The sequence below is a fragment of the Sus scrofa genome, chromosome 7 (genome assembly GCF_054392235.1).
Source record: "Sus scrofa isolate SSC_HxYL_T2T_F1_AM1 chromosome 7, Sscrofa_HxYL_maternal_Yorkshire_Landrace_v2.0, whole genome shotgun sequence".
Taxonomy (NCBI): Eukaryota; Metazoa; Chordata; class Mammalia; order Artiodactyla; family Suidae; genus Sus; species Sus scrofa.
In genome coordinates this window covers 52,833,210-52,905,298 of record NC_139389.1, presented here as the reverse complement: position 1 = coordinate 52,905,298, position 72,089 = coordinate 52,833,210, and the positions used below count along the sequence as shown (strand labels likewise).

Below are 72,089 nucleotides of genomic sequence, written 5' to 3'. Positions count from 1 at the left end.
ATTATATAGGACAGACATTGAAGAAGCACACTCAAAGGGGCTTGGAAACTGATGGCACAGAGGCTTAACAGAAGGATGAGTCAAGGATAACTGACACTTCAATCCTGGAGCCTGAGGATTTGAGAAAACAAACAGACCATATGTAGACAAAGGGTCCAAGGAAAAATCTATGGGAAACATTTAATGAGAAAGAAGCAAGGAACCATCAAAGAGGCAATCAAGGAGGGATCAATGAGACGGAGAGAGAAACAAGTTGAAACAGGTTAATACAGGGACCTGGAAACCAAGGGAGAGGATTGAGTTAAAAAGTTTTAATGTACTCAGAAAAAAATTGAGGATGATGAAGAGAATAACTCATCCTATTTAATGATATTAAATTCACAGTTATCCTTCAAATGAATGATATTAATTTAAAAAGAGCCAAATTACTATGGAAACTGTTTCAAGAGACATAGTGAAGAACCCATAAAAACAGTAAACAATCAGTAAATGTTAAATTAGTAACCTATCTCAAGGTCTTTTTGATAGCTAGGATAAATTATTAAAATTTAAATATATTTCATGGAGAAAATCATATTTCCACAAACGTACATATTTATACATTGTAAGCCCTGAGCTATTCAGGGATAAGAAATGAAATGTAACTCCTACCTTTTAGGGATTTGTAGTCAAAAGGCAGGGTCCCTTGGATAAATCTGGGTAAAGAATTACAGTATGATATAAAAAAATTACAGTGTAACATTGTATTTTTAAAGCAAAAAGTTGCATAAACAATGCCAAGGGAAGTTAGTGAAAGGGGCAAGTACATCTGGGGAAGAGGAGGTGAGCTTCTTCATAAAGAAGGTAACATTGTATCTTCTGTGAAGGATGTGAAATTGTAGGAGGAAAAGCTATTTCAGATAGGGATTGATGTGGGCACAATCACAGGAAGACTTCTTTGGTGTACAATAAATTCTTAGGCATGTATGGAACCTAGTGTAAACTATTGATTGTTAGTTCCATTTAAATATTCTGAGAAATAATGTAGGGTAAGGTAAGCTGGCTGAAGGATTATGATTGGTGTGTATTAGGATTCCTTGATAGTGAGGTGCTTCCTATAAGTACAGGTGGTTAGATTTATGATATGGACTGGGCCACTGGGGTGGCCTCTGTTATGTGGATCCCAGTATATGAATTAATTTTATCATAATTTTATCATGTCTGAATCACTTTCCAATTAAAAGGAAAAATTTAAAACTATATATATTAATATATAGTTATATAATTAATTATTATTAAGCACCATGTGGATTTTATGCCTATGTTATGCTGAAGTTTTACTAAATGTTTGTAATCACCTTCCTTCCTTTTCCTTTAGAGAGAAGGTAGTTTCCAAATATGCACATATGTTTTAATTTAAAACACACACATATTTCTTAATGATTGTACGAACAACATTAATAGCTAAAATGGCAGCTTAAGTGCCTATTCCATTGATACACATCATGTCTAAAATATCCAGGGCAACTTGGCATGAAATTTATGTAAAATATATGATAATATTTATTTTCCAGTATTAACCTTCTAAAGTCTCACACAGAAAGTTTTCTTAATAGAGCATGGCAAATGTTTCTTTAAATGCAGGTTTCAATGTAACTTATTTATTGTACAGTGATTTGTATTATTGGATCACAGACAACCATTAGAAACTTAATGCTAAAATATATCAAGAAAAGTATTTTGGCCCAGTGTTGCTAGGGACCTTTAAAACATACTAAATTCAAATTGAGCCCTTGCAGAAAACCACTAAAGAAAATTCAGAATGGAAATAATGTTTTTAAGAGACCTGGGCTCTGCTAAAATCTTTTCAACAATGTTTCCTATTAGATACACCAAAAAACAAAAAAACAAAAACAAAAACCAGTTATCTTGAATACCAGACAAGGCGTTCAAAACAGCTACTATAAATATGTTCAAAGAACTAATAGAAACAGTTTATGAAGAGTTATGTAAATGTCTAATAACTGTCTTATCAAATACAGAATATCAATAAGAAGACAGAAATTTTTTTAAAGTGTAAATTCTGGAGTTGAAATGTCCAATAACACTTCATTTGAAGTGAAAAATTCACTTCAGGGGTGCAAAAGTAGATCTGAGCATGCAGAGGAAAGAATCAGTGAATCTGAATACACATCAATAGAAATCACACAACAATATGAAGAATATAGGGAAAAAGGAACTAAGAAAACATAATGCACCTTAAACATACAACATGTGTGTAATAAGGATATCAGAAGGGGGAAAGAAAGAAAAGAGCAGAATAAAAATTCAAAAAATTATAGCTGAAGATTTCTCACATTTGATTTTAAAGAAAAAAAACCCCATTAATCTACATATCCAAAAACTCGGCAAACTCAAATCCAAAATGGAAAAACACAGAAATCCACACCCAAATCCAGAATATTCAAGGTGTTGGAAGACAAAAGATAAAGAGAAAATCTTGAAAACAGAAAGAGAAAAATGGCTTCTCACAGATACAAGGAATCCCAATAATAGAACAGCTGACTTTCCATCAGAAACAATGGCATACAGAAGGCAGTGGGATGACATATATGAAACCCTGGAAGTGGGGAGCAGGGAATTGTTTCGTTTTCCAATAATTTTTCAAAAATAAAAAGGACATTCTTGGTCAACAAATACATTCTCAAATTTAAAAAGAACTCAGAACTTGTGTACAACTCTGTGAATAAATAAAAGTCACTGAATTTTACCTTTAAATGAGTGTATTGTATGGTATCTAAATTACAACCCAGTAAACTCTCTTTTTAAAAGGGTGGGAAGGTGATGGCCATGAATTCGCTGATAACCAATGCCTTTAGTAAGACAATTTCAGAAAAATTATGAAAGAGGCAGCTAGCCTTCTTTTTTTCTGTACACATCCTTAAGAACTACCCAAGGGGCACTTGCTACTCTGGTTTCTGGTTCACTCTGGGTTAGAGCGTCTCACCTCATAATTCACACACAAAAAAGAAAATCAATATATTCAACAAGCAAAAACTATGCAGCACGTATGGTGCCATTGCTTTACATATATTATCTCTAATTCAATGTTTAGTCTCATGAAAACCATGTGAAATAGTTATTCTCATTTGATAGATGGGGAAACTGAATACACGGATGTGTTAAATAAATTATCCAAGTTAAAGGCTAATAGGGTCATGTTTGGAAGTTGAATTCAACACAAACATGAATGCACCATGATGAGGAGTTTTTCTAAATGTAGCAGATTTGAAACTTCCTCCCTATCAAATCAACCTCCTTATCTTTTTTGATAATTGTTTCAATTTACCCTGAGCATTTACTATATGCTGGGAACTATTCTAAGCCATTCACACTTGTACTCTCCACAACATTATGAGATGGGCATCATTACGCTCTGTTTTAGTAACAGGCACTCAAAGTTTCATAGAGTTTGAGGAACTCATCTAATTGGTAAATGATGTAATACACTTGAAATATTAGCACTGATTTCCCTTTGACTTGACATTGGATCATTTTTCTACAATGTAACTCAACATACCGTGTTTTGGGATAAGCCAGAGGCAGCAGTGGTGAGGCGGTAAGAGTGAATCATGAAAGTGGACTCTTGTCATACCTCTGCAATTGGTTATCTTGGGCAGGGCTTCTCATCGGGGACTCTGGTTTCTCCCTTGTGTGGGTGTCAGGCACAAATGAGCAAATTATATAAAGTGGCTTTGAACATGATAAAGTGCTGTAAAAACGTAAGCCATTATTAATATAAACTAGGTCAGAATCAGTAAATCCATAAAGTTTTATAACACTCTGCTTGCTCATTAAGGTAACAGTGTGGTTTCAAATCAATAATTTACAGCATAGCGAGGCGGTATGGGAGAATAAAATGTCAGGGTCTGAAAACTCAGATCTATAAGTTGCTACCAGTGTGCAGTATAACCTCAGGCAGGTCCATTTTCATCTACATTTGCAAAATTATGAACGTATTACTGACCTATTTTATAGAACTTTTATTAAGAGGCACTGATAAAAAGTGATTATAAAGTACCTCGCAAGCGGTATTGGAGGTAAAACTGTTCTAGCATAGGTCATGAATTTTACCTGAATACTCACTTCAATAGACAGAGCTCTTTAAATTCTAAAGTTTAAACTTGAAAAGTTTGCAAATTGATTATTGCAATTAAGACAGTCTGTGGGATGATTTTTAGATGTACATTTTCATCTTATCAGTTGTCAGTGTTGGTGGCTATAAAAGTAATTCAGTAATGAAAATCTTATAAATATATATCCTGTAGCCTAAATGATCAGATATTTTATAGCAGTCTTTTTCTGTAATACCACAACTTTTAATGTAATGAGAACTGAGGTTATTAATAAAATTGATTATGAAGAATTGTTTAGCAAAATTTTACAAGTAAGGTGATTGAAAAATACCCCAATCAAATATCTCCTAGTAAGATAACTGGGGGAAAAGCCAAAAAAATTTATTATCCTTGGTCTTTGGCATTCATAGGCTGAAAGTGTAGGTTTGTTGAAAAATAAAATTTATATAGCATTTAAAATAAAATAATGAAGATGTGCTTCATAGTGACTCATGTCTACATACTGAGGTAGCAAATTACTACTTGCGGAACATAATTTTGAAAGAAAACTTATTTGCTTGTGAAACTTCTAGTGAGAGTGGGTAGTATGTAAATTACACCTTAAAATAAGGTTTTCTGCTGACACTATGATTCAGATGATCTACACTGCAAATTGTTTTGTTTTATATAAATATTTATGATAATAATGAAAGCTAGTTTAGTGAGAATTCTGTGTGCCCCAGGTGCCAGGAACCTTACTTATATTGGATCCTCGGAGCAAGCTTAAGAGAAAGATATTGGTTTTCCCATTTCAATGATGAGCTATCCATGGCATATGGCAAAATATTCAGGTGACATATGAATATGGGTCTCCTATGTAAGAGTATAGACTTTGGTTTCTAAGGTAAGATGATGTTACTATCCTTTGTTAATCTCTGTACTTCATCAGTTAACAGACCTTTCTGATGATAAGATGGACTCTATTTAATACTGCAACAATTGTTCTCAAAGCTTGGTCCCTGGACCAACAGCATCAGCATCAATTGGGAACTGGCTAGAAATGCAAAATTTCAGCCTCTACCCTTGACCTACTGCATCTGAAACTGTCTTTAGTAAGTCTTGATTCTGATACAAGCTAATGACTGAGAACCATTGTCATAGAAAAATTGTGGTTCCAAGCTTTCATTCATTCAGCAAGCATTTCCAGCACCTACTAGATGCCAAGCACATGGTAGTTTAGGGAGGGTGATTTTGGTATCTGGTCAATTGAATGCTGCTGGACATAAGGGAAGACTTGGTATGGTGAATTTGAAGGGAATATTTTAAGATCCAATGGTTTGGGGGTTCCCATCATGGCTCAGCAGAAACAAATCTGACTAATATCCATGAGGATGCAGGTTCAATCCCTGGCCTCACATAGTAGGTTAAGGATCTCACATTGCCGTGGCTGTGGCGTAGCCCAGCGGCTACAGCTCCAACTTGACACCTAGCCTGGGAAACTCCCTATGCCGCGGATGTGGTCCTAAAAAGACAAACACAAAACAAAACAAAAAAACACACAAAAAACCCAATGGCTCATGAGGGGATATCAAGAAATAGTCTTGGATAAAGACAAAGGGCAAGGTTGTCACTGGCAATCCAACAACTTCCTGGCCATCATGGTGGCTCCTGGGATCAGAGAGGATGAAATTGCAAGGAACGCAGACATTCTCATTTATATATCATGTTTATGAAAGTATACTTTTAAGATAAGAGAGAAATAGCCTCATCCTAGAATTCAGAGACAAAAGGTATCATAATATCAATAAAATCTCTTCAGATATGTAAACAAGGCTAGACTTTATTTCCTTGTATATCACTCCAGGACCACATAAAGCCAGGACTATTAAAGGTTTTTGTCTTAGTTCTGGTAGCACTTAATATATGTGAAAAGCGAGGTTACTGTCATCTTCTTCATAGGGTTGTCAAGGTCTGATAGCAAAGAGCTTAGCTAATAAAGTAGCAGACAAAGCTAGCTCCCTATAGATACTGATTTTTCCTCCTTTTTTTGAATGGTGGGATTCCTAAGGTTAGAGGGGCACAGGGTCTCCTGGCCTAAGACTACATTACATGGTCTCCCTTGTGGTAGGTGTAAAATGCTGCTGAGTTCTGGACAGAAACTGCGTCACTTCTGGCTTACCACAATATTTTATCACTAAAATAAATAAATATTTTATCACTAAAATAAAGGAATGAGCTTGCCCTTTTCTTTTGCTCTTTTTTCCTCCCCTAACTAAAAGATGACAACAACAGCTGTAGATTCTTTAGATATAGAGCTGGAATCAGAGTTTTGTGTGTTGCGGAACCAACCTCCATTCTGCCCTAGATTGCTCCCATCACTGGATTGTTCAGTGAAAAAAGCATGAATTCCTATGTTGTTTAAGCCACCATATTTTTTTTTTTTAAATCTTATTGTAATAGCCTAGGCAGTACCCTAATTTGACATCACTTGGGGATCTTGTTAGCATGCAGGTTGCAGTTCAGTATTTCTGGAATGGGGCCCAAGATTATGCATTTTTTTTTTTTTTTTGCTTTTTAGGGCTGCACCCAAGGCATATGAAAGTTCCCAGGCTAGGAGTTGAATCAGAGCTGTAGCTGCCAGCCTACACCACAGCCATGGTGGGATCTGAGCCCTGACTGTGACCTACACCACAGCTCACGGCAACACCAGATCCTTAACCCACTGAGTGAGGCCAGGTATGGAAACCACATCTTCATGGGCCCTAATCAGGTTGGTTACCACTAAGCGACTATGAGAACTCTAGATTATGCATTTCTAATGAGTTCCTAAGTGATGCTGATGTGGCTGGTCCATGAACTGCTCTTTGAGCAGCAAGACTCTGTACCATGCAGTTGGCATTAAATGAAGACTATTCAATTACTCTTGTCCTTCTTAGTGCAGGCTGCTATAATAAAGTAGTATAGACAGGGTGGCTTATAAATAGCAGAAATGTATTTCTCACAGGTGCAGAGGCTGGAAGTCCCAGATCAGGGTTTCAGGAAAGTCGGATTCTGGTGAAAGTCCTTTTCTGGGTTGCAGATTGCTGACTTCTAACTGTGTCCTCATATGATGGGAAAAAAATGAGAGCTAGGTCTCTGGCCTCTTAAAAGAGCACTAATCTCATTCACGAGGGCCACACCCTTATGACCTAATTACCTCCCAAAGACTCCAACTCCACATACCATCATACTGAGGATTAGATTTCAACATATGCATTTTGGGAGGAACATTTAGTCCATAATGACTGTCTTTTCTGAGCTCTTATCAAGTGAGTGGCTCTTTTACATTTCAATTAAATGTCACCAAATGGTCCTCATACTGTAAAGGGAGGTTACCGTAAACCAAGAAATATGTGTTGCTGTGTCCTGAATGTCTGTAACTAGGGTTCTGTCCTAGTAAAGACAGATTGGTGTATGCAGTAATATGTATTATGTAACATACTACTTATTAGGTAACAACTTTTTCTTATGTTATAGTTATGCAACAGTCCCTCTGTTTCATGATAACATTGTTCTTTTCCCAGTCAGAGCTCAAATGTGTACTTGAGGTTAAAAGAGACACTGGTGGATCATCACGCTCCCTCCACTTCTGAGAACAGTTCACAGTGTGTTCTTTGCTGGTGCTTAGTGCTGGGTCCCTGGCATTATGATCATATGTGGGAAAGCACAACAGGTGGTCCTACTGAGCCTCCCTCCCAAAGAAGCATTTCCCTGCCCTTTCTCATGCCTCCCTCCTACCCCTTCCATGTGGGTGGCTGGGATTCATTCTTGAGTGAGAATGAAGAGTAAATTTATCTTCACTTTTATTCTTCTGGGCACACTCTCTCTTTTTTTTTTTTATGGTAACTGCAACAGACTTCTTAAAGAATTGATAGTGTGTTTTCAGTCTGCAAAGAAGGGAAGAAGCAGGAAGCTCTTATTTGCCTCATGCCCAGTTTCCTCATGCATTCTATGGAATTTCTCATAGGGAACATGGATATTGTGTCTAAGTAGTTATGATTCCAGGGGCACTTGAAAGCTCTTCTCTCAAAAAGGGTCCCCATTTGCACAAGGATGCTTAAACACCAAAGAATAACTTTCTTTTGGGGGGGGTATGCCTACATGACCTCAAGATCATGGTATTTAAAGATTCATGTTTAGGATTCAGTATAGGTATGAATTCACTAAAATTATTTGCCGTACTTATATTTCAGAGTAAGCAATCATTTCTCTAAAGACAAAACCCTTGGCCTTCCTTATATTCCTAAAGGTATTCACGGTTCAAGAAACTTTTAAGAAGCAGAAGCTGGGTTTCTACCTAAGATATTAAGATGTTATCCATCTATACATTGGTAGGAATTAATTTAATTTATGGACAATCACTCTTGATGAGAAGAGAGTATTAGAATTCTATTTCACTTAGAAAATGACGGGAAACATATATATTAGAGAAGAAAATGATCGAAGTTTCGGTTTTACAATTCTGCCCATGAATGGAGGAGGAAGAATTAGACTATTTAATCCTTTAATGCCCTCTATTTAATGCCCTCTATTTAATCCTTTAACCTAAATAATTACAATTATTTGCCTGCTATGTCTCCCCCTACAGACTTGATTTTCTTTAATTCATGCTGTGCACCCAAAATTATCACATTGGAATTCTTCTTAAAACGGTACTTTTATTGTTTTATCACTCTGCTCAAAAACTCTTCTGCCACCACTTTCGCTGCTAGATAAAATCCAATTGCTTCAGCCTAAAATCCAGTATTTTCGATGATGGTGACCAAGCAACAATCACTGTTTTAGCTATTGCTCCTTCTACCAACAAATGTCTTTACTAAACTTGAACATTTGCCATTTCCCAAACTACCTATGTTTTGCCGTTTCTGTATCTTTGCCAATACGGGGCTTCTTTTATGGAATGATGTATGTCCATCCCCACTTTCTAAATCTAGCCTCTCCTTCCCAAATAAGATTATCTAAAGAACCTCCCCTGATGTGCTAGCTTGTTCTGTTGTTGAGTTGGTCAAGCTGGGTCTATGTTTTCCAGGATTTTCTTCCCTGCAGAGTTCTAGGTTAAAGTTGACCAACTGAATTCATAGGTTTTGGGAGTTGGAGGTGAAGCAACAGCCATCATCCCGTGAAGGTCTTTGCCATAAAAAAAAAATAGATGCAGAATTTTTGAGTTTGCAGGGAGAGGGAGGGGATAACCAGCCATCTAATGGCAGGTTGATTACTTTGGACCACTTCCATAAGGAAGGGTCGGTGCTTTAATCTCACTGGAATGAACTTTACTCTGTATTTAGATTTGCTATCCCTGACCCCAAGGCTTTTGCCAAAAAAGCACTATGCATGCACAGATAGAATTTACTCATTCACAATCATAGAATTCCACACAATGTTGCTTCTGGCCAAGAAGTGATTTTAGAAGTACAGCAATGGGCCTATGCTCATGGAATTTGCTGGCTATGGTAACATGTTCCCCAACATCTTGATGGAGCTGGCTTTATAAAACAATGGAATAGCTCTTATTAAGTCTCAGTTATGGCACCCAGGGGATGGCAACATCTTGTTCAACTAGGGGAAATGTCTTTCAGAATGTAGTATGAACTCTGAGTCAGCAACCCATATTCGGTACTGTTTCTCCTATTGTGAGGAAACATGACTCCAAGATATAAGAATAAAAATGGGAATGACCTCTATACTCTTACATCTAATTGCACACTAGTAAAATTTTTGCTTCCTGTCCCTATAACCTTGAGCTCTCATTGTTTAGTGGTCTTAAATTCTAAGAGAGAATATAGCGAATGTTTAACTTAAAAGCTAAGACTACTACCTGATCTCATAGTAGTGACTTAGTATTTAAAGAAAGAGGTTACTTTACTGAATGGGGTCATTTGTAGACCTTTCAAGGAAGTCAGGTTGCTAGTACACAATGGAGCAGATAGGAGTGTGTGTATAGATTGCAGATGCTCCCCCAGAGAGCTTCTTAATAGTTTGTGTTCTGTGATAAAAAGCAATGCATACATATCATGTCACAATACAGGCTGGAGTGTTAATAGCACAGGAATGAAGGTTGGGATCACTCCACCTGTCAAAGAACCATGACTTGCTGGCATGGTAAGAACCAGGGTGAAGTAAGTGAGATACCATCCAGCTGAGGAATGAAATTTCAGGGAGCAAAACAAAAAAATTCGGGAATCCAGGTAAACCATATTTTACTCCAATATTTGGAAAAAATAAAAATTAGTGCAAAAAGCCTATGATGAAAAAAAATCAATGTTTTAAATACAGACAGGATCTCACCTTGCACTTGCATAACTTGACTCACATATATTACTGTAGCATCAAACCTGTCATTTCCCATCTCAACGCCAAGTTATTCCACTGCCAGCTTGCCAAAGCTGGGAATAGTGTTTCCTAAATCTCCTTCCCTGTAGGATTTCAGATTAGAGTTGACCCAAGGAAGGCCATGTTCAAGATGTGAGAAGCAGAGGTAAAGCAAAGGTCATTAATCCCAGAAGGTCTTTGCCCTCTGTTGGACAGACAAGGCGAACTTGCTGTCTTGCAGGATGATTTTCTCCTTTACTCTGAAAGCAGCTCTTCTTCCCATTGGCAGCCCAGGGTTCCATGCCACACACTTGCTATCAGACCCACAGGAGATAGCCACTCAGAGGCAACCACTTCCCAGAGACCAAGGGATCCCCTTCTCAAAGGGGGTACAGAGCTTTAGAAGGTCAGGCTAGTGCCTCTTTTTCTGAAACTCTAACTCCACCTTCCCCCCATCTCCCAGCAACACCTGCAGTTACCTAAGGTCTAATTATTTTAATAATTCCCTTATTCCTTTTCATGGATAGTGACTCTGCTTCCCATCTGAACCCTGACTGATACATATGCTTTTCTCAGTCAAAAATGCCACAGGGGAGTTCCCTTTGTGGCTCAGCAGTAACGAACCCAACTAGGATCTGTGAGGATGTGGGTTGGATCCCTGACCTTGCTCAGTGGATTAAAGATCTGGTGTTGCTGTGTGCTGTGGTGTTGGTTGCAGATGTAGCTCAGATCCTGTGTTGCTGTGGCTGTGGTGTAGGCCAGCAGCTGCAGCTCAGATTGGACCCCTAGCCTGGGAACGTCCATATGCTATGGGTCTACAAGCCTGAAGATTATCATCTGAAAAACTTGGAGTCAGATGTGTTTGGGAATTTAGATCAGGTTTCCTTTTAGAAACACAGTGTGATGCATATACTCTAATATTTAATAGCTCTATAGCGGGATCTAGGGCAGCATCTCTAATTCAGACACAGTCCGATTTCTGCAGTGGAATATAAGTGGGATAAATAAAGACTATAAATAGCCTTATATCATTTCAGGTCAGTTTTCATGGCTAAATTAATTATGCAAAAGGTATGATTCTTAGAGCGTTTTGGATTTCCAATTACAGAAAGGGTGCTACGTATATGTATCTGGCATATGATAAACTCGGTAGAAATGCAATACATTTTATCATTCAGGCCCATCCTCTCCTTTCTCATTACTTTTTGTAGCACTTATATAAATGTGTATCCCTATGCATATATAGAAAATTAAATCCTATTAATGATGTATGATGTAGAAAATACAGACAGATGATAATCAATTTTCAAATGGTTCTGAGTTTCACCAGTAGATGAAGTAGAAATGTTCTCTTTATTTAATTTTCTGAAATTTATGCCTACACTTACTCTGAGATAAGAGATGCCTTAGAAAGAACTCTTTCCAACTGAGTAGAGGACTGAATTCCTAAATTACTTCTGACTTGGGAATATTATTTAGTATATGAAGGTTGATTTCCTGAATTGTAATATAAATGAATTTGTATCTATCATCTATCTATCTATCTATCTATCTATCTATCTATCTATCTATCTATCTATCATCTATCTATCTATATATATAGATTAAGGAAAATGATTCTCTAGATTTCTTATATCTTATTTGTTCAACAAATATTACTAAGCATTTTCAATAAGATGAGTATGGTTTGTAAATCAACCAGTAAATGAGTCAAAGAGGTCATGGTCCCTGAAATGAGTGAATTTATGGTCTAATACTGCCATAAATATGTAGCATCAAGTACAAGTATACTTATACTCCAAATGCTATATTAATAAGACTTCTAATACAGAGTTCAGAGCCTGGGAAAAAAATCCTGTGATAAATTAGCAATACCAGCCAAAAATGAACATAGCATGAGAATGGTGGCAGGCATAACTTATACTTGCAGTTCTCCATCTAATCTTTAAGATAATGTGCCCTCCCTACACATTTCTAAAGACTGGCCCACTGCTCCTCCATAATATTGGATAGTGAGGTATAGGACAAACATACTGAAAAAGCAAGGCTTTTCTTATAATAGTAGTAAAGTATATCAGTTATTGATAAACATATGTTAGCATTTACCGATTCATTCTGTTGGAGAAAACTAGATAACTCTTAAGTGTTTTGCCCTCCAGGCTTATATTAAAAGTTAATTATCACCATGCGGGACAGGCCTCCTGAGACCATCACAGACTTGAACTAGTATCAGCAAAACGTGCATCTTACATTAGCCCCTGAGTTGCTCACCTCTCACAATAGAATGCTTCTCCTCCAGTGAATGCTTCCAAGTTAAAAACCACACCACTTTCGTAGTTGAAGGACAACTTTTATCTGAAAAAGAATAAAAGTAAAGGACGAGGACACTGTAAGAGGGATCTGGCATCAGATATCCATGTAGGGGCTGTCATTAGCAATTCCTGATTACCCAGAATTTACTCTGCATGAGTGTGTGTTTGTGTGACTGTCTGCCTGCCTCTGCCTTTCTCGTGTAAAGATGTTTCTTCATCTTGGCTCTTTGTGGAAATTGCCACGGACATTTGGGAGTAGCCAGCAGGAACAACAATAATTTAAGGGGAGATACAGTAAAGTATGTTTTAATCAGCCCTAGATCACTCTTGCCCCTAAGTGCCTCTTTGACTGGCTTGCAAAAGACCCTTAATTTTTTCCATCAAATATTAATTTCTCAATGCATTAAATAGAAGCAGGCTGTGCATGGGCCAATGGTGAGTGTATTTCAAGACCCATCCTAGTCTGTGCAAACCAAAGTTTGGTTTTCTTTGGAAAACACCAAAGTCACAACCTTCCCTGCATTAGTTTTGTACTTCTAGGTCAGTCTCATTGATTTACTATTTATTTAGATTTCAGGTTATTTTTTTTTTCACTTGTTTAATTTTTTTCTCCCAAATGTGACTCTAAATCCCTTGAGGGCAGGAACATTTTTTTTTATGGTTCCATAGTCGCATCCAGTGCAGCGCTTTAGATTTGGAATATTGCAGGAGAGTGACTGTCTGGTAATCCCTGGAAACTCATCCATTAGTCTGGACCTTTATGGATTGTTCTATTGCTCTTATCAGAGTCTATGTTTTCCTACACTGCCTGCTGACTGATATGTTTTAAGATATCAGTGTTCTCTTTGTATAAACAGACCAATGGTTATAACTATTTTAAAAAGAGGATTACTGAAATGCAATTATTAAGAGGTTATCTTTGTTTTTGAATGAAAAGGGATGTCTACCTTGTTTGAAAATATTAGTAACAGTCTTCAGCTACTGAAGAATGTCCTTGGAGTGTACGTTATCCTCTAAGACTAACTAAGCAGCCTGAACTTACGTGCTCGTGTACCAACTAAGCAGAGTAATATGGAATGTCCTAATAATTAAGGAGAACAGGGAATAATTACCATCCTTTCCACCCTATCAAAACATGTAATTCCCATATTTCTGATTTCAGCTTTTTAAAAATTTATTTAAGCCTTTATTAGCAGATAATATTTAATGAATGTGTTTGTGGCAATTGTTAAGGCTATACACTCTATGAACGGTTCAGGATTTTTTGCCTTAAATTTTAAGTGAGTAGGGACCAGGGACCATCACTCTTTAACTCACCAAGTTCATCATCAAGTGTGTGGAGAGCCTTGATACATGCTTTGTATGAAAAATAAGATGCTACATCACCCAGAACAAGGGAAGGGGACTCTTAGGGCATTTAATATATTTTTAAATTTTATTTATTTATTTTTTGCTTTTTAGGACCACCCCTGTGGCATATGAAAGTTCCCAGGCTAGGGGTCAAATCAGAACTGTACCTGCCAGCCTACACCACAGCCACAGCAATGCCAGATCTGAGCCATGTCTATGACCTATACTGCAGCTCAGGGCAACACAAGATACTAGACACTTAACCCTCTCAACAAGGCCAGGGATCAAACCCATATTCACATGGATACTAGTTCGCTACTGCTGAGCCATAGTAGGAACTCCTATTAGGGCATTTTAAAGGGAGACGTTAAATATGATGGCAATGATGTTATATTATATATGAAGCTATACATGCAGGGTAAAAGTGCGATATGAGGGAACAAAGGTGGCAGTGAGGTTGTATATATGCAGGGGGAAAATGAGATATGAGGAGACAAAGAGGATGAGAAAATAATGCACACAAGGAACTCAATTGGACAGCAAAACATCTGAAAACCTACTACTCGCATCAATGTCAAAAACTACGAAGCGAACAGGTGATCTGAGCATGCTGCTGACAGCCATCCTCACACCCTCTTGGTCTATAAAATACTTCTTTAGCTTCCTTGAACAAAGACACTGCAGTGGGCTACACAAGGTGTAGCAAAGAAAAGGAAAGCCTTTCCGTCTCCTCTGCATGCATTAGTCATTTTTCTTCCTCTGAGTCTGTGTCTTAATTGCCTTGCCTGTCTTATTAGATTGAAAACCCACTGGGTTGGGACCATCGCTACTAAGGTGTGTAGCACTGAGCTTGGCAGGTGATCAGCACTCAATAAATGTCTATTGCTACCATAAACCAATGTATAAATTTCAGAAATAGGCATAATAATGGACCTGACAGATTACTGCCCAGGGCTATTTTTGTACAGCAGCATGGGCTAGCCAAATCAAAATCAGACATCTCAGTTTCAATTCTTCTCAGTTTTGCATGTAATTCTCAGCCTTTCACATTTTTGTCCTGTGACAGACAGGAAGAAATGAGTCAACGTTTCAACATAATTGAATTAAAAAGCATCTCTCCCCACCCCTACCCTCCTTTTTTCCTTTTTGGTCTGTTTCTCAAATGCTATTGACCCATTATGTAGATGGCCTTGCTTTTTTTTTTATGATTGATTGGGTGGTTTCAAATGCTGCAGCAGATGTTTTATATGGCATTTATATGCAACACATCCCATCCCCTTCTTTGTGAGAGATTTTGCTCTAGGAGCAAGAAACTATGTAAAGAAACCATCTACTTCATGCTTTAATGCTTACTCTGATGTGACTAAGGAAGAGCACTCCCAGTTTGTCTCTTTGGGTAACAGAATTAACATGTGGAGAAACTGAGTGATTGAAGCAAGACGCCCAGAGAAGCAGAAGTGAAGTCCTAAGTGGAATTTCTCTGCAACGAGACTTCTTCACAGAGACAGGTTTTTTTCTGGGGTCATTGAAACTTTTTGCAGTCATCTTAAAATGCAAGAAGCTTCAAATTCCATTTTCTTTCTTACATGAAATGGCAGCTTTGTCTACCTGTGAGAGATTTTTTTTTTCTCCATGTTTACAAAGCTTACTGTAGCTACAATCTGCTATTATTTTTCAGTTAGATAGTTTTATATTTCTTTTCTTGGCTTATGAATGAAAAGTTGCCCAGATACCTAACATGATGGTGAAATTATTTGCAAATTGCAATCAATGCTGTAATAACTCTCAGGGTTTTTTTTTCTCTGACAGGAAGATGACAAATTTTAAAAAATCAATTAAATAATGTGTTTTCAGATCCAGTCTTTTTGAATATGAGTCCAAAGTCAAAGACAGAACTGGCCCTGTAACCATCCAGGGTCAGGCAGAGGAAACTGGAGGTCAAGAATCTGGAATAAATGAAAGTCCAATCCTGTGCCAGGGTTCACATTCACACTGCAGAAATCAAGAGGGCCAAATGAGGCAATTGCTTATATAATTTAAGGACAAAAGTGGCTTCGTGTATATCATCACGATATTTCAGGTGCTTCCAGAAAATCGCCAGCAATTATTTGTATCCAAGCAGAATTATCCATGAGGTACTTGAAACTCGTGGGGGGAATGGCAACGTCAAGGAAAATCATTTTCTATAGAGATTACTTTCTTAAGCATATTTACATGAAGGAACAAAAACAAAGTTGTGCTTAAGTGATTCTTTTTTTTTTTTTTCCAAAAATATGTTGAGTGCTTACAGTACATCAGGCAGTTAACTAGGCATTATGTATTTTTTTTTTTCATTATTCCTTCTAGCTTCCCTTGCTTCAAAATAGATTTATGGATATGCTAAGTCTTTTGTTTGACATAGAGATGGATAGTAAACCATCTGTAGAGAGAATGCGATAGCTACACAGAGGAAACAAACAAACAAACAAACAAACATGTCCCTCAAGATTCTGATGTTTATGAGCTTGGCTGACTGGGAGAATGGGGGTACCTTTAACAGAAGTAACCAAGTCCCAAGTCAGGAGAATAAACAACTTGCGAAGAGACACTTAATAGCTTTAGTTCTGGCTCTGATGTGAATATGAAACCATCACAGAACATTCAAACGGAGGTTACCTACCATGTATTGTACAGAATAGAATCAGAATGTGTAGCAAAAATTAGTCCTGAATGTCCCAATTCAGTCATCATCTGCCAAAATATTTTAATTTAATTTAAATATTTGTTTGTTTTGTTTTGTCTGTATAACTGTAGTAGATAAAAAATAGAAGACTAAGTGTTCGATACAGCAGGAAAAAAGAGGATTTTTTCCTTCTAGAGGAAAAATTGAAAGCACTTCTCTACATGTATTTGATTAGTTGACATTCTACTCTGTTCTCAGATCTGGAATTTTACCCCCCCCCCCCAAAAAAAAGATAGGTTAAAGCAGGGGAAATATTTTAAAAATTAGAGAACTGCTTATTTTTGAAATTATATTTACAATGTTTCTGAAATTGGTGAAATCATGCAGGGTCTTATTTTGAGGTCCTGGAAGCCCAGTGTTTATAAAATAATAATACCATCTTTGTTATTTGGCTGGCTAAAAGAGGCACTAAGCGTAAGAGGTACTAAGCAAAATGACCCGGCAAAATGTTTAGTCCATGGTGCTACCATGATTTCAGCATCTTCGTCCATTGCCTCTGACTAATTTCCCATCATGAATACCTTGTTCTACTCTTCCCAGTCCTTATTTAGGGATCTCTGGACCTAAGGAAACATTGGTCACTTGACATGGCTTAGAGATTATAAGCCACATGGATACTTAATGAAAGGTACGATTTTTGTCCTTTTTTCATTCATTGGATTTTTCATTTGTCCGGTTTGATTAGAGAGGTGTTCATTCACCCATAATGCTCCCTCTCTACAAAGGCTTCATGGACTTTCCAAGATCAAAAGTATTAAACTAAGAGCATCTTTAAGTAAGTGTATAGCATATAATTCACAAGCTATGCTGAAATCCAAAAAACTTGAATGCTCATCCAAATTAAGTCACTCATTAACTATGTGGCTTGGACAAATCACTTAGCCCTTTAAACTTCAGTGTCCTTCCATATAAAATCAAGATGGCAAAGGTAATATCATGAGTTTTGCTGTGGGTATTACATGAGAAGTGCAGAAGCTACTTATATGGCTGCACATAATAAATAGCCAATATATAGGATCTTCTCATTGTTATAACTAACGTCTCCTGTGTAGGCAAACTGCAAAGCCAGATTAGAAAACTGACACAGAAGAGGACAGATAACAAGAAGAAGAGAATTAAAGGATGAAAAATACAATGAATCTTTTTCTAGTGAGTTCGAGGTCAGAGTTCCTGCATGAACTTACTTCTTGATTTCATCACACTTTACTTTGCTGATCAGATCCTGGTTCTGTCAATAGCTGAACTGCCTCCTCCCCTGCTTTTAATTTATTTATTTATTTTTTGCCTGTGACCTTCACTGGGTCACTTTAGACACTTTTTTTTTTTGGGGGGGGGGCCATGCCCACACCAGTGACACTGCAGGATCCTTAATCTGCTGAGCCATGAGGAAATTCCACATTTACTTTTGAAATTAATCCAATGTTGTTTATAGGTCTGGAATTTGAATTGGTGTATGTTCTCTTTGCAATCTGTCTAAAATTCAGTTTTGATATTATTTCGTACTCCATAACCAAAGCAGACTGTCTGTGGCCTACACTGAGTTTAAAAGATTCTCTAGCCTCTTTTTCTTTCTTGTTTTTTTAAAAGCTTCCTCTCCCCTCACTGTTCTCATATATTCTATAGTCTGGGTATACCATTACACCAGGTTTTTTACCTTAGGTCTCTGCATATGTTGCTTCTTCATCAATCTGGTTATTTCTTGGGTTTTTCAAAAACTCTACTGTTCTGCTAAAGCGTTACCTAATCCAATATAATGAAATAAATTGTTCCTTTCACTTTGTATCATCACTATGCCTCCAACACAACTCTATTATTGCATTGATCATATTATATTGCAATTACATGTTAGCTTACTCATTTACAAAGCTATGATTTGCTTGAAGAATCTGAGTTACAGGGTCAAGAAGAGAGCGGTGTTAAATAAAATAGTCCACAAATCAATTGATATCTCCTTGCCATTAATTGGCACTCAATAAATATTTGATGAATTAATTACGTATCCTCAAATGCTTTGAAAACTCCTTGGTATTAATAACATCACAGATTCCCTATGATAATCTCAAAGTATCTGCTTAATTACTACTTGTTAAATGTTTGGGAGTAACTTCAGATTTCAAAAATGATTTTCTTTTTTAAAGTTAATTATTTTCAGAAGTATATGCCATTCTTTTTGGCACCAGTAATATCTAAGGAAATGCCCTTTCACCATCCCTGGAAGGACCAAACACTAATAGCTAACAGAGAGTGAACATTTACTATCTCCTAAGCACATGGTCAAAGTTTATGCCTTTTAATTGTCACAACAAACCCACATGTGGCTACCAGGTTTATTCCCATGGAGTAGCAGTGGAGACACATAAAGTTTAACTTGCTCAGAGTCACACACACAGTTAGTAATTGGCAGAGCTAATATTTAAACTTAGAAAATCTGTTGATGAAGATTGTGTTCTTAACTACTGTGTGATATTATCACGAAGGCAAACCAGATTGAGGAGAGCTCTCAGCAGCTTCGTAACCAGTTATCATTACCACCACACTTCTTCCTCCCTTAACACAACAAAGCAATCCCTCCCCATCTTTTATAGATGGGGAGGGATTTCTTAAATATGTTTATCCTAGAAAGGAGACTCTAAGCTGTATGTTTTGCATATGCAAATTGTCAAATAGTCTATCCAGCATTCTTTAAATTATTTGCTTCAGTGTTTGTTGCTGTCTTTAAAAATTAGCACAGAAATGATGATTATATTCATTGCCACCAGCTAAAAAGCTTTGGACTCCTACAGTGCAGCTTGAGGGATTTTCTAGGTTTTCTTTTTTCCATTAATATTTAAGCTTAAGCTAAGGCAGACAAAACTGAATACATAACAAATAACCATCAAGGTTATTCTTTATGGGTCAAACATAATGAGTCTCAATTATTAAAATTCACTGCAACTGAAGGCAGTGATTTTTACTATGAATATTTTGCAAGCTCTTCCTCAAACTTGCTGGTTTTCCACTTCTAATAAACTAAACTTGGGATAGTATCCAGCCATTGGATAGAGTTTGATTTTAGCCTTTCTTTTTCTTAAAATTCTCTAATCCACCATATTAATAGCAAATAACCTCTAGGCTGGTATGTGCTCTTCATGTGTGTGTCAAAATGAGTTAGAAGCAACCAGTCCTGGGATTTAAGGAGTGTAGACAGAGTCTCTGACCCTGAGAGGGAAGACCAAGAACCCTTGGGATCACTTGAGCCTAATCTAGGTTGATCTAAAATCATACTTGTTCCTAGGGTGTCTCAAATCCCCAGCATCCTTGGAGTACCCCAGAATAGACGATCCTGGCTCTGAAACAGGCCAGAATTCCCTAATGTGCGACAGAGACCCTCCTAACGCCTTACCCACCCCTTTCATCTTCCTTTTTATTCTCACATTCTTGTTCTTTCTTGTTTCTAATAACTCCCATGGGTTCTCTGTCATCCTCTGATTTATGTGAGACAAATAAATGCATTCGCCCTAAAGGCAAAGGCAAGTTAATACTGTCCCCACTCCACAAGTTGGCTTTCCCACACAAGCTTGTCTACCCTTCTTAATGAATCCTATTTCCTGTGGATACTATGGGTCTGAACTCTGAACACTGAGATGACTTCTCAATCTCTCTCAACCTCAGAGCTCTTATTTCTTCATTTGGAACTTGACCCCCTGATGCCTTGCGCCCCCAGCCAAGCCCCCCTCATACATTTTCAACCCACCAAAATGATGACAGATATTATGCATGGCAAGACTGACATGTAGCCCAATGGCTAGGAGGTCAGGTCACCAGAACATGGGCTTTTCCCCTAGGTCAACCGCATGTCACCTGTTGAGGGATCCGTACAGGGAAGGAAAGGCCAGAAAAAAGAACAGTTGGACTGGAATCTGGGAGCAGTCTTCAGGGGAGCCAGTCTGTTCCTGTGGAACATTCCCTGGATCTGGGTCAGAAACAGGCCTATGATCTGAAGCACAGCAGACAAAGGAGGAACAATCTTATTTTTATTTAAGCTCATGTTCAAATTTCAGAAATTACTTCAGTGATGGTGTGTAAAGGGCTGGTCCAAGAGAAGCAAAAGCAGGAGGGTCAGTGGAAAGGAGGTGCTTCTTGTTGCCTGTGCAGAGATTTCTTGGCATTTCAGAGGGAATAGGATAGCATTTTCCCCCCCGCCAGGAAAAGTATCCTGAGGGAGAGGTGGCACAAACACTCTGACTCTCTCTCTGTTTCAAATTATGTCATTTAGCTAGCAATGTCCCTCAACAGAAGAGTGGATAAGGAAGATGTGGTACATATACACAATGGAATATTACTCAGCCGTAAAAAGGAATGAAATGATGGCATTTATAGCAACACGGATAAACCCAGAGATTATCATGCTGAGTGAAGTTAGACAGGCAGAGACACAAGCGTCAGACAGAGAGAGACAGTCAGACAGAGACACAGGCATCATGTATTGTCACTTATATGTGGAATCTAAAAAGAGGACACAATGAACTTCTTTGCAGAACAGAAACTGACTCACAGACTGAAAAACTTATGGTTACCAAAGGAGACAGGTTGTGGGGGTGGGGGAAGTAGGGATGGGCTGGGGGTTTGGGATGGAAATGTTGTAAAATTGGGTTGTGATGCTGGTTGCACAACTGTAAATATAATAAAATTCATTGAGTTAAAAAGAAAACAAAGTTATATCATTTAATTCTCATAACAAAACTATGTCATTCCCATTGAAGAGTTGAGGCACATGGATTTTAAATTAAAACAAGAGGAGAGAGAGGTAGAAAGAAAGAAAGAAAAAGAGAGAGAGGAGGAAGATTCCTTTTACACTGAGGCATGCAGGTTGTAGTCAAGGAACCAGGAACCTCCTCCCCTCCACCCCACCAAGTCAGACTCTGGAACCTCACAAGCTTGTCTCAGGTGAGTTTGGTGGATGTGTAATATCCAAGCTGTCTTCAGGTCATCAGTGAAGAGCGTAGGGGAGTCCTCAGAGTACAAGGAAAAGCTTTCCAAGGAGTTGCCTGAGCTAGGAGGACTAGGAAGGAGGAAGTAGAATGGGCCTCTCACCCTCTGCCCTCAGGGATGCAGCAAAAACCATGTAGGAAGAACGTATCCTTAGGGAGTTATGAAGGAGTGGTCCCCCCATCCACTAAGGAACTTGATGATTTCTTGGGCTTTTTATTTCAGTTTGAAATGGTTCCACCTGGGGCTGTGTAATGTTACAACTCACTACATTTCTCTGAGTTTCTAGGTAGAATTGCTAGAAGCATGTCTGCTGGATAAAATTCATCTAATTCATGTCTCAGAACATGAGACAGATGGAAGATTAGACTCAAGAGAAAAAAAAAAAAAAAGAAGACCCAGGGCTCTGCAGCTTGAGCAAATGCTGCTGTGGCTGTTTCCGGCTCCACTTTGAGCTTTAGTATGAATGCCCTTTGTTTGGTAAACTCTAAGTGGAAAGGCAACCATGGCAGCTTTGGGATTTGTATCAATCTTAAGAACTTCCCATTGCCTAATCTTTTCAAACTTTGTTTTTTCACAAACCCTAAGAACAATATAAAATGGTGATGATAAGCTCTGTGTTTCTGTCTGTCTGTCCACCTACTTATTTACGGAGAAAAAGCAAACGCTGAATAACCTCCTGGGTGCAGGTATTTCCTGCTTTAGGGCACAATCTGTTGCAGAACAGTTAAGACTGTTGCTAAGGCATCTTTGGTCATAATGTATGCCTCAGCAGCCCTGTGTTCTGTTTTGCTCTGCATCTGTGAGAACAGTGATTTATTGGTAATACGAATCCTCCTGGAAAGTCATAGTGCTGCTAAGTCAAACTTGTTTGAAGAGGGGAAAGACAGTTTCATTTTCTGTTGTTTGTTTCCATGGCATTTCCTATGACTGCTTGAGAAAATCGGAAAGAGAATACCTATTTCCGTAGTTGAGTAAAACATAAGGAGCTGCATCATCTCTAGGCTTCTATTATTCTTATGAGAGCTGCCCAGCTACTGTCACCTTCTTTTTTTTTTTTTTTCACAACATATGGCGGTTCCAGGCTGAGGGTGGAATCAGAGCTGTAGCCGCCAACCTATGCCACAGCCACAGCAACGCCAGATCCGAGCCAGGTCTGCGACCTACGCCACAGCTCAAGGCAACACCGGATCCTTAACCCACGGAGTAAAGCCAAAGATTGAACCTGTGTCCTCATGGATACTAGTCAGATTCGTTTCCACTGAGCCATGATGGGAACTCTCCTAGGACAGCTGTACCCTGAGGATTACATCATCCTCACCATTGTGGTCATTGCCATCATCGCCAGTTAGCAGTACTGAACCATTTTGTTCAGAGCATTTAAGAAAAAAGAGAAGCATATGAAAACAGAGTCCCTAAATATGAACATGACCTCTTTCCTTTGAGAGAGAAGTTCTTGGAAGAGTTTCTACCCAATTTCTACTTTGTTTTTCTGTCCTTCCAGAGGACTGGTAAAGCTAGGAGAGCCTGAAATTAACTGGTCCCCGATAACCAGTGGGCTGAACCATTGCACTGAAACCTAGATACCGCCAAGTTTATTTGCGAGGGTCTCCCGGGCAACTACTGGGCAAAAGTGTTTAGGGTTTGCACACTCAACATTCTTCCAGATTGACCCCAAGGTGAAGATGGAGCATGGGCCAAGGTAAGGAGGAAATTTTACTCTCATTTCAGGCCCACATTCTATCTCCTCTTGCAGGACACACACACACACACACGCAATTTCTTTTTTGTTTTCTTTGTGTTCAACCTTTTAACTCTATCAAATGCTGCCTTCACATCCCTATTCACACTAAGGTAAAAGCGAGTGATAACAGCTTCAAGAGGTAATTGTTCTCAGTCAAATATAAACTTTCTGTCAATACTATGCCGTTGACTCTTGAATAATAAAGGGTTTGGGGAGACTGAACCCAAGCAGTCAAAAATTCCAGTGTAACTTACAGTCGGCCTCTCCCCGTCTGGAGTTTCTCATCTGTGGATTCAACCAAACATGGATCATATATGTACTGTAGCACATATTTATTGTAGAAGCGGCCCATGCAGTTCAAATCCTTGCTGTTCAGAGGTCAGCTGGAGTTCTCACTTGAGGGCATTCGTCATCCCATGGAAGAAGATTTGGTCTGTGTGAAATCAGCAAAGGTAAGGCAGGAGTATGCTGACTATAGTTTGGAAAGATTAGCATAATCATTAACATTGTGAATTCTGAAGACACATGGACCTGAATTTAAATTTAGTCTCATCACTGAGTTAGTTAACAGTGGGCATATTTCTCAATCTTTCTAAGTGTCGGTTTCCATTAAAATAGAGATAAAAGTAGTTTATACACTGAAAGGGCCAGAGTACAGAGTAGGTAACGTGAAGCATAGGAAATGCTAACCACAGTGCCTGGTACTCAGCTAGGGCTTGTTGTTATTCATATGAGTTAGATGACATACCCTTGTGTATAAAGATATCAAAGAAGGAGTTCCTATTGTGATGTGGTAAAAACTGAATCCAACTAGTATCCATGAGGATGCTGGTTTGATCCCTGGCCTTGCTCATTGGGTTGGGGATTCGGGGTTGCTATGAACCATGGTGTAGGTTGCAGACATGGCTCGGATCCTGCGTTGCTGTGGCTGTGGTGTAGGCCAACAGCTGTAGCTCTGATTCAACCCCTAGCCTGGGAAATTTTGTATGCTGCAGGTGTAGTCCTAAAAAGACTGGAAAAAAAAAAAAAAAAAAAAAAGATAGCAATGAATGACTTTACTGAGTCAGCAGACTCCATTGATTTGTTTAAGTTCTTCCTGCTGAGATAAAATATTTATTTATTTTTCTTCTGGTTTAGTCTTAGACATTGGACAACAAACACAAAAGGAAGAATTAAATATAAATGTATACAGAAATTGATATGGGAGATCATCTACAAATAAGCTAATTGAGGAGTTCCTGTTGTGGCTCAGTGGGTTAAGAACCTGACATAGTGTCTGTGAGGATGCAGGTTCAATCCCTGGCCTCTCTCAGTAGGCTAAGGATCCAGCATTGCTGCAAGCTACAGTGTAGGTCACAAACGCAGGTCGGATCCAGCGTTGCTGTTCACGAGCATGTTCATAAGGGGCTGGATACAGAGAAACACTTAACACCTGGTGGGTGCTGTGATCTTACCTGGTCACTTCTTATGTGCAAAGGGCAGGTTTTTCAAAGTTTCTGTACTTGGCAACAATGTGCCTAGCAACACTTCCCTGCTTTAAAGCACCTCTTTAATTGTATCTTAACTGTAAGGTAGAGTAAATAAAAGTTTGAATGTATTTTCTCTTGCCCAGAAACACAACCAACAAACCAAAGCAAGCAACATACTCAGCGGTACTCATGCGATAAGAAACAGCCTTTCATCTCTGTTAATATTCGAAGGGCAAGGTGTTCATTCTGTACAACCTGTAAATGCTTCATTTGAGGGCTTTGCACCTCTGTATAAATAATGAATGTTAATTAATGACAGCAATGACAATAGCCTTCTGTATTTACTTATTACTCTTTATCAGTTTCTAAGCCTTTTCCTCCTCAAGTGGGTTTCTTATTATTTCATCCATTATTTTACTCCTGGAAACTTGTGCTTTGTTAAAATACAGCAGATATCTTCTTGCGTGTTACCATAGCAAATTGCATAAGAATTTACACCATAAATTATTCATTACAGCCAATTTAGTATAATTATTAATTCCCTCATACATTGGTGCCTGATTACATCTCGGTGCTGGTTGCAGGATCTTGACCATGTTCTGCTGAAAATAATGATCTGTCATGGCTAATCAGGATTGAGCAAGTCCCACTAAAAGGTGAAAACGTTTAATTAATAATGGTTTAATGAAACGGTGACTGATCCAATTGTTATGATCTGTCAGAGATTCTTCCTAAAAAATCCAAAATCTAACTGGTAATGAATTTAAGAGCTAGCTGCACTGTACAAGCAATCAACTTGCTTTCCAATTCAAGGGCAAATTGGGACGTACTCTTCCCTCGGTATCTTTCTGCAAAAGTAAATCAGCCCTGCTTTTCACCGCGAGGCTTTGCTCCCAACATCGGTTCTGGTATTTCAAGCTTTCATGCCTTATGCTCCCAGTGAGTCCTTTCCTTGCATTAAAGATGCATCCTGTGAACGTTCCAAGCTGCACTCCCTCCCACGCGGATCTCATTTTAACTCTAAGTTGAGCTGAGCAAAGTTTGCGGTTGCATTTCCCACTGGGATTAACTGTGTAGAATATGTCTGGGAGTTCAATTCAAAAAACCTTTGGCTGCAAAAGTCTGTAGTCTAAATATCCACAGAGCGTCTCCGAGTAGGTATGGCTTTAAGTCTGATTTAAATTTGGGGGGGAGGGGTCCTTTTGAAATGTAGAGAAGAAATCAGTCCTATTGTGCAATAGATCAGTTATTATATTTATTTTATATATTTTAACGATTTATTCATTTTTATGCCTTCAGGATCACAAGTGAGATGATATTGATTATTTTTAATTCTAGAGAATACATTTAGTGGCTTATCTTTTTAATCATATAGGAGAAAATAAATTAACATCTCTTCTACTGAGGGCCAATGACGTGCCAGATGCTTTGTATATATATTTGCTTTTAGACTCGCAATGGCCTTTCAAAGTAGATAATATATTTTCCCTTTTTGAGAGAAGAAAGCTAAAGCTGGAGAGCCTCATCTGGTAAATTGATGAGTAAGGATGTGGGCTCAGATCTTCCTCATCTATTACTATCTACTCCAGCACAGTTTATTGGGTCATCTCTAAACCAGGGACACAAGACAGGGACTGTTTGAAGAGCTAAACTAATTACCTTTTTGATGCTTTTTTTTGGTAGACCATGGGTAAATTTTAATACATTGTTTTAGAAACACTTCGATGAGATAAATGAGGTGGAAAGGGGCAGAAGTTATATACTTGCTACCAATTCAATATTAGGTTTTGATTGACGTGGCTATGTATTTGGCTCTGTTTCAAGGGACACACACTTATAGATATCAGACCCATGTACTGTAGAAATAAATCAGATTACAAAACTACGCATCTGTCACATTTCAACGCTCACACCTCCCCTACTGATGCCCTGTGTGTTTTCTCAAGACATCGCTTCTAAGGCTAAGTTTTTTGTGTGTGTGAATTTTGTTTCAAGTGCCTTCCCAGAGCTTGTTAGGACTGGGTCTCTTAGGAACTGTCAGTTGTCTGCCTTGAAGGCTCAGGGGTGGTGGATACCTCAGTAGCACTTTGAGCGGTCACCTTAGAAAGCCATTGATGGACAAAGGCTATCATCTTTGCCCTGCAGTTCAGTGCATGCAAACTTGAAGGTGTTCTGTACCAACTGAGAATTCATTAATGTCTTCAAGGCTAACTCCCTGTGTCTCATATCCATTCATCCTAGAGTTCCTCAACACCAAATGTAACTTGCATGTAAGAGGAGAAGTTATGGCTATGTTTATATTTAACCAACCATTCTATTTGCTTGTGGGACTTCATTATACTTAGTGTCACATCATGCAGTTTTAGGGGTCTTTGCTGAAACTACTCAGTATAGTCCTTTGGCATTGCTAAAGCTTACAGTTTTCCCTTATTTCTCCAAGTTTATTGCATCACTGTAAAGCTGAGAAAAACTCCCAGGAGAAAGAATGGGAAAAGTAGCTAGCGTAGGAACAAAGACTAGAAAAACCAGGCAGAAAGAGGAAAGAGAAGCCATAGAAGCAGACAGTCAAAACTGCAAAAAGACAGCCAGCTCCATCAACCTGTCTACTTACAAATATGTATTTATATCAATATTTCTTTTTTTTGTCTTTTTAGGGCCACACCCATGGCATGTGGAAGTTCCCAGGCTCGGGTCAAGTCCGTTGGTGTCAATAATTTCTTTTTTTTATTCTTTTTTAGGGCTGCAGGTGCAGCATATGGAAGTTTATAGACTAGGCATCAAATCTGAGCTGCAGCTGCCAGTCTACACCACAGCTCAAGGCAATGCAGGATCCTTAACCCACTGAATGAGGCCGGTGATAGAACCTGCATCCTCATGGATACTAGTTGGGTCCATTGCCACTGAGCCACAATGGGAACTCCTATATTAATATTTCCACCAAAGAACAGGTAAACTGGTTTGGTTATTTACTTACTGACCAGTCAATTGCATAACTCATATCCTTACATTTTTAGAGCAGATAGTCAGATAATACAAAACAATTATTTTCTCTCTTTTAATTTATTTAACTCTGATTTGTTGGAAAGTTTTAGGAAATGTCCATTTTAAAGTTTTACATTTCTAGATGGTTAAGAGGAAGAAAATATTTATTCCTAATCTCAGTATATTTCAATTCTCATGAGAGTCCATTAAGCCTGTGGAACAGGAATGTGAATGAATTTAGGTCATTTAATATGACATGATTTTCATATTTCTGCACCTTTCAAATGCTGTTCATTTTTGGAAGATAACTTTGGAGATACAGGAAATGATTCTCATACTCTCTTTCAAATAGGAACTTCCTTATCCTATGTAGTCATTAGAAAAGCAAATATAAGTGACAAAATATTGTGTTTTTCTCTTCCACACTTTTGCACATAGCACATTTATAGTCAGGCCAAGACAACTCTCTGTTTCAGGAGTAATATTCGGGATATAATAGCAGGAATGGAAAGAGATTTAGTCTTCATTTTTTGGCATTCATCATAGGATTTGGTATAAAATCTCCTTCGCACATCATGAGCTAGCTTGGTTTTAGATTTTTTTTTTTTCCTCATGGTACATGAGGCAGAATTTAGGAAAAAAAGACAGAGGAAGTAATTGAAAGAACTTCAACCCTAACAAACAAGGGATTGAGGGAATCAAGAGAAGGGGCAGAAGAAGACATTAAATGGTCCAACACGTGGTTGATTCTCACCTGGAAAGAGAAGATGTGTTAGGTGACAATGAGGTGAATGGCTGTAGCCTTCTCTCACTTCAGGATTCTGATGGAAGGTAACTGCAGAGTCACCTGGCACCAGCAGTAGGCACTCTAACTCAGTTGAGTGTGGAATTGCATTGCCAAGAATGGACAGTTCAAGTTGGAAATTCCCAAATCTCTGCCAATTCTTGGTGGGTGATGAGCATATTTGCTATGAGGAAAGTTGTGGTGAAGGTAAGATGATGCTGAAGCAGAGGCTGGAGCAGGCTTTTTTAGGACAGAAGTCAAGAAGGAGCACAAGGCTGAAGTTTTTAGCACTGGCAAATGCCAAAGCCCAGCGAGAGACCAGACTATGAGTTTTATTATCTGCTAACAATGGCTGCCCACACTGGAAGCTGCCCAGAAATGGGACCATTTGTCCTTCTCAGATCACCAGCTTATGCACATGAGGTAACCACTTCTTTCACCTCACTGCCATGGTGTTCCTTTTCCCTGTATCCAGACCTCATCATGAAGAGGAATCAGGAAAAATATGGTGGAAAAAAGGCACAGAAGCTGAAAAAAAAACCTCAAATGTTTGAATAATGCTTAATATCGTTGTTTAATTTAATTTCTGGTGTTAGACTTGTGAACAATAGGATATGTTAAAAGGTCAATAAAGGCAATTTACAAACAAATGTCCAAGTTTCTAGAAAGTCTATTTTTTGTGTTGTGGGGACATTTGTAAAGTTGTTTAAGAAAAGAAAAAAGATTATGTAATAACAGAGATGCATAGCTTGATGTGTGTTATTCTACTAGATCTTTTTCTAAAAGAAAATGGAACAAGCCTGTGTAAATTGGTATAGTAGAAAAAGCAAGTCCACTAACCAAACTAGTCAACACTTTATGACCTCTTTCTTCCCTGGAGGCACTGTTTCCCGACTCCAGTGTTTATTATACTTAATGTTATGTTAGGAAGATAATAACAGAAATTATGATAATTACTATTGATAATAATTTATAGTCATGATGGATAAAAAGATATTTTACTAGCAGAGCAGCTTCTGACAATCACACGTATGCTTTTTACCAATTAAGGAAAAGGGAGGACAAAGGCTCCAACTGCTGAACAATAGTAATATTAATAATACCACTGTGGCATGTATATCCAATGGAACATTACTTGGCCATAAAAAAGAATGAAATAATACCATTTGCAGCAACACAGAGGGACCTAGAGATGATCATACTAAGTTAGGTAAGCCAAAGACAAAGACAAATATCATATAATATTGCTTATATGCAGAATCTAACAAAAAAAAGATAAAAATAAACTTATTTACAAAATGGAAAGAAATTTGCAGATATAGAAAACAGACTTACAGTCATCAAAGGGGAAATGCAGGGATGGATAAATTAATAGTTTGGGATTAATATACACACTACTATATATAAAATAGCTAAACAACAAGTTCCTACTGTATAACACTAGAAATTATACTCAATGTTTTGTAATAATCTATAAAGGAAAAGAATTTGAAAAAAAATATATTATTTTAAAATAGTATTTGAATCACTGTGCTGTACACCTGAAACTACATAGCACTGTAAATTAACTGTACTGCTCCAATTAGAGACACAGGCTGTAAACCACCAATGTGGGAATACAGTGCATAGTAGCAAATGCAATTCTTTTTATAAAACTTCTGACTGAAAACTCAAATTGCATCTATTTCCTAGAAAACAAATCAGGATAAAGGAAGAAGTGAAAATAGTGCATCTAGAAAGAAAATCCATTGGATGTTAAAGCTGTTCAAATATTGACTGATGTCACACTAATGGCATAATTAAAATAGTTTAAAACATGCATTGTTTCATGATTGTAATATTTAAAAAAATAAGTATGCCTGAGTAAAACTTATTACAGTTTTCTGCCTTCCAAAGATGATGACCAACAACTAATAGCTGTATCTTGCATTTTTTCCCCTAAACAGATATTTCATATTGAAGGCATTTTTAAATCCATCACTATACAGTAAAAAAGAAAAACATTGGGAGTATCCATCGTGGCTCAGCAGTTAACGAACCCGACTAGCATCCATGAGGATGTGGGTTCAATCCCTGGACTCACTTAGTGGGTTAAGGATCTGGTGTTGCATGAGCTGTGATGTAGTTTGCAAATGGGGCTTGGATTCAGCATTGCTGTGGCTGTGATGTAGGCCAGCAGCTAATGATCCGATTTGATCCTTAGCCTGGGAATCTCCATATGCCGTGGCCTCAGCCCTAAAAAGACAAGAATTAAAAATAAAATAAAAAAGAAATACCTGAATGGATCTTTTATGTTTGTTTTAGAAATACATGGAAATTATCAGAAAGGTTACCAAAGTATCTGTGTGCCTCACTGTAACCAGGCAGGCACTTTGAAAAAACTATTGTTCGCTGAATATCGTTGTGAATAAAGTAAGGGTGCTTACACATGCACGCATCTGTGTGTTTGTAGTGTGGGTACGTGAAGAGTTGGGCTTATTGGAACTCAGAAGCTTAAAGAAGATGCTCTGAGGAGCTGATGCTCAGATCTCCAAAGAGAGGTGCTACCACCTTCCCCCCATCCCAATGAAGGGTACAATAAAGTTTCTCCAGAGAGAACTAGAAGAAATAAATGGTCACTTCTGGAGTGGGGAGGGCCTACTGCTGGGGCAATACTGACAGCAACAGCAGCCAAAAAGGAAAAGAATAGCCTCTTCTTCTTCCCCCAGCTTTGCAATCTCCATTTAGTGTCTCCTCCCCACCCCCACCACACCCCCATTAGCAGACCTTAACAGAAAGCCTCCTGGTAAAGCTGGAATGTAGTTCACGGAATCCTGGCCCCAGCACCATGTAGTAGCATGTCGAAAGGAAGTTTTGAGGCTGAAGGGATAAGAAAATCACATACCTGTTTGTGTCCTGCAGTCTCACTTTCTCTGGCACAGAAGTCAGGGAGCTGCACCATTTCTGAACAAGCAAATCATTTATAGGCAGATCTCACTTGCCTCGGCTTGGAAAAGAAGCATCCATACCCATAGTTTGCTCTCTAGGGCTAAGGTGGGCTTGGCATCTCTTTCTTTACCTCTTTTTAGGTTTTTAAATTGTAGCTCTCTTACTTGGAGTTTTAGAGTTCACATATGACAGGTATTTATTCTGCCCATGTATATTCCAGATTCTCCGCCAGGAACCAGGGACCTAGTGCATTTTTCTAGGTCTTTCCCAAAATACTTGGTGTACATCTCATTTTAAAATATTATTGATGAGTAAAATGCATTCTTTTTTCTATTGTGTGTTGGTACAGATGTTTTCTACGGAGCAGTCTTTCAACTTGCTAACTTTGTTGAGTCTAATCTGCTGTTATGGATTTTCATTTCAGATCAGATATATTTTTTAAAAAAATGTTGGCCCTTGATTCTTTTTATGAGTTACGATTCTGATTGAAACTTTTTAACTTTTGTCTATTCCATTATTTTCTCTATTTCCAAACAATCATCTTTTTAAAAGCTCCTGGAGTTCCCGACGTGGCCCAGAGGTTAAGGAATCTGACTAGCATCCATGAGGATGCAGGTTCGATTCTTGGCCTTGCTCAGTGGGTGAAGGATCTGGCATTGCCATGAGATGTGGCATAGGCCAGCAGCTACAGCTCCAATTTGACCCCTAGCCTGGGAACCTCCATATGCGGAGGGTGCAGCCCTAAACAAAACAAAACAAAACAAAAGCTCTTTGTCTGTTCATTTTAATAACTTCATCAGTTGATGAATCTGTTTTTGTTATCTATTATTATATCTGTCTGTAATTATCTATTATTTATTTGTTTATTTGTATTACTTGGTTATCTGTCATATAGTCCTGTCTTTCTGTATGCCTGGAGGTATTGTTTAACCTGGATATTGTGTTTAAAAAGTTGCAGATGTTATCTTTCATGAGAGATGGTTTTTTCCTTTCCTTTGCTAGACAATTAGATCCAACTAACTAGAGTCGAGTTAGCAAAGCTTAATAAAACTTAAGGCCTGGTTGAGGGGAGGTTGCAGTGGGTAAAATCTAGCCACTGGTTCATTCGCATTCCTAGGGTGTAGTTGTCACATGCTTTCAACAGAGATTCTCTGGGGAATTTCCCCCTGCTTTTTAGAGACTTATGTCTTAACTCTCTTTTTTTGGGGGGGGAGGGGGCTTTTAACTCAATACATTTTATTATATTTATAGTTGTACAATTATCATCATGACCCAGCTTTACATCATTCCCATCCCCAATGCACAGCCCATCCCCTCACCCCCAACCTGTCTCCTTTGGAAACTATAAGTTTTTCAGTCTGTGAGTCAGTATCTGTTTTGCAAAGAAGTTCATTGTATCCTTTTTTAAGACTACACATGTAAGTAATAGCATATGACATTTGTGTCTCACTGTCTGACTAACTCACTTAGCATGATAATTTCTAGGTCCATCCATGCTGCTGTAAATGCCATTATTTTATTCCTTTTTATGGCCGAGTGATATTCCATAGTGTACACCATTCCATATGTACACCTTCTTTATCCATTCCTTTGTTGATGGACATTTAGGTTGCTTCCATGTTTTGGCTATTGCAAATAGTGCTGCATGTGTCTTTGCGAGTCATGGTTTTCTCTGGATAGATGCCCAGGAGTGGGATTGCTGGATCAAATGGTAATTCTATTTTTAGTTTTTTGAGGAATCTGCACACTGTTTTCCATAGTGGTTGCACCAATTTACATTCCCACCAGCAGTATAAGAGGCTCCCCTTTTCTCCACACCGTCTCCAGCATTTGTTGTGTTTTAGACTTTTTGATGATGGCTATTCTGACTGGTGCAAGGTGAGACTTCATTGTAGTTTTTAATTGTATTTCTCTAATAATGAATGATGTTGACTATCTTTTCATCTATTTTTTGGCCATCTGTATGTCTTCTTTGGAGAATTGTCTTCTTAGATCTTCTGCCCATTTTTTGATGGGGTTGTATTTTTGGCATTGAGCTCCAGGAGGTATTTATATATTTGGGAGATTAATCACTGTCACTTGCTTCATTTGCAAATATTTTCTCCCATTCTGTGGGTTGTCTTTTTGTTTTGTTTATGGTTTCCTTTGCTGTGCAAAAATTTTCTTAAGTTTAATTAGGTCCCATTTGTTAATTTTTATTTTTATTATCATGAATCTAGGAGGTGGATATGAGAAGATATTGCTGTGCTTTATGTCAGAGAGTGTTCAGCCTGTGTTTTCCTCTAAGAATTTTATGGTATCCAGTCTTATATTTAGGTCTTTAATCCATTTTGAGTTTGTTTTTGTGTATGGTGTTAGGAAGTGTTCTAATCTCATCCTTTTACATGTAGCTGTCCAGTTTTCCCAGCACCACTTATTGAAGGGACTATCCTTTTCTCCATTGTATGCTCTTGCCTCCTTTGTCATAGTTTAGTTGACTGTAGGTGTGTGGGCTTAATTCTGGGGTTTCTATCCTGTTCCACTGATCTAATATCATGCGATGCCCAGCTTTACAATTTGGCAGATGTCTTACTGGGTAAACCAACTTGATAACCACGGTCCGTTAAGTGTTCCATTTTGTCACCCTGGACCTGTGCAATTCCCCAAAACACAGCTGGAAGTTTTACCTCCCTGTTCCTGGGGACAAGAATGGATTCTCAGCCTCTATTGTGCTCAGAGCACAAATGTTCAGATAGCGTGTCAAATGTTCTCAGGCAGAAAGTCTTGAAGGTAGCCTTTTGCCAGCAAGAACACATTTCACTTGCCCAAGGGCAAAGGAAAAATATGCTCTTTTTAACCTCCCACTCTTTTAGAAGATCTGGATTTTTTAAAAAATAATCTTTTAACTTTCTATTGTTTTGAGTTCTGAGAAAGAAAGTCTAAACGCAAGTGAAGAGAATATGCTCACTTCATCCTTGTTATTCTCTCTCTCTCTCTCTTTTTTGGATGCAAGTGGCATACTAGCCATCCAGAAAATTGAGGCTTCTGGAACTACTGGCCATCTTTCTTTGCAGGACAGTTTCTGAGCCAAGCAAATAAATATTCACCTGTTATGGTAGGGAAGCTTCTCACAGCAACTTTGCTTTTAAAAAGGGGGCATTATATGATAAAGTATAGGGAATAGTAAGGAGGGGCCCAAATGTCACTATACATATATATATATATGTATATATGGCCTTGTTCACATTAGATAACTTGACAGTCTGGAGTTAAGCCAACTTTGTAAATACATTTTCCCCATTTTTATGCCTTTTTTTAATTTTTTGTTTTGTTTTGTTTTTTGTTTTTTTAGGGCTGCACCTGTGGCATATAGAGTTTCCCAGGCTAGGGACTGAATTGGAGCTGTAGCTGCCGGCCCACACCAGAACTCATGGCAATGCCAGATCCTTAACCTGCTGAGCAAGGCCGGGCATCAAACCCATGTCCTCATGGATCCTAGTCGGGTTTGTTAACCACTGAGCCATGATGGGAACTCCTCCCCACTTTTATATTGTATATCAGCTTTGGGAATTTTCTACCTCTTTGGGAATTTCCTCCTCTTGAGAAGGGTTAAGAATCATTAAACTTCCTGAGAAAGATTTTTTTCTGGGCTTATACCAAACAAAGGTCTCTGATGGGGTGAAATGCTCACATACTCCCTGCTATTAACTTAGTTTTGCCCATGGCGACTCTATCTGTGTGCATGGGCACATGCATGCATGCATGTGTACAGGCATACACGCGCACACACAAGCACACACACACACACACACACATACTATCATGAATGTTTAGAGTGTAACACAGATATACAGATGGAGTTTCACCCTTTGGAAAATTCTAGCCTATCAGGAGTAGTAAATGAGATTACAAAATCTGACATTTATTTAAGACATACGATGAGTGAACAAAGAAATGCAGAAAGTAGGGGTAGTAATGACTCAGGTCCAAGCTGGAACAATCCCAGTTTAAGAATCAGGAGATCTGATTTTCACGATCCATCTTTACCTATGTGAGTTTCAGCAAGTCAATTAACATACCTGGTCCTCAGTTGTAAAATGAAGAGATTGGGTGAGTCTTTTTAATAGACAGTCATTCAATAATCACTTCTTGAATGCCTGCCCTATGACAAGCATTTTAAGTTATAATCTTTTTGGTATCTCCCAGCTCTAAAATGTGAAGGGACTGTGGATTCAGAGGAGTGAGCAGTATCTGTGAACTTAAATCCGTCAGCTAAGGAATGCTTCTTAGAGCAAGAGAAGAAGGTAAACTGAAGCTGGACATTGAAGGATGGGTATGACATATAGGAGGAGAAGATGGGGCTATGAGTGTCCAAGCTACCTACCATGTCCAGTCCAGGAAATGAGCTTCTTCAAGGAAACTAGAACACAGATTATGGACAAAGCTTGGATGGCTTACATAGTCTGTGCCAACAGGCACCTGGAAAGGGATGTGGTCTTGTGTGATACCTATGAGTATGTCCTTTGCAAGTCAAATATAGAACAAAGTGACAGTGTGCCCTTCACAATGATTTTTAATGGGCATAAATTCAAACATGTATATATGTATGTATGTACACATACATATACACACATACATATATATATATATATATATATATGTGATCTACAAGTTCATTGAATACTTGAAACTTCTCAACTACATAAAGATATGTAGCCAATGATAGAGTTCTGATGACTTTGTTCCATTTGTGGAATTTGGTATCAGCACATATGAGCAGAATCAGGCTTTTACTAGAAATATTGCACAAGTTGGGTAAAGGCTAAACATTAAAAAAATTAAGCATTTGATTGTAAAGACTTTTAGAATATTTCTTCTAAAGAAAAATAAAAGACATTTGCTATTTGCTGGGCTGAAGAATTGCTGCCTGTACCCATTTATTTGGTAAATAAGTTGAGGCTATCTAGCCTCGTTCCTTTATCTTCTACTAACTGTTTAACCCTCAGCTTCTTACCTGTGTCTAATATTTATGTATATGTTTATGTCTTGGTAATTAGTCATAATGGGGTGACTATAAAAGCTATTGGTGCATCCTGGGAGGGTAGTACACTGAGACAGAAAGCAAAGAAAAAAGTGTCTCTTTGTCATTAGAGGGACATTTCATTTTAATTGTTACTTTGCTACCATTTAACTAAAAAAAAAAAAAAAAAAAAAGGCTGTGTTGGTAGAGTGAAGCTCGATGCCTAAAAAGAAGGGAAAATGGTCATAACTCAATAGCATTTACAATCAAGTTTCAAATAACTGTCAAAAGTTTCCTTCAAATGCTAATAAATAAGTTAGTTATTCTTTTCTCATATCCAGGGACTGTGCTCTATGACACCCAGTAAATGCTCCGTAAAAGAGAGTTCACATACCTTTAGGATATGCCCGACTGTAAGCAAAATGGGAAAAGAAGGAATAAGAGATGAAGCATTTGCTGAAGTTATCATTCACTTGAAGCTTCTTTGTGTCCTGGGCTCTGAGAATTTTATCAACAGAGCAAGCGAAAACAGAGCCCACCAGAGCCCCCAGAGAACATGCCTCGGGGACCTGCCTGACCTGGGGCATTAGGGACTGACTGAGGAAGCCGTGGTGCAGTTTCTACAGTTCATGCTTCTGGGATCTACAGATTCTGACTGGGGAAAAACGAAGCAAACAGGCACCACTACCAACGCTGTCATGTCTGTCTCAACTTTCTGATCTTTGAATTTGTTCTTCTCCCTCTCCTCGCTGCTCCTAATTAAGCCCAATTCTTCGTCAACCTTCTCAGTAGTACTTCAGACACAGGTTACTGCAGAGTTAAATACAGACACAGTATTTATCAAAGTGTAGCTCAGTGGATTTCCCTAAACTGCAATCTCCCCTTATTACTGTAATTCAGATCAAGCCACAGAACATTATCAGGACCCCATAGAACTCCCTTGTACCCCCCGTTTTTGTTGAAACCACCAAGGGGACCCCAACCTCAATATTAACACCACTGATTCCTCCTGCCTTATTTTGTTCACTACAGACTCGCACAGTCTTCTCTTTTGTTCCTGACATTTCAATATTGTGTTGGTGATGTTCATCCATATTGCTGCATGGAGTTGTGGATTTTTTTCGTTTTTATTGCTATATTCCATTATGTGCATATGCCATGATTTATTTATTCTCACAACTCTATGGACATTTAGGAATTTGAAGTGGCAATTTTTGAAGGGCCATAATCCCCAAATATACCTTTCCTCATAACTCTCCCTAATGATTGAAATTCTTCATAGAAATATGTCTTCTAGAGCAATACATTAACTGCAAAATCGCCAATGGGGTATGTTTATTTCTGTCTAAAAGCATTTCTACTGCTTCCCCAGCTCTCCTCTCTTGCCACTTCTGCCTCTGCTATAGTTATACTAAACTACTTTCTGCTACTTTTTTTCTTCTGTGTATGGTAGTTTCAATTGCTAGGTCTTCAAGTTCATTTTTTTTCCCCTTGTGGAGTCTAATCCGTGATTTTTCTCATCCATTGTATTTTCTATCTACGTCATGTATTTTTCATCTTGGAGAGTTCATTTAAAAAAAATCTTTTGTTTCTCCCCTCATCCTCCTTAGACTGTCCTCTACCTTCTAGACTATATGGCACACATTTATAACAACTCTTTCGAAGTCTTGTTTAATTTTATCATCCATGTCATTTCTCTTGAGTTTCTGTTACCTGGTGGTCTCTGTTTTCTGGGTCATAGTTTTCTGCTTTCTGGCATGCTTATTCATTTCTGATTGGGTGCCAGGAACATTGTGAATTTTACATTGTTGAGTACTGTTTTTTTCTTTTCTTTTTTTCCTTGTAATGCTTTTTTTGGTGGGGCCAGGCCTGCGGCATGTGGAAGCTCTAAGGCCAGGGATTGAGCCCATTCCACTTCAGTGGCAAGGCCCGATCCTTAACCCACTGAGCTGCAGAAGAACTCCCTTTTGATACTTTTAACGGCCAGGATTTTGTTCTGAGATGCAGCTAAGTTTGAGCCTTTTGAAGTTTGTTGCAGGTTTGGCTAGAAAGGACCAGAGGCCCATAGTCTAGAATTCCTTTAGCACTGCTGCGGAGAAAGCAACTTTTTTTTTTTTTCCTTTCTTTTTAGGGCCCTACTCAGGGCATATATAAGTTCCCAGGCTAGGGGTCCAGTCAGAGCTACAGCTGCCAGCCTACACCATAGCAATGCAGGATCCAAGCCGCATCTGTGATCCACACCTCAGCTCATGGCAATGGTGGATCCACAACCCACTGAGCAAGGCCAGGGATCAAACCCACATCCTCATGGATACTAGGTGGGATTCGTTTCTGCTGTGCCACAACGGGAACTCCAGGAAGCATCCTCTGAGGACTGTCTGTGATGTCTGGGTGAGGGGGTCCCCCCATTTGGCTAGTGGACCCATGAATGATTTCCTCCCCTGTATGAACTCCAGGGGTCTGCTGGTTTCACATGCTTCTGTCTGGTGACTCTTTCTCTAAGCTCAATAGTTCACTAATGCACATGTGCAGTTACATACTCAGGGGACCCCACAAAGGTGTCCAGAGTTCTCTTTGCACAGCTTCCTCTCTACAGTACTCTGTTGTCAAATTCAGGCCACTTCAGCCTCCCAGAACTCCAAGTTTTGCCTCCTCAGCTCAGGGAGACTTCCCTGAGCCTTTTGGCTTGCCCCGCTCAGTGCATGATCTAGAAAGTCTCTCCAGGCAGTGACAAGTTGGGTCACTTGTAGGGGTGACCTCACCTCATTTGTTTCCCTTCTCTTAGGGTCACTGTCATGTGTTGTCTATTTTCTAATAGCTAAAGTTTGTTGTTTTATGTATTTTTCTACTATTTAATGTTTTAAAGTGGGAAGGTAAGTCCTCATTACTTTGTTATGGCTAGAATAGAAGTCACCACCCTGACCTACTTTAATCTGTCAGCAAACTTTGCTTCTTATTTATAAGGTTGAGACATACTGTTCTTTGTTCCTCTCTCTTAGCTCATTTTCCTTGGCTCACCTAACTTGCACTCATCTTTATGGCCTTCATTTGAAAATAATAGTCTAGATTTATTGAGAACTATCTATAAGCCAGTTATTCATCGAAGCAGTTATGGGTGTTGTTTCATTTATTCTTCACAACAATTTTATGACTTTAGTGCTGCTATTATTATCTACATTTACAGAGAGGTAGTGCAGCTCAGAGACATTGAGTCACTGGTTGGAAGATCACATAAACTAGTAAGTGGCAGGCTTGGATTGAAACTGAGACGGTCTGGCTTCGACCATTGATGCTACAGGCTAACCACCATCCTATATCCTCTCTCTTAGTTATCAGTTGTTCTGGAATGATTTTGCTGATACTTAAATTCTGTGTTATTTTTGTTTTTCTTAATATGTTTCCATAACACTAAACTTTCCCCAAATTAAATGTTATTCCGTATTTTTGATACATTTTTTTAAATTGAAGTATAGTTGATGTACAATGTTGTGTTAGTTTCTGGTATATAGCAAAGTGATTCATATATATATATATATATATATATATATATATATATATATACATACATTCTTTTTCATATCCTTTTCCATTATGGTTTATTATAGGATGTTGAATAAATTTCCCTGTGCTATATGGTAGGACCTTGTATTTATCCATTCTATATGCAATAGCTTATATCTGCTCATATCAAAATCCTAATTTACCCCCCCCACTCCCCTTTGATAACTATATGGTTGTTTTCTATATCTGTGAGTCTGTTTATATTTTGTAAATAAGTTCATCTGTGACATATTTTAGATACGATATGTAAGTGGTATCAATACTACTTTGCTTTCTCTTTCTTACTTACTTCACTTAGAATGATAATATCTAATTGCATCCATGGTATTATTATTTTGCCACAAATACATAGTTGTGAATTGTATTATTCCATTATTTTTATGGCTAAGTAGTATTCATATATATATATTAACATCTTTATCCATTCATCTATTAATTGACACTTAGTTTGCTCCCATGTCTTGGCTGTTGTAAATATTTCTTCAGTGAAAATTAGGGTGCATGCATCTTTTTTCTTTTTTTAATTCTTTTTTTAATTAAAGTATACTTGATTTACAATGTTGTGCCAGTTTCTGCTGTACAGCAAAGTAACTCAGTTATATATACATTCTGTTATATATTCTTTTCCATCATGGTCTGTCTTAGCAGATTGGATATAGTTCCCTGTGTTTTACAGTAAAATCTTGTTGTTTATCCATTCTAAACATAAAAATTTGCATCTATTAACACCAAATTCCCAGTCCATCCCTCTCCTGTCCCCTCCCTCTTGGCACCTACAAGTCTGTTCTCTATGTCTGTGAGTCTGTCTCTGTTTTGTAGATAGATTCTTTGGTGTCATATTTTAGATTCCATGTATAAATGATATCATATGATATTTGTCTTTCTCTTTCTGACTTTTCACTTAATAGGATAATATCTAGTTGCATCCATGTTGCTGAGATTATCATTCTTTCTTTCTTTTTTGTGGCTGAGTAGTATTCCATTGTGTATATATACCACAACTTCTTAACCCATTCATCTGCTGATAGATGTTTAGGTTGTTTGCATGTCTTGGCTATTGTGAATAGTGCTGGTACGAACATTAGGGTGCATGTATCTTTTTGAATTATACTTTTGTCCAGATACATGCACAGGAATAGGATTGCAGGAGCGTATATTTAATTCTATTTTTAGTTTTCCAAGGAACCTTCATACTGTTCTCCATAGTGGTTGTACCAACTTACATTCCCACCAACAGTGTAGGAGTGTTCCCTTTCCTCCATTACCCTCTCCAGCATTTGTTATTTATAGACTTTCTAACAACAGACATTCTGACCAGTGCAAGGTTGTACCTTATTTTAGTTTTGATTTGCAGTTCTCTAATTATGAGTGACATGGAGCATCTTTTCATGTGCCTACTGGCCATCCATATATCTTTTTTGGAGAAATGTCTGTTTAGATCTGCCTGTTTTTCACCTGGGTTATTTGTTTTTTTGTTTGTCAATCAATATTAAAACCACCCATTTACTTGTCTTGCACCCTCCACTTGACTATATACCCTGGGATGGCAGTGAGTGTATTGTCTTGGTAACCACTTTAGCATCTAGAACATGAAGGGCAATCAATAAGTGTTTATTGAATGAATGAATAATCGAGTATCTCGATGAGGTGACACAATCATTTTTATCAAGGTCTTAATTAGAATGTTGATTTAATTTTTGAATTTATCTAGCTAAATATATCTATTTCCTATATTCCCAAGAGAAAGAATCACAAAATTATATTTTAGACATGATGGGCAGTAGAGAAAGGGCTGTATCTTGAGGCCTTGCCCCTTGAAGGTGAGCCTGTCGTATATCAGAACAGGGGCTCAAAAACTCAGGAGGAAGAAAATGAGGAGGGGTTTGAGGAGAAGACAGATAGAAACAAAAGGCAATAGAGAGTAGTTTAATGGACAACACTTGGTCTTTTTGCCTAGGGCTTGCCTGCTTACTAAAAAGAGTCATTTATCACATCATATTCAAAAGTCTATTATCTCTGAAGGATGGAAATCATTTTTCTTATTGGGCACCAACAGATAGCTGTTCTGTCAGTCCAAATAAATTACTTAGTCAATAAAGTTGTATTTTAGTGACAGAAAATTGGTATTCTTTTGCAAATGCTTGATCTTCTCTCCTATGGGGTAAAAGAGCACAGAATGAGTGAACACCGTCAAACCTAAAAGTTGCTATATTTCATATTTATATTAGTCTGTTTAGATGCTGGTTCTTGGTTATCAGTTCTTTCTCCTTCTTACCCAGACTACACCAAAGTGATGGGATCACTATGAATATTGCTTCTACTTTTTCCAATCTGAGTATCCTCTATGTTTGTGGTTCTTCCTTTTAGTTTACAAAAAAACTTTCTTATGTATTATTTTATCTGGTCAAAGCAGCACCAAGAGAGTGGGAATTGAGTGGCTTTTGCTATCTCTTTATGTTTCTGAACCTCACATATCCCTGTATATAAAATGTCTGTATTCTTTATAAATATTGAAATTCTAGCCTGGTTTTCATATTGTGCCCCCTCAAAATTTAGGATTTCACAGAAGCACCATAGAGTAAAATAAGGAAAGAAAAGAAAGGGAGACCAAGCAGGAAGGGCTACAGGACTCTCACCTTTACACCAACTAGGGCTGCTTTTCTTCTTCTCTTTTATCTGTGAAGGAGGATTTGCATTAAACCATCCTCACTCCCTCCCTTGGTACCGTTATAATGAACTGACCTGAAAATAAGTGCATTAAGTGGCCATAGAACATAAAGACACTAATTAGTTCACTTGGGGATCAAATCCATGATAACAGACTTATTCATGCTTTTCTCTATCCCCAAAACTATATAGATGAAAGCAAAGGGGAAAAACAAATCTATCACATATATGACAGTCCTCAAGAACAAACACTTTAAATTTCAAATATGATCTGGTTGATTCTGTCACAAGGAAAGAGTCTTATCAGGAGTTAAGAATAAGTAATAATTGAGTCTGGACCCATAGCAAATAATATTTCACAGCAAAAGAAATGCAAATAGCCAATAAACATTAAAAAGGTTTAGCCTCTCTGATGATCAAAGGAATTTATATGAATATTACGAGACACTCTTTTAGACTTTTAAATTGACAAATGTTTTAAAAATTACGTATAATGATGATGTGGGAGAGGCTGAAATCCTTTCTTCATCCTCTGTTGGAGGCAGTACACATCAGTAAATTATTTCTGGAGAGCAGTTTGGCATTATGCAAATGCTTTAAGCCTATTCTTGTGCTTTGACCAATAGGTTCAATTTCCAGAATCATCTTAAGGATATAATCACCAGTGTGGCAAGGGTTTATACTCAAGTTTTATTTCCATGGTGTATGTAACTTAGGCTCTGTGACTTTATAAGGAATAGATGCAGGTGTACTGCCAGATGTTATGGGTTTGTTGTAAAGCTATAAGGGTAAATATGGAAGATGACAGAGACTTGCCCAGCCAGGCCTAAGGGAGAGTGGCATGCATGTGATTTAGACTAAGGGGAGCCATTCATGATACCTTGATCTTCCTCCAAGAGCATCTTCTTGCCCCAGCCTTAGCAGTGTGCCCACTGCTCTCTCCTCTCCCAGCCTCCCACTTTGGTTAAGTTGCCCGTTGTTTACCTCTGGCTGTGACTCTTCCCTGAATCTATTTTCTTACTACCTCATAACTGCTGCTTCTACATTCTGCTTGTTGCTTTCTCTTGATATTTGGTTTCTGCCTTCACAAGGAGACTCTAAACCCTTAAATGCCTTTGATATACCTTTGAAAAAGACATTCTTCCAGGAGTTCCCACAGTGACACAGTGTGTTCAGGATTTGGCATTGTCTCTTCAGCAGCTTGGATCACTGCACTAGCACAGTTTCGATCCACATCCCAGCATGTTGGGTTAAGGATCTGGTGTTGCTGCAGCTGTGGCATAGGTTGCAGCTACAGCTTGGATTCAATCCTTGGCCTGGGAAATTCCATATGCTGTGGATGAGGCCCAAAAAATAGAGATATTTAATAAATAGTATTAAATATATAAAAATCATATGTATTTTATAAATATAAATACCCATAATTTATATAGATTTATAAATTATATAAATATTATAAATATATAATATATATTAAATATATGTACTTCCAGAAACCTTTCTAACCACTGTACAGCCCATAGGTTGGTCACTCTTTTGTCTGGTACCCAATATTTTTCTAAACAGGTCTTATCTTCAGAGAGGGCATGTGGCTTTGTTTCTGCAGAGTGGGTGGTGAGTGTGCCTGGTACTTGGAGGAAAACCTATTCCTACCCCAAATGCAGCATCAGTGGTAGAGTCCAAGTGGGAACTGACAGAATTATTAAAAAATAGTAGTACTGGATTTCCCAGGTGGCCTAGTGGATTAATGATCTAGCATGGTCACTGCCGTGGTGTAAGTTTGATCCCTGGCCTGAGAAATTCCACATGGGATAGGCACAGCCAAAAAAAAAAATAGGGGCATTGGCATGTGTGTGTATGTGTGTGTGTGTGTATACATATAAAATATTATGCAACTATTATACAAATTTTGATAACATTGTGATTTAAAGGAACATGTGTATGACAGTATTTATCTATTTATTTGTTTTATTTTTTTATGTTTTATTTTTTTAGGGCTGCACGTGCAGCATATGGACGTTCCCAGTCTAAGGGTTGAATTGGAACTACAGCTGCCAGCCTATGCCATAACCATAGCAATGCCAGATCATAGCCACATCTGCGACGTACACCACAGCTTGTGGCAATGCTCGATCATTAACCCACAGAGTGGGGCCAGGGATGGAACCTGCACCTTCATAGATACCAGTCAGGTTTGTTTTCACTGAGCCATAATGGGAACTCCCTGTATATAACAGAATTTAAAGTGAAAAAGTATTTGAAACTATCTTGAATAGGGTCAATTTCAGAAACTATACATGTAGGATACATTTATTGGAACAAAATACACTAAACTGTTGAGCAATGACCATATGATGAGATATGGTGATGTCTGTTTTCCTCATTATACATTTGTTTTCCAGATTTCATCTTAGTCTATTTTACTTTTTTTAAAATAACGATGCCATTAAATAAAGTGGATGTAAAGAGGCTGATTTGAAAAATCAAAAATATAAAGTCAACTGAAAGAAATGTTTATGGTTTTGCCCAGGAGACAGATTTTCCTGTGATGTTTATGTTTATGCAGGCAGGAGCTGAGAGTCATTAACTTACCCAGCAGAGTGCATCCCTTAGGAAAATGACTGAGTTTTTCTATGTTACTGTAGGGCCCTTTTCTCTAAAATGTTTCAAGGAACCTGTCTCTTGTTTCTCATGCACTCCCAGACAAACATCTTCATCATTTTCCAATCAAATGACCAATGAGTAACCGTACACATTTCTATATTTATCTCTTATAGAAACGGTGCATTTGCCATTTTCCACTGACCTTCTCCGTGCTTTCCAAAAGGGAAAAAAAAAAAGCAACAGAATAGAGACAGAGCTAGCCATGTCTCTGGGTGACTGTTCATATTTAAAGATCCACAATGAAAAGGTGTTTTACTTATTTATGTATATCAGATGCACCTCCCTTGGTAGATGGTGAGCTCCTGGGACCTGCAACAGAATTTGACATTTCTTTACACAGTCTCAGCAACTAGTACATATTAAAAAACTGAACCTCAGAGCTGCACAAGACTGTAGAAGCCGCATGAACCCCTTCTTTTGCAGTCGAAGAAACTGAAACCTGTAGTGAATACATGTTTTTCTCAAGCTCCAACACGTTAATGAGAAAACTGACACTTGGACCATGGTTTCCTGATGTTCATTCATGCGGGGAAGAAGAAGAAAAAAACTGAACTGTCTGATTTAGAGAAGATGACATCTTCTCTAAAATGAAACCACCCCGATACAAAATATGATGAAAGTGGGAAGTGGAAAGTCATACAATAGCTAATAGTGCCAGGATAGGTTCTGAGAGAAGCAGCTGTCAGGCTAGGATGAAATGTGCAAAGTGTTTACTGGGAGAAATGCCTGTGAAGGTAAAGAGGAAGGAGCAGATGACAATGCAGGTCCAACCTGTGAAGGAGAAAGGGCAGCAAGAAGGATTCGACAGGAAGAGTCTCAGATTGCAGTATAGTTCCAGGAAATTTTCAACTAGGCTGTTGGAGAGTACTCAAGACAAACCCAATAAAGGAGTCCCATGTTTCGTAGGAAAGGCTTTCTTTAGTATCCTTGCTTGTTCATCAGTGGAACAGCTTTCTAGAAGCCTGACATCAGCACAAACTCAGTGGATCCAGAAGTCAGCAGCTGAGGCTGCAGGTCAGTTACACATCCTGCAGCAAGAAATCCAGGTGGGGCATTTTCATGACTACCACACCAACTAGGGACTTCCTGTGTGCCAGACACTGTGATTAAGTATTTGTAGGCATTATCTCATTTCACCATCACAAAAGTTTAATGGCATGGATATTATTATTTCCACTTTACGAGTGAAGAAACTGGGATGGCAAAAAGGTTAGAACTTGAGCAAGATCACGTATTTGGTAAATGAAAGCATTGGTACTCAAATGCAGGGAGTGAGCTCACACCCTTACGCCACACATAACCCATGGCTATAAAAGTTTGCATAAAGACAAGGACCACAATGCTCAGTATTCCCCATCTTCTAGCACTAACTCACACCCAATTAATTTGAAAACAAAGAACATATTAGACTTAGGAGTCAAGAATTTCTCAGCCTATACTAACCAAATATTTTACACTCTATACAGAATATTAGAGAAAGATAAACGATTGAAAAGTTATAAGAAAAATATTAAAATTGATGAATAGAATTACAGGGTAGAGATCCTACAAAATTCTTTTCTCAGATGATTTAATGTGTTACACTCTATATTTCAGTGTAAACATAGAAGAAAACCCTACTAGCTAAGAGACAATAGACTACAAGCCCTATTTCCATCTACATCTCAACTACTTATAGCTGGTGAGCATTCTCTTCATCAATCCCTAGATAAAAATGATTAAATGTCTCAAGGAGTTCCCATTGTGGCACAGCAGAAATGAATCTGACTAGGATCCTTGAGGATGCAGGTTCGATCCTTGGCCTTGCTTAGTGGGTTAAGGATCCAACGTTGCCATGAGCTGTGGTATAGGTTGCAGATGCAGCTCGGATCTGGTGTTGCTGGGGCTGTGGTGTAGGCCAACAGCTGTAGCTCCGATTCAATCCCTAGCCTGGGAACTTCCATATACTGCGAGTATGGCCCTAAAAAAAAAATTAAGTGTCATGGGATTCCAGAAAGATTCATTCCCCTCTTTCTTCCTTTCAGTTATCTGTTTTCTGCCACTCTATATATTTAGGGAGTAAAAAGATGGGTCATATAATTGATTCCAAAATATGTAACTGTATTCAAATTCAAATAGTATATCAAATAGACAACTGTCTGAAGAAATACAGAAGTACATGAAAAAACAGTTACAAAATTAAAAGAAAATGAAACTAACCAAGCAACAGAAAACAATTTTCTTTTTTCTTTCTTTCTTCTTTTTTTTTTTTTTTTTTTTTGGCTGCCCCATGGCATATGGAGTTCCTGGACCAGGAATCAGATCCAAAATTCAGTCAAAACCTAAGCAGCAGCTGTAGCAACACTGGATCCTTAACCCACTATGCCAGGTTGGGGATTGAACCTGCATCTCACCACTCCTACGATGCTGCCTATATTGTTGTGCCATAGCGGGAACTCCCAGAAAACAAATTTTCAAACCAAAATGCCCACATAGTCCATTTTAATATCAAGTGGCTTATAAAATACAGTGAAACATATGATTTTGCTTCTATGTGGAATATGGAAAACAAAACAAGTGAATAAACATAACAAAACAGAGACAGAGTTATAGATACAGGGAACAAGCAGATGACTGCCAGAGCAGAGAGGGGTGAGAGGAATGAGAGCAGCAAGTAAGGAAGATTAAATAGGTACAAACTTCCAGTTACAAAATAAATGAGTCATTGGTTTGAAATGTACAATGTTGGGAATATAGTTGATAATAACGTAATATCTTTGTATGATGACAGATGGTAACTAGACTTACTGTAATGACCATTCTGTAATGTATAAATATTCTGAATCACTGTCTTGTGCCCTGGAACTAACACAGGGTTGTAGATCAACTATACTTCGGAAATAAACAAATAAGGGTTCCCAGATGGGTTATCAAGTCAAGGATCCAGCATTGTCACTGCTCTGGCAAGGGTTCCGTCTCTGGCTAGGGAACTTCTGCATCCAGTGATGTGGCCCAAACAAAACAAAACAAATCTGAAAAAATGAAGCAAAAAACTCATAGAAAAAGAGAGAGATTTGTGATTACTAGAAGCAGGAAGGGTGAGGGGAAATTAGATGAATATAATCTAAAGGTACAAACTTTCAGTTGTAAGGAATAAGTACTAGGGATGTAACGTACGGTAGGGTAAAATATAATTTACACTGCTGTGTGTTATACATGAACGTCTTAAAGAGAGTGCATCCTGCAGGTTCTCATTACAAGGAAAAAACATCTTTTCTTTATCTTTAATGTTGTATCTATATGAGAGGATGGATGTTCCCTAAACTTATTGTGATCATCACGTGACGATGCATGTAAGTCAGATCGTTATGCTACACACCTTAAATTTACCAAGTGTTCTACATCAGTGATGCTTCCATAAAACTGGAAGGGAAAAAAAGATACAATGAAAAATAAACAAGTGATTTGTTTCAATTTTTGTGCAGAAGCAAAAGAACCTTTGCAAAATGTAACAAAGCAACAAGAGGAAAGCAGCTCAGGCAATAAGCAGGGTAGCCCAGGACTCCAAACCACTTCACATATCATAAATTCCAGATGTTTTAAGGAAATGGTTCATTGAGCAGAATTTAGTTTCTGAAGTAGGCAACCCTGCAGGACTACTAGGACAGGTGTATGTGTGTGTGTGTATGTTGGGGAGGGGGAAAACTGGGATAAAATGAAAGGACAGAATTTTGCTTTTTTAAAAATCTGTGAATTTAAACGTGTGTACTTACCAGTTTATGGGATCCTATAGATCTCCTAATTTTCCTGCTGGTGAGTATTTTTTTTTTCAAACATTGTTAACCCATTCAAGTTTCTTTGCCTTTTTTACTTTTAAGTATTACTGGCAAAGAACAACCATTGCAAACTGAATTGGGCCATTAGTGACTTTAGCAACCTACTGATGCAAAGAGATTCCCCTGTTCCTTTTGCCACCAATAAAAGGTAAGGCTAGTTGGTGTAAGGAGTGGAAAGGAAATTCTTAGCAACATTTTAACTGACATCTCCACTTATCCCACCACTCCCAGAAACATGAGGTTCATATCATTTCTTTTTAGCAGAGCTCTAAATTGGAAGATTTGGTTCATAGCCCCCCTAGCCTCAATCCTAAAACTCTCCTAATTATAGTAGGTTGCAGATTCATAGGAAAAGATGAAATGAGATTGAGATTGAAAAAAGCCTATAAAACATTATTTTGATGTAAAGTTGTGCAATATCAAACCCCAATTTTTGTTGTCTCTAAAATGCTACCGTTGTTTTTATTCTTAGCTTTGTGGCAGGTAGTTGGTGTGTGACCAAACATTAACACAAAACTTTCCTATAAAGACTAGTATTGGTGTCTGCATTTGAGGATATGTGAGCAGAAACCAGCCCTTTGGATTCAGAGGGTGGAGAAAGACTATTTTAATGAAAGCGCCTTTTAAATACAAGCACTTATTTATTTATTTATTTATGCTTTTTAGGGCCACACCCACGGCATATGGAAGTTCCCAGGTTAGGGGTCAAACCGGAGCTGTGGCTGCAGGCCTACACCACAGCCACAGCAACTCAGGATCTGAGTCTTGTCTGCGACCTACACCACAGTTCACGGCAACACCGGATCCCCAACCCACTGAGGGAGGCCTGGGATCGAACCCACATCCTCATGGATCCTAGTTGAGTCCATTAACCACTGAGCCACGATGGGAACTCCACAAGTCCTCTTTTATTTGATTTATTTATTTATGTATTTTTTTTGTCTTTTCTAGGGCTGCTCCCGTGGCATCTGGAGATTCCCAGGCTAGGGGTCTAATCAGAGCCGTAGCCACTGGCCTAGGCCAGAGCCACAGCAACGAGGGATCCGAGCTGTGTCTGCGACCTACACCACAGCTCATGGCAATGCCGGATCCTTAACTCACTGAGTGAGGCCAGGGATCAAACCCGCAACCTCATCGTTCCTAATTGGATCTGTTAACCACTGAGCCACAACAGGAACTCCAAGTCCTCTTTTGAATAGATGAGTCATGCGAGTCTTTGTTAATGTTGTTGATGTCAAGATTTACTGCCTTTGAGTTTAAAAAACTCTAAAATGTCACTTTGTAGTAAGTTAAATTCAAACAAATGACTCTATAGAAATAACATGAAAATATCATAGGGGCCTGATATTTTATGTGATAATTATTATCATAATCATCTACAGACCTCACACTCTCTGGACCGAGTATCTGCAGTGCACATTCAATATTTGAGAACTTATTTTGAGAAGAGGGTTATTCCTACTTATGCAAAAATCTGACAGAGTTTTACTAATGACTTGATCAAGCATCCCAAGAAACTATAACAATAGGGCACATATTCCCAATGATGAAGATTGTACTCAATTTAAATACAAGATGAATATTAATAGGATGCTTTGTTCCCTTTCAAATGCCTTCCCTGTTTTACTCTCTTTCTTGGGTCAGTGGTCTTTAAGCTGAGTTCTGAATAGTTTGTATAATCTCATCTTTTGTAGAATTATGCATAAAATCCATACGCATCCTATGAGACTCCCTAGAATAAACTATATTAATTCTGATTAATTCTTGTATTTGCTGAAAGGCTCTTTCCCTTGTTATGCCGCATGCATTCAACTATGGGAAATGGGAATGCTTTAAAATACCACATTCTGGCGTGAAGTGTTTTGAAAATCTTTGGGGGACATTACTTTGCCTTTAATAACAAGTCCAAAATCGTGCCTACTGGGCCTTTCCACTGGAAACAAAGATTGTATATTGCTATAAAGAAAAACCAGTATTGTCATCTGGCTGATGTCTGTCAAATGGAGAAAGCTCTGTTGCATAGGAAAGAGGAGCAGGAGGAACAGGAGAAAATAGGCATTCAAAGGTGAGAACTATCTTTTTTTCCCTGGAAGATATATTTTTTTTAAGACAACAAGAAGAAAGCATTTTATTTTTCAGTCCCTCTCTCCCCAGGCTTTACAAAACGTGGATGCTCTGTTGTCAAGTTGGAAAATTAGAGCTATGATTACCTTAAAAAAGTTTTGCTTGTCAGAATTTCTTCTCAGCATGTAAAACACCTCTTTGTAGTGTCTCGTGCCACTATTTCACTTCTGTAAGACATACCGTGGAGAACATCTTGTCCAAAAGAGTCAGCATCAATGCCTTTCCTACCAGGCCAGTTGATTCTGGGAACTCTCCATTTTATTTTCCATTGGGCAAATCTTTGCTACTTTTTGGAGGATTGCAAATGTAATTTGATTTTGAAATACCCAAAAAAGACACAGAACTGTATGGATTTAGGACTGGTTCTACAAAACAAATTGCAATTCAGTGGGTACAAGTGCCTGGTAATACGCTTAAGGGCATGCCAATAAAATATAGTCTCTAAAAGGTCTGGCCACAAAGAAGTATATAAAACCATATTTCAAGATGAATAGTTGACAGTGAATGAAAAATGACTAACAATATGGTAGTTTTACTAGAAAAAAGCAAAATATGAAATAGGTATGTTTTCCTTTAAAAAAATTTTTTTTGAAATGTAGTTGATTTATAGTGTGTTAGTTTCAAATGTACAGCAAAGTGACTCAATTTATATATATATATATATAAATACTAAGATTTATATATATGTAAACTCTTATCTCTCTTTTTTTATACACACACACACACACACGATTCTTTTCCATTATAGGTTATTACAAGATATTGAGTTCCCTGTGCTATACAGTAGGTCCTTGTTGGTTACCTCTTTTATATATGGTAGTATGTATACATTAATCCCAAACTCCTAATCTATCCCTCCACCTCCCTTTCCCCTTTGTTAACCATAAATTTGTTTTCTATGACTGTGAATCTATTTCTGTTTTATAAATAAATTTATTTGTTCATTTTTTTAGATTCCCACATAGAAACAATATTATGTGGTATTTTCTTTCGCTTTTTGGCTTACTTCACTTAGTATGATAATCTCTTGATCCATCCATGTTGCTGCAAATGGCATAATTTCATCCTTTTTTAAGGCTGAGTAATAGTCCATAGTATATATATACCATACCTTCTTTATCCATTTATCTGTCTATGGACACTTAAGTTGCTTCCATGTCTTGGCTATTGTGAATGGTGCTGAATAGGTAAGGTTTCTCTCCAGCAGCTCCCAGTATCTCTATCACTTCAAAGTTTCCCTTTTGAGTAGTGCCACAGCAAATCCAGCTTCCCATAAAATTCATTGTCTCTGCCCTCCATATTAAAATCTGATTTCAGAAATACAGTCTACTCAAAGACTCTAAAAACTGGTATATGAAGTAAGGCATTATTTAAAGACATGGTTCTACCCCTTACTTAGCTATGTGTCTTACTTAGCTATGTGTCCTGTTGTGTGCTGCTAAATGTCTAACAACAGACTTCCCAGGGAAAAAAAGTTCTAAGTGTATGATTTCCTTGGTGTGTATAGTCCTATCATGCCTAGTGTCAAACTAGCAACATAATGTGCTTAATGTAAAATCAAAAAGCAGTGTGGACAATTGGGTCTCACGACCTGGTAGGAGCTGGCTGTATCACATTACTGCCTGCAACAGATGTATCACTGTTCTCTTTTTTCTCTTCTGTAAAACTGAAATAATAATGTTTATCTCACACAAATAGTTGAAAGGATTAAATGGCCAAAAATATTAGTACTCTCATTTATCATAGAAATGTATTAAGATTAGAGACCAATGTTGAAAACCCATTTAAATTCCTACCCAACATTTCACTAATGCCCAGATAGGGAAGGAGTATCCATCATGCTTATGAGTATACAAAGCTAGGAAGAATAATTGACAGAATGGAATATAGATTGTAAGTAAAAAAAAAAAAAAAAAAAAAAAAAAAAAAAGGACTTTTGAAAGATTTGAATTTTGTCTGTGTAACAATAGAAAATGTACTGGTAACATCAATATATACACATGCAACTAAAAAAATAAAACAAATGAATGTTAAACAGGTGAAGAATACATTGGAAACGGAGGCTTCAGATAAGACTCTTATCTTTGGTTATGTAATTGATATGGTGTCAGCAAATCTTACAAACTGAGGCTAAATTGAGGCAGGTTAAGAGTAAGACTTTCTCTCTTAATTAATGGTGGCCAGCACACTTAGAAAAAAAATCTGCCTTTGGTTCTAATCATCAAATATTAAGAATAAATCAGAAACACACATCCCATGAGAAGGAGATTGACAAGATTCAGACCAGACTTAAAATGTATATTAACTGAAGGGATTACAGATTTCTAGCTTGGATAAATAAAGATGTAATTAAAATGTGATTGCTAGCTTTAAGTATGTGAAAGTTCATCATATATAGTTTTAAAGATAAAAAACAGCATCAGAAATTTTCAGGAAAATAAATTTGACTTCAGTGTAAGAACTTTCTAACAATGAAGGTATCTTCAGTGGGATACTGGGTTTTCCAAAATGATTGCTGGTCAAGACAGAAAATACATGATCAGATGTGAGAAGAATGGCACTCAAGGATGAGAAGCCTGGTTGTATTTCATGCCATCAAACATTCTTTCAGCTGTAAGTTGTTGCATTTTTGAGTTTCCGTTTTTAGAGATAATTGGGAAAAAAAGAGAATATTTACTAAAGTCTTATGGTGGAGGTCAACCTTGAAAACTTTCAAAGTTAATTTGTCACCATAATTTCAAAACTGTTAAAACATCAGCATGAAAAATCAAGGGACTAAAAATGTGACCAAAAGCCAACTACTTTAGAACAGCAAATGGAAGAGCTTGGTTGCTGGGGAAGGTAAACAGCGAGAGAAGCGTTACCATTGAGTGGTGAGCGGAATTTTACAACATCGTGGGTTTACTGTTATCTTTATTCAGCTGATGACAGTTATGACATTGGACGTTATTATAAAAAGAGTTATTTTATCCACACAAACTATGGGCCAAGACTGGGTCATTTCAATACACACATTCAGATCTCTGAAGAATGATGCATGTTTACTGATCATTTCCTGGTCCCTCCTTATGAGGGTTATTTTATTTTATTTTTTATTACTTTTTAATTACTATTATCTTTTTTGTCTTTTTGCCTTTTCTAGGGCCGCTCCCTCGGCATATGGCGGTTCCCAGGCTGGGGTCTAATCAGAGCTGTAGCTGCCAGCCTACACCACAGCCACAGCAATGTGGGATCTGAGCCGCATCTGTGACCTATACCACAGCTCACGACAATGCTGGATCCTTAACCCACTGAGCGAGGCCAGGGATTGAACCCTCAATCTCTTGGTTCCTAGTCGGATTCGTTAACCACTGAGCCAAGATGGGAACTCCTATGAGGGTTATTTTAAAAACACCCAATGTATGCTTACAGTTTGAGTAATACTTGATCTGGGCACATATTTGACTTTTAGTTATCTATTACATATTTCAAAGAAACTAACATTTTCTGCTACCATTGCTCTACTCTAGATCCACACAAGTCCTTGGCTTCTTTCCCTTTCCTAAATGGATGCTGAAACCAGCTAGGTTTTTCAGAATGAAACCTTGGTTTCATGGAGTAAGTATACTTTTTCTGTTACCTTTTAATACTGAATTAGTTATCTTTGTCATAGGCCAGTCTTAAATTCGGAGATGGGTTTCCTGAGGAAGAGGCCTTGGAAAACAGCAACTGGATATGTGAAGATGTTTTATTTGCTAATCCCTTAAAGGTGGTGTCTGCCCATTGTGCTTTGCCCGAGTGTGCAACAACAACCCTGGGGTAAATGGTAGGGTTATCTACAGCTATCTCAGGCATGGTCTTCCAAGGACTGCCACAAGTTTTTGATTTTGGGATTAAAGCCCTGTGTCCTAAATGCTGGAAGTTTGAAATGTCTCTGAAGGCTTAATCAGGACGTGTTGCAGGGGCTGTGTCTGAGGCTGTTGGAAAAGATCACCTGCACCCTTGTGGCCTGATTATCTGGGATGTAGGGTGAACCCAAAGTGAACAATAAAAATTATACAACCATTGACCATTGGTTGCTTATTGCCCCCAATTTGGTGCTGATGAAGGTTTTTTTGGTCCAAATATATATTACTGGAATGTCTCTCCAACTGGGCTATTTACATTGAAAAGTGGTAAACTTCTGAGCTTAAGATTCCTTCCCTAAATATTTCTGTTAGACTAGACTTCTAATCTCTGTTATCAATGATTAATGTGACAAATATGAAGGTTCACCAAATTCGAGCACACAAACGAGCCAAGTGAAGTACCAAAATCTTAAATTCTATCCTCTCAAGACTTGTAATAGGCTACCAGATTCTTTTATCTGACAAACCAGCTTTTACTCAATGGGTTAAACTCCCAACTCTACTAGTTTTCCAAAGTCCCAGTGGGCATTTTTCCAATTGCTCAGTCTTTCTTGCCAACTTCAAAAGCTGCTTCCTTCTCCTCACTGGTATGGGTTTTACTGATTGGAATAGGTTGGGGACATTGTGACTTAGCTGGCCATCATAAGTTCAGCAAAACTCTTCCTCTCTCTCTCTCTCTTTTTTTTTTTTTTTTTTTTTTAAGAGCTGCACCCACAGCATTTGGAAGTTCTCAGTCTAGGGGTTGAATTGGAGCTATAGTCTCCAGCCTTCACTAGAGCCACGGCAATGCTGGATCCAAGCCACATGTGTGGTATAGCCTCCAACCTACACCACAGCTCACAGCAATGCCAAATCCTTAACCCACTGAGGAAGACCAGGGATCAATCCTGCATCCTCGTTACCACTGAGCCACAATGGGAACTTGGAGTTCGGCAAAACTCTTTAGTTTCTTTTTCCACTGCTTTTCTGTAAGGCCACCTGTATCAATGACTATACTTCCTGATGACTGGCAGCCCTATTATCTGCAATTCTCATAAGCACTTATTTGAAAGTCTTCAGTATTTCAGGCAGTTTCCAAATCATTGCTAATCTTGACAAGGATGCTTCAAAGGCATTGGTGGGATTTTATATCAGCTTCTGTATCTTTTCCCCATTTTACTCATGCCTTTGACAGAATCTCAGGGATGAATTTAGTCAGATTTTAAAGACTTTTTCTTGCAGGGATGAACAACATTCCCTGTGATAAATCTTAGAAAATGATATCTATCTGTTAAATTAATAAATGGGTGGATGGATGAATAAATTGTGTACTTTTTAAAATACTAACATGCTTTATGGAATCTTCTTTGCAGACCATATGCAAGTGAATTCTTATAGGTACTCACTAGAGTATCCTACAGTGCCCTGTGGAAGACAGCCTTAAAGATGGTCCTCAATGATCCCCGCCTCCTGGTATTTACACGCTTGTGTCGTTCTTTCCCACATTTGTTCAGCACTGATGGTATTCAGTGGCCTAAGGCAGAGTGGTGATAACTCACTTCTGAGAATAGGATGTAAAAGACACTGTGGCTCCACCTTGAGCATTTGGCCTCTCCTCTCAGATGATTCCGTCTGGGAAAAGTCAGCCGCCATGCGGAAGAACCCTCTGGAAAAGCCCACAAGGCAAAAATGGAAGTTTTCTGGAAACAACTAGAGAACTGAGACCATCTGACAGCATCCAACATAAGTAGGATATCTTAGAAAGAGCTCCTCCAATGGTAAAGACACTCAGTTCTTCCAGTGATAAAACGCCAGCAGATAGCTTCACTCTAACTTCAGGAGTGACCTTAAGCCAGAACCATCCTGTAAGATACTTCTAGGTTTCTGACATCAGACACTGGGCGAGATAAGACATGTTTGTTGCTTTATACTGCTAAGGTTGGGGATGTTTTTTATGCAGCTGCAGATAACTAATACTAATACATCATGTATCTGATGAATCAGAGTATCCAGACAGTAGGGCCCATGAAACTTCACCGTTAGTGAAAAGTGAAGATGATGATGATACCTTTGCATCTTGGCATTGGAGAAGCAGGCTGTTCTTAGTGTTTTTTAAGCTCTGAATAACTGGTGATATCCACTCTTCACTAATTCACTACTAAATATCCTTGATCTTTTAACATGTAAATAGCTTTAGTTTCTTCTTCATGCTTTCTATTATAGTGCCTAAGGACTTCTTAAATTTTGTGTGTCGTGATGGTTCTTCATTTCTTAATCTAACTTTTGAGAGTAGAATTATATTGCGTTGGTTAGATTTAGACATCTGTAGCTTAATGTGGTTTTCAGAATGACTCCTGAAGGTTGATTACAATTACTTGCTCTGTCTCTTTAAATCTAACCATCAAAATTAAAGAAAACTCGCTTTACCATCATTACTTGGATGAACAGGAATACTCAGACTTCTTTCTCTCCAGTCCACTTTTCTTTCCCAAAGCATGGGACCCAACTCTCTAAGATCAAAGAAAATCTTTTCTTTTTTTTTCAAAGCTAGCAAGCCATTAATATCCATCTCTGTAAAGTAATCCAAATGAATATTTCAAAAGTGACTTGTATAATTAGCAGAATTTCACAACAGTGTCAGCATTCATCTGAGGACTGTCTGTAGGGGAGTCAGAGGAGCCCGGGGTGGGAGCCGTAGGCAGCAGTGACTCGGTAGAGTTGCCTTCGTTTCTCTGAATTGAGGCTGCTTTATTTCGGAATTGAACATGGCTTTTTTTTTTTTCTTTGTGAAACAGGAATTAATTAGAAACTCTAAAGAGTCACTTTGTAAATTCTGCATATTTTGAGAATGAATGTTATCCCCATCACCTTGGGTTTATAACCGCATCGTAGAAGTCAAAAGCCCTGCTTTATTACCCACTTCCCTCGTATCAGCCAGGGTTCACTCCTGAAAGCAGACCCAATAGGAGAAGAAAAGAATAAGGAATTGATTATAGGGTCCTACACTTTCACGGAAGGCCCTGGAGATATAAGGGTTCACACATAATGTTGAAGGATCTGAAAAATATATCACTTACCAGCACAACTGGAACACTGTTAAGTGTTGACAGGTCAGAGATTATAGCCAGACCCATGGGAAATCCTACAGAAGGCTGGTGGCTCCTTGTACCTCCTGCCTCTCTGAGTTCAGAGCTAAGTGTCTGGTGATGGGTCTGTGGTTGCTGTTGGTCAACAAGGACAGATGTAAGGAAGGAAGCTGGATTGGAAGTGAGGAGAGGATAATCAGGTGGACTGTCACCATATTTGCGTATCTGTTTGTCACTGCACCTGACCCCAACATGCTCAGAGTAATGTTAGCAGCTTCACTCCAGCCTTTGGCCAGTTCCCTTTTGGCCCACTTTAAGCTATACCCACATAGAGAAAGATCCTGGGAAACATAATTTCCAAAGTAACAGAAATGACAATAGAACAATCCAACACTACCACCTTCCTACCAAAACATGAAGCCGTCATGTTTATTTTGAAATTTGTGATTTATGATGTAAAATAAGGGTAAGATCGCTGGCTTTAGCGTCAAGAGACTCAGACTGTAATCTTATCTCTTTTTTTTTTGTTTCTTTTTTTTATTGAAGTATAGTCGCTGTATAATGTTATCTAAGTTACAGGTATATAAAAAGTGATTCACAGTGTTTAAAGGTTACATTGATTAATTAATAGTCATTATAAAATATTGACTCTATTCCCTATGTTGTACAATATATCCCTGTAACTTAATTTATACCTAATAGTCTTTACATTGGCTCCCCTCCCCCGATCCCTCTCGCCACTGTAACCTCTAGCTTGCTCTTTATGAATTTGCTTTTTAACTAACTTCATGAGTTTAGTATCCTTACTTTCCTTCCGTGGGCCTCAGTTTTCTCATTTTTATAGGTGGTGTTAGGAGGGGTATAGTGAACCAAGGAACTTCTAAAATAACTTCTATTTATGATGCTCTGGTATTTCTATAAATTTCCTTTTGAAAAATTAGACATTCTTTTCCAGTTTTTCTTGCTCTTATATTCTGTGGTTCAAAGAAGCAATTCATATCTAATAGAGCTCTCCTTATTTCTAAAGCACTAAATTGTTCTAAATTGTTCTATCAACCCCTGTAAAAATCATCTGCATTCAGTTATGTAGGTAGAAGCAAAGATACACTGAAGCCTACTTTCTTACATTATGTCTTAAACATTTTGTGGGTCAAGAACTAGATGCCTCAAAGAAATGCATGTGTTACTCAGAAGCCTAGAAGGACAGTCACCTTGGCTATGCATTACAAGAATATGAGGATGTTTAAAAAATTCTGATTTCAGAATCCTGCCACTAGAGGTTTTGATTTAATTGATCTAGAGAGAAACTCTGGCATCATTAATTTGTTTTTTTAAGCTCCCTGGGCAGTTCTAAAGTCCACTCAGCATTGAGAATCACTAAATTAGATGCTCTGATAGAAATACAAGACTAATTTTATTTGTCAATAGCTGTTTATAAAAACAACCTCTTCAGATTCAAGATAGATGATTCCCTTCTGTGTAAGTGGAGGTCTGAGATTCTTAGGAAAGACGGTTCTTGCCCACCAGCTACATCAGTGGGTCTGCTTGTGCCTGCTTTCTATATTGTAACACACCTGAGTAGAATTCTCTAACAACAGTTTTCACATACAATGGAAATGAAAGGGCCCAAATCAACATTACGAGAAGATCACATACTCAGTATTTAAGTAGTAGAAATACAATTGTCAGATTCTTACCCTGCCTCTGTTGGTTCCACTGCTGCTATTCTTTTGTCTTCAGTTTATTTTGTGTAGTTATATTTGCAGGCTTATGCTTTGGTTAACACTATTGAGTGGGAAGCTCTTCTTTTGCACCCTGTCCTAAATACACATTGATGAGCTGTAGATGATTCAGATGCTATACTAATCCGAGCATCATTTTCTGCACTTCCTCTTTAGCCTTCATTGTCCTTAAAGGCAGACCTCATGCCCTCATAATACCTAATTTTATCTTAGTTGCAGCCACAAGGCTCTTGATCTTACTGGCAATATTTGTTCCTGGCCCCACTGGCCTTTTTGGTTCAAGTGACTCTGCTTTCAGTAACTAGTCGAGCCTTAGCTTGGTTTTAATAATTCTTATAGTCTTGACTTTCAGCATGCATATGAGATAGACATAATCTTGAGAACATAAGCTTGAGGAGGAAGAAATAATTCCTTGGTGTATGGTTAGATGTTCTCCAAGAAGTAATAAGCTCATTTTTGTTCTCCATTTTTAATTTTTCCCTTGGCTTTATTTTAAAAAATTCTACCTATTCTCATAGTGGTTTGGCAAAAGTAAAATATACAAAAGTTTATTGCCTTCAAATTGATACTCTTCATGCACAGAAAATTTGTTCAGTCCTTCCAGGTTTATATCTATTTAACCAAATATACTAGACAGCAGTTTATAAATTATTCTTAAAGGCCTTAAGATTTAGAGCTTGAATTATGAGAAGATGACCAAATACAACACATCCTCAAAGTGTCACTACTTTGCTGGCAATAGTGAAGATGAGTATTACAGTAAAAGTATCTTTTATGTCTACCCTTTTGGGATTCACACCCAGCAGCATGTGAATGGTCAATGTGTTTGTTTCTCTTTTCAATCTGACTCTATGCTGGGCTATTAGGCCAGCCCATCAGAAGCATGTGTAATCATATGAGGCCATGGCATTGAAAGGGATGTATAGACTGTAAATGGTTAACAGAGCCAATAATTAAAATAATAATTAGCAGAGACTTATGATCTGTCAATCATGCATCCAAGAACTTTATGTATATTAAATAATTTAATCTTTAAAGCAATCTTATGATGTAGATGCTCACCTTTTACATCCAGGAACTGATCCAAAACACATTACCAAGTGTAGCTGCAGTGTAAACCTGGAAAGAATACATGCAGTGTCCAAATTATTAATCAGTTCATGCCACCAGTATTTCATCCATCCATTATTCCTTCCATCCATCCATCTATTCATCCATTCATGAAACGATGTTCTGCCTTGGCAGTAATGGTACACTCTCTACCAAAATGTGCTTGTTATCCTGTTTGTTTTTGCACTTGCATTGTTTATCCTTCTCTGCTCTACTTCATACTATATATTGGAAGTAAAAAAACAAAAACAGAAACAAAAAACAAGCAGTTCATATCATCTAGATTCTTTCACTGGATAAGCTTCTTAGAGTAAGCCAATGAAAACTTTCAGCAGGAGATAAGATGATGGAGGAGAGGAAAGCCCAGTATTTCTTCCCCACCAGTCCTTTCTTCAGGGCTTTGTCTCTGGGCATAGCTGTATTCCTCCATGATGACTGTCTTTTCACAGTGGCCCCCTCCTCCACGGTTCTAATTCTCAACTGTTTGTTGGCTCATTGGACTTGTGTAGTTTAGTCTGAACTGTGTTATTTAAAAATGGTCATTTTAAAATTGGGTGACTTACACATTCTCACCTCTCTTGAAAAATCAAAGTTCTGGCAATACAGAGTCCTCTATGACCATAAGATGAAAAGCAGCTGGTGCTGATTTGAAGCCACGTTCTCATCCTCTCTTCCACCTACTTTATCACCCTCCTGAGTGATTTGAGATTGCCACCCTAGCTCTTATCAGCTGGACTTGAATTGTAAAACCAGAGCAGCCATTATGCTGTTCTGACACAGGGAAGCAGAATGAGAGAATATGAAGTTGGCAGAGATGGAGAAAAGAGTTCCTTTCTGGTTTCAGGTTCTCAGGTCTAATTCATCCAGTTACAATGGAAAAAGTAAGATTTCAGAACTGCAAAGGATTAGCATTGTTTAGAGGAGAGTTTTCTTCTAATTATTAGAGTCAAGTGTTGGGTTTGGAGAGTAAAAATTTAGGACAAAGTCATAAATGCAGAATCATGATTTTATACATTGTATAAACACCTCCTACAGCTCAATACCAAAAAAACGAACAACCCCATCAAAAAATGGGCAGAAGGTCTAAACAGACACTTCTCCAAAGACACACGGATGGCCAAAAAACACAGAAAAGATGTTCAACATCACTCATTATTAGAGAAATGCACATCAAAACCACTATGAGGTACCACCTTACACCGGCCAGAATGGCCATCATCAAAAAGTCTATAAACAGGAGTTCCTGTCATGGCACAGCGGAAATGAATCCAACTAGGAGTCATGAGGTTGAGGGTTCCATCCCTGGCCTTGCTCAGTGGGTTAAGGATCTGGCATTGCTGTGAGCTGTGGTGTAGGTCACAGACATGGCTTGGATCTGGCGTTGCTGTGGTGTAGGCCAGTGGCTAAAGCTCTGATTCAGCCCCTAGCCTGGGAACCTCCATATGCTTCAGGTGCAAAAAGACAAATAAATAAATAAATAAATAAATAAGTCTACAAACAATAAGTGCTGGAGAGGATGTGGAGAAAAAAGAAACCCTATTACACTGTTCGTGGGAATGTAAATTGGTGCAACCACTGTGGAAAACAGTATGGAGATGCCTCAGAAAACTAAAAATAGAACTACCATTTGATCCAGCAATCCCACTCCTGGGCATCTATCCAGAGAAAACCACGACTGTTGAAAAGACACATGTACACCAATATTCACTACAGCACTACATGCAATAGCCAAGACATGGAAACAACCTAAACGTCCATTGACAGAGGAGTGAATAAAGAAGATGTGATACATATACACAATGGAATATTACTCAGCCATAAAAAAGGAAAGAAGGAAAGAAATAATGGCATTTGCAGCAACATGGATGGACCTAGAAATTATCATGCTAAGTGAAGTCAGTCAGACAATGAAACACCAATATTAAATTCTATCACTTTCATGTAGAATCTAAAAAAAAGACACAATGAACTTCTCTGCAGAACAGATACCGACTCACAGACTTTGAAAAACTTATGGTTTCCAAATGAGACAGGTTGGAGGGTGGGGACATGCACTGAGGGCTTGGGATGGAAAGGCTGTAAAATTTGGTTGTGATGATTGTTGTACATCTGTAAATGTAATAAAATTCATTAAGTAATTAAAAACCACAACAAAAAAAACCCCAAAAGCTTAAGATTTAAACTTTAAAAATATTCTTTCAGAGATAAATAAAAATTCTTTTCTGGGTACAGATATTTGTTAGATTGGGCATTTAAAATAAGACTTCAAAGTCTAAAACTTAATAGAATCTTAAGTGCATTTTGTCCTGCTAGTTCCCAAGCTATATAGTTTCCTGTTTTTTTTTTTTTTAATTAACCCATACTCTTTATTTTTTTCATAGTAAGTTAGTGGCAGGAATATTCATCTTCTTTATAAGGTTATGGCATTGATTTCAATTGTATTAAGAAAAAGCAAAACAAAATCTGCAAAAATTTTCTATTAGAAATGAGATACCAATTACAGCAAGACTAACTTACTCGTAATTTTGCATTTAACGTTTTCCTGAAATAATGTATAGCAAGATTCTTACCAATATGTTCATTTTAAATATGTTCTTTATGGGGGGGGAGGGAGAAAAATGGGCCACAAGACACATTATAAAACTTGCTTCACTTTTAGCTTTAATTTTGTTTCCTTGAAAAAGACTATAAAACTTAGAGATATTTGAAATTCCCATAATTCTTTAGATGTAAATTATTTTACATTTTTCTCCTTGGGAGATTCTTCCTAATTTACCAGCTTTTAATGACGTAAGAAGCAAACAGCCGACTTGAGTGTTGATTTGTTTTGATTAATGCAGTCTCCCCATTACAACTTCTCACGGCTCTTCATTTTATGGTAAACACTTGCTAATAATATGAATGATTCCTGTTTGACATTTGGAATCTCAGAACCCATAGACAAGGGAAGGAAAGTGACATGCTCAGTAAGCCAGAGTAGGCTCAATAATCTACCATACAAATAAAGATACAAGATAAAGAACAAATTGCTTTACTCTTAGATGCCTCTCAGTTCTTAAGAGCAGAGCAAACATTATGTGGACAACACCGTGAAATGGAATGAGGTGTGATGAGTGGATTCTCAGCAGAAGAGCTGTGTGAAATAAACTCTATGACCAGAGATCTTAAATAAGAGTGAAACTGACAGAGTTCCCATGGTGGTAAAGTGAAACAAACCCAGCTAGTATCCATGAGGATGCAGGTTCGATCCCTGGCTGTGCTCAGTGGGTTAAGGATTTGGAGGTGTCATGAGCTGTGGCGTAGGTCTTACACACGATTCAGATCCTGTGTTGCTTGGCGGTGGCATAGGCTGGCAGCTGCAGCTCTATTTGACCCCTAGCCTGGGAACTTCCATATGCCATGGGTGCAGCCCTAAAAAAAAAAAAAGACAGAGAGTGAAACAGACATAGCCATTTGGTAGCTCATCACTGGTAAACTTGTCCCTTTATTACATTTGTCTTTTATCATCATCATCATTGTTGTGATTCTTTTTGTAATATAATCATCATTTATCTATTAGCATAATTTCTTGGTTGAAGAAAATTAATGTCAGAAACCAGAATTCCTTGCTTAATTTGTACCCAAGCCAGTGCCAGTCAATATTCACAGAATTCCCAGTGCCCTGTCAATGCTCTTCAACCTTTCCTCCTTGAGTCTTTCTTAATTGACTCCAGTGAAGCAAATCCAATTTCAGCTCTCAGTCCTTGTACACATATGTGAAGACTGCTAAATTTAAACTATTTCTGCTCAATTTTGTGCTGTCAACTCTTGACACACCAGACAGAATGAGATCACCGGAATTTACTTTATATCTTATTTTAAGATCATTTAATTGGAATGATTGTGTGCCATTGTTTCAGGAGAGTATTAAAGAGATATCCTAGAGGTGAAAAACAAATATACATTATTCGACTGCATCATCCCATCCTCTGAAACCACCTTCTTTGCTTTGTCTGCCTGATGTGATTTATATATGAGAAGTAAGTGTCAATAACTTGTTTTTGATGGGTGCAATACTGCCAGGAAAATGGATATAGTTGAACATTAGGCAATAAAGAGGGGCATGAAATATAATTCAGATGGGCTTCATGACACTTGTCCCTCATCTGACACACATTCTTTTCATTTCCAATTTCACTGGAACAAGCAGAAAGAACAGTTTCCAATCTGTCCCACCTCATAAAAATAGACCTGTGTTTAATTCTTCAGGACCTAAAATTATTCTATGGATATTGTCAACCAATCATCCAAGGAAAACCTTCCTAGCCAAAGGAATAGAAATCTTCTAGGTATCGAGATGGCTAAAATATTATTGTGACTTTGCTTTTAATGACTGCTCAAAATATTACAGAGAACCAAATGTGATGATAATGGTGAGATAGTTTGCCCCTTTGCTTTTTTATTAAATTGCACCATTTTCTCAGTAGTATACAGCAATTTGCAAATGTAACATTTTTAAACAGGAGGAGACCTATTCACAGACCCTTATAAATATTTTAATGATTTTTATTTTTTCTCTTATTGTTGGTTTACAGTGTTCTGTCAATTTTCTACTGTACAGCAAAGTGACCCATTCACACACACACACACACACACACACACACACACACACACACCTTCTTTTTCTGACATTATCCTCCATCACGCTCCTCAAGTGACTAGATATGGTTCCCTGTGCTATACAGCAGGATCTCATTGCCCATCCATTCCAAAAGCAATAGTTTGCATCTATTAACCCCAGATTCCCAGTCCATCCCACTCCCTCCCCTTCCCCCTTGGCAGCCACCAGTCTGTTCTCCAAGACCATGAGTTTCTTTTCTGTGGAAAGGTGCATTTGTGCCATATATATATATATATATATATATATATATTTAATATAGTAAAGGAGTGTGTTTTTCAAAGTCCAAATCCTCATAGTTTTAACCAAAGATCTTATATAACTATATTAGCTTTATTTATGATTATGGTTCATGATGGATCATCGAAGTTCCAATTAAAATATTATTCTGGCTTTCTTTAATTTTTTATTTTTGTCTTTTGAGGGCTGCACTTGTGGTATATGGAGGTTCCCAGGCTAGGGGTCTAATTGGAGCTGTTGCTGCCCGCCTACACCACAGCCTCAGCAATACCAGATCCAAGCCGCATCTGTGACCTACACCACAGCTCATGGCAATGCCAGATCCTCAACCCAATGAGCGAGGTCAGGGATCGAGCCTGCAACCTCATGGATCCTAGTCAGATTCGTTTCTGCTGAACCACGATGGGAACGCCCTCTTCTGGCTTTCTTGATCAACAAGTGGGATTATACATGTTACATCTCTAAAGCACAGCAGCCTGAAAAGTTAGCTGCCTAAATTTCAGATATTTGGACACAAGCAAGGAGAAGCCTTAATTATGTTACATCAAGCTAAATGTCCTTACAAAAATTAGAGTATATACTTCAAAAACGTGGACATTGAGTCAAGAATGACTTTTAGTTCAAGTTTACAGGGAAAAAATTTACAAGTTGTCTTTTTCCTTACACTATCTTTCGAAGGGCTAATAAAATTTATAATTTCCTCTGTCCAAGGCTTTGGAAAATCTGGATCTGCATCATCTCATGCATGTTCTACATATACTAGTTAAGAAATGAATAATTCCAAATTTGGCAAAAAAAATAAAACTTAAAATGTAATAGAAAACATATTCTTTTTTTTTTTTTTGCTAACTCAAAGAGGATAATTACTTTACATTTATATTAAATTTTTTACATTTTCTTTCTTCAGTTCATGAGTGACTCCTGGGAAGCTACACACTACGGAGGAAGTACCGTGGACCATGCATGTGACTCTGTGTGATCTACGAGCCTCATTGGGTAGTGAAATCATTGGACTGAAAGTCAACCGCCACCAATATTAAGGCAACATTAAGGTAATTGTCAACCAATGATGTCCATTGAGCTACTGTGATTGTTGATGGATTCTTTTGGAATATATTTTAATTAGGAAACCATGTTTGAATCACACCTCTCTCTTTTAAACTGTTCAACCATCAATAAGGGAAACACAGAGCAGGGATGAATATTTATGTAAGTTGTGTTCTAATATAAACATAGTAGCTTCTGAGAGCAGGAATGTTTCAGAAAAGGGTATTTTCTAACAGGTATTTGGGTTGATTCCCTCTATCCATAGTGTAAGATGAACTCTGGCTACTGAAAGTGATCGATTGCCACAGCTAAAACAAGGTGAATTCGTGTCTCCCTAAATGAGACTCTTCATAGTTAGTTTTTTTGTTTTTTTTTTTCCCCAACAGTAGCTTGACTGATGCAAAACACAGTTTCTTTATCTATAATCTCAGAAACTCTTTAAGCAAGTCAGTAACACCACAATGGTGAACGCTGCCAGGCTTGAAGCCTAATGCAGACAAAGAGAGTTTCTTTCCACTAAGCCCTGGAAGTCTTAGCAGACAATAAAGGATTAATATAAAGAGACATGGAGGGAATGAGAGGCCACCGATATTTCTCAAGCATCTACATGTGACAGACACTGTGTTAGAAAACTTACGCATATTGTTTTATTTAATTTTCAGCAGAGTCAACTAGTTCATTTTGCAAATGAGTGAAATGAGGCTCAGAGAGGCTGAACAATTTTCTCAAGGCAAGACAGTTGAGGAGCCAAAATTTATCTGACCCCAGTAACAAGAAATGTGTCCATGAATTTTTTCTGTGATATGACACTATCACAAAATTTATAAACACCTGCTTTTTAGACTGTGGTGTGAGGAAAATGCAAATGATTACATTTTATAAATACATAAGATAATTTGTTTTGTAAGAACAGTGAATACTGTCTCCGTTAACCACCTCCTTACTGTACCCATTTCCTCATTTCCTTCATTTGTCTTAGAGTTTATTGTTTTTCTCATTTAGATACATTGCATTTGTGTTAATATTCCCTGTTTTTTTTCCTCCACTTTCTGTCTTTTGTTTACCTACTTTGTAGGTTCTTGTCAACAACCCATACCTGACACTAAAAAAGTAGGAATTAGCATTATTTAATGCTACAAAAAAAAGTGTTGGGGATTGAAAACAATACCCTGCTTAATAGATTGATATTGCCTGTAAATTTCTATCAGTCTAGCAAGTCTGTGTTTACATGTGCCTACTGGCCATCCATATATCTCCTTTGGAGAAATGTCTATGGAGGTCTTCCGCCCATTTTTCGATGGGGTTGTTTGTTTTTGTTGTTTTTGAGTTGTATGAGTTGTTTGTATATTTTGGAGATTAAGCTCTTGTTGGTTGCATCGTTGGCAAAGATTTTTCTCCCATTCCATAAGTTGTCTTTTTTTTTTATGGTTTCCTTTGCTTTTTAACATCTTTAGCATTTCATTAGGTCCCATTGCTTTAATTTTGTTTTTATTGTCATTATCCAAGGGTGAGAGGTGAGGGAGTGGGATGGACTCGGAGTGGGAGTCACGTTAAAATTGAAATGGAACTTTTCTCAAAGTGCTTTTTTGGTGTTGACCTAGGAAATCAACAATGGTTATATAAGGGTTCCTCAAATTCCAGCTTGAGTTTGCTGTCACCCCTCCACACAAAAAACCCTCAGATGCAAACTATTACATTTAGAATGCAAACTATTACATTTAGAATGGATAAGCAATGAGGTCCTACTGTATAGCATAGGGAACTAGATTCAGTCTTTTGGGATAGAATATGATGGAAGATGATGTGAGAAAAAAAAAGAATATATATATATGTATATGACTGTGTCACTTTGCTATACATCAGAAATTGGCATGACATTGTAAAATCAACTATTGTTTAATAAAAAAAAATTTGGATTCCTTTGGGGTCCATCACCATAAATGCCATCTATATGTTCTAAAACTTGCATATAAGTTTATAAGCTTCAAAGGTTTTGCAAGTCTAATTGCAGATTCTCTTAGGCTCCAGGGACATTAAAATTGAAATGAAACTTTTCTCAAAGTTTTTTTGACCTAGGAAACCAACAATGGTTGTATAAGTGTTCCTCAAATTCCAGCTTGAGTTGGCTGTCACCCCCCCCACCGCCACAAAAAACCCTCAGATCATTAGTTCCTGACCTATTTGTGTTTATGTCAAAGCACCATTTATATCTATAAGTGAGGATGTTTCCCTGTCTGATTTCTCCTGTTGAAAGTGCAGCGAGATAACCATCCTTTGTGATTCTGATGTTTCAGCAATGACTATTACATTGAAAAATACCATGCATTGAATACAAAAACAAATAGATATGGTATATAAGTAGCTACAAACTGTTAATATTAGTACTATGGTAATGTTGGAAGTGTTTGCTGTCAGTACGATTTATGTTAAATGTATACTTAGCTAATAGAATCCTGATATGAATTTCATGTGAATGCTGAGACTCTTAAAAGCCAAATTAGGCTCTATGTAATTACAAATCTCTCTCTCCTATTGCTTCAGTAACTTCCTCACAGACTGTGACATTTATTATCTGGATATATATATTATATATTAATACAAATATATTAATATACATTATATATATTATCTGGATATATGTAAGTATGTTATATATTAATATATATAAATAAATATATGTAACATTATATATATATATAGTGTGTGTGTGTGTGTGTGTGTGTGAAATAGAGAACTTCATTTCCCTCTTCTTCCTTTCTCTTATTTTTCCAGCAATGCTCCTTCAAAAAGAAAGAAGAAAGTAGGAGGAGGAGGAACAGGGAAGCATGTTTAGCCTCTATAATTTATAAAGGTACACAACTCATCCAGGAATTGAAGAATTATATAAGACTAGAAATCAGTCATTTTGAAAGTCTTCATTATAGAAGTTCTTTACTCAGTCTTTAAGTCTAGTGACTAAAAGGGACCTTTTTTCTCTATCGCTTGTGTAGAGAATGTTTCAGAATCTGACTCCCAAAGTGAACACATCTTTCATGAGCTTTCTAAATTGTCTTTTAGATATGAAGTCACCCACTTGCGCTTATTGTGAGATGCTGCCCTTAAATCACGATTGGGACAGGAGAGAGAAGAAAAGTACAGAGAGGTAGTGACCCATTATTTATTGTGCCATCAAGCCCTATAATCAAAAGAAATCTTGAAAACTGAGAGGCTAGAGATGTAAAGCATTTTTGATAAATAAGAATGGTCCTTGGATGTGGCACAGAAAATTAGGACAAACTGCGGCTTTTTTGATCAAGAATAGATGGGAAAAATGTTCAGAGGTTTTTTGTTGTTGTTGTTTTTGGTTTTTTTTTTTTTTTTTTTTTTTTTTTTTTGTCTTTTAGGGCTGCATCCGTGGCAAATGGAAGTTGCCAGACTAGGGGTCGAAATGGAGCTGCAGTTGCCCGCACTCGCCACAGCCACAGCAACACAGGATCCGAGCCGTGTCTGTGACCTATACCACAGCTCATGTAAATGGAGCCTTAACCCACTGAACAAGTCCAGGGATCGAACCCACCTCCTCATGGAATTAGTCAGGTTCATTACCTCTGAGCAATGGCGGGAACGTCCAAAATGTTCAGTTTTATGTTCGAGATGCTATCATAATTCAAGATTAGGAAGGAAACTCAGCATTTATTTTGTCCAAAGTCAATAGATGAATAGCCTTCAGAGTATCATGGTGATTTCTGGGTAGAAGTTCTGCCTCTGTAGGCAAATCTAACTGTGTGAGACCACTGTTCACTTTTAGATGGCTTTTGTTGCTAGAAAGTTCTTTGTATGGTGAGCTGAACTTTTGCCTTTCTCCAGTTTTTGTACCTTACCTGTTGACTAAATTTACGTAGAACAAATCTAGTCCCTCTGTATTTTCCAGTTCACCAGTCTCTGAAGATATATGACATTCCTTTTATATTGTACCTAATGTTCCAGTATGTAGGTGACACTGGCAGGTCACTTGTAATATATTAAACTGCTGACAAGCTAGAAAGACTCTCATATCCGCTGCTATTATAGGCTATTCCATATTATTAGTCTGAGATGTTTTTGAGGTTACTTTGTTCACATGTCCTGGCCATTCACATGTTGCTCTAAAACTAGGGACAGGAGTTCTTGTCATGGTTCAGTGGTTAACGAATCCTACTAGAAACCATGAGGTTGTAGGTTCAATCCCTGGCCTCGCTCAGTGGGTTAAAGATCTGGCATTGCTGTGGCTGTGATGAAGGCTGGTGGCTACAGTTCTGACTGGACCCCTAGCCTGGTAATCTCCATTTGCCTCGGGTGTGGCTTTAGAAAAGGCAAAAAGACAAAATAAAATAAAACTAGGGACATAGTTTAACTTATTTGTGGTACAAGTAGTTAAAAAATTGTATTTCGGGAAAAGAGTGTCCCTTTTAGGGGCATAGACTAACTTTTACCTAGAGATTCAGTTGTCATGTTCATTCTAATATATGCAAATAAAATCAGAGTTTCAATAACTACTGTGCTTCTAAAAGGTCATATTCTTTTAATTAGAATCAAGCAATTAATTCTAAATGTTTCCCTGTATTTTTCTGGAAGCATTTCCTTTCATTACCAAAAGCCTCTTATTTCTTCCCATTCTATTTTGTACCATATGAAATAATAAAAACTTAGCTGTGGTTCATCCTAGAATTAATCGCTCCTCCCTTTAGCATGTATCACTTTAGCGTGGCTCTTTGAGATCATATGGCTTTCTAGTGCTTATATACTTGATATGAAATGTTTGAACAGATGAGGGTGTGTTATGGTTTTGACA

At 37.9% G+C, this 72,089-nt stretch overlaps 1 long non-coding RNA gene across 1 annotated transcript; it reads left to right on the top strand.

Moving 5' to 3' along the window:
* The first annotated feature begins 23,416 nt into the window (after positions 1-23,416).
* Positions 23,417-63,495, top strand: LOC146401582 (uncharacterized). The gene is made up of 4 exons (XR_014811486.1): positions 23,417-23,496; positions 23,880-23,990; positions 55,041-55,128; positions 56,771-63,495. It is a non-coding gene; the product is annotated as an uncharacterized LOC146401582 (long non-coding RNA).
* The last annotated feature ends 8,594 nt before the right edge of the window (positions 63,496-72,089 follow it).